The sequence below is a fragment of the Pinus tabuliformis genome, chromosome 6 (assembly GCF_031772625.1).
Source record: "Pinus tabuliformis cultivar Carrire ecotype Pingquan chromosome 6, CPIR1, whole genome shotgun sequence".
In the NCBI taxonomy this organism is placed as follows: domain Eukaryota; kingdom Viridiplantae; phylum Streptophyta; class Pinopsida; order Pinales; family Pinaceae; genus Pinus; species Pinus tabuliformis.
In genome coordinates this window covers 65,944,321-66,010,659 of record NC_142292.1, presented here as the reverse complement: position 1 = coordinate 66,010,659, position 66,339 = coordinate 65,944,321, and the positions used below count along the sequence as shown (strand labels likewise).

The following is a 66,339-nucleotide window of genomic DNA, read 5'->3' as shown; positions in this document are numbered from 1 at the left end:
TGGCTTGCTTCATAATAATCTTCTTTGCCTGATGCCTTGAAAGCAGCTTCTCTTCTGTCTGATGGACCTCCCTTTCTCATTTCATAAGCAGATAGAATTCCATGTAGCTGAGACATAGTAAGAATTCGTAGATTTTCCTTTTCTTCTATTGCAGATACTTTAGATTCAAACTTGGGGGACAATGATCTTAGAACCTTTTCAACCACTATAGCCTCTTTTATTTCTTCACCCAAATTTTTCATACAATTAAAAATCTCATCTACCCGAAGAAAATAGTTAGCCACACTTTCATCATTATACATCTTGAGAGTCTCATACTGAATCCTGAGAGTTTGAAGTTTAGCACGCTTTACCTGTTCATCTCCTTCATAGCTCATGACAATTTTGTCCCATATCTCTTTTGCGGATTTGTAGTGCATTACCTTCATGAATTCCGTTTGGGATATGCATCCTAATAGGGTACTGACTGCTTTTGCATTTGTTTCATACTTCTTTTTCTCAGCTGCATCTGTAGGAGTAGCTGAAGGAAAAGCGTAGCCTGTTTCTACGATGTCCCAAACTTCTGTACCAAGAGATTGAAGATAGGCAGTAACTCTTACCTTCCAATAATTGAAGTTTGTCCCATCAAAAACCGGTGGCCTGATTGATGCTTCTCTCTCGTAATTGCTCATGATGAACGATCTAACTTCAAGCGATCAAGCTTCTCTGAAGGACCTGCTCTGATACCAATTGTTGGAAATAATACTGAGAGGGGGGGGGGGGTGAATCAGTATTATCAGATCAATAAAACTTTTTCAATGCTCAGAAACATATACGCTACTTTAGTTAAGTGAACCAGCGTGTACACGCTACTGTGTCTAAAGAAACCAGCGTATAACCTTAAATCTTATAATTCAGTTAGTTTATCTTCAGTTAAATGCATCAGGACATTATTCATCATATTAAGAGTAAACAGATGCAGTATAGCAGAACAGATCATCACACAAAAGCCACACACATGAACACCATGATATAAGGTGGAAACCTAATGTGGGTGAAAACCACCTGCTGCAAGTCGTCTCTATCTTTCTTTAATAAGAACTTCAATTTACAATATTTTGTACTAGTTCAGCCTTATACCAGTACGCATGCTACAACCTGCAGAAGGCTTCAACCTTCTCTCGTTCTCCAAACTTCCTTGGAAGGGAGCTCCAACCCCCTTTGATCTTGTACTAGCTAAGATACTAGTACATAGGTGCTGGCCTACAATCTTCTTTCCTTCAGGTACCACTTTTCATCAATTTTCAGACTGGATACTCCTGAAGCACAACATTACAATCTGAAGACCATGATTCTTTCACAAATCATAAAACAACCAATACTAGCATCATCAATCTTTGAATCACTGAACCACTGAAACCCTGTCAAACCCAGTCACCAGAACACAGAGCAGACTGCAGAACTCTGCAATAATAGTCAGATCCAACTGCAACCCAAAAATCAAGCTCCAAAAGATATACGCTACTATAATGAAGGCAACCCGCGTATACACGCGGTTTTACCGAAGACAACCTGCGTACAGATCTAAAAATAATTTTTCATAACTTGCAACTGTACCAGATTTCAGTTATACCCAGAACATAACATTGCGTCAGTATGCAGATCTAGAAATACGGATAATCAACCATATAAAGATAGTTCATTTCAAACCATTTGATCCCGATCTCTCCTTAGATCTAGTTCTCCATCAACCGGTGAGATCTCTCCTTAGCTCAGATCAAGCAATACCTCATCAACCAATAACCAGCATACTAGATCTAATACTTCATCAGATATTCAAGACCTTTTCAGATTCACTTGCCTAATGATTTCCTTCTCCTTATATAGCCTTAGGCCTTGTTCAATACCAAGATCCGAAACCATAGAAATCCAATACCATCATCTTCAAAACTAGGGATCAACACGTCCGTCGAGACACCAAGGTCCAAAACCATAGGCACAACTTCCAAGGAATAACCGTCGTGGACCAAAGATAAGTTTTCCACATACACGCGCTTTTACTGAAGCCAACCAGCATGTACACGCGACTTGGTATATAGCGAACCTGCGTATACGCGACTTGATATATAGTGAACCTGCTTGTGTACGCGACTTGGTATATAGTGAACCAGCGTGTATATATTTTTCTTCATACTTGTAGACTGATCATCAATTCCTTGCTGCTATCCTTCTGCACTATGATTTGTTATCAGTGTGATTTGCCATCAAGGACAACACTTGTCTCATAATGCCAACAATATGTTTGCCTATATGGTGGCTATCTACTATATCATGTAATCTAAACCATGTCACGAGAACCCATAGATAATTATCAAGTTCTATTGCCTTACCTTCAAGTGAATTTTACATTCACTCAGATAGCAAAACAATGTCATTCTGAAGAACATTTAGGTTTAGAAAATGTTTAAGAGGGTCACTACAAAGGCACGGGTTTCAATAATTTGGGTTATATAATATTGGGTCAAGAAATTGGAGTGGGGTTTAGTTTATTTAATTCGTTTATTTCTAGTTCAATACCAAACCAACTTCACAAAGATATCATAAAGATTGCCTGGAAAAAGCATATCATGACATTATATTGAGTGCCAAAAAGGTCAATCTCTTTGCATGGTGTATTCCTATTTGGGTAACATGTTTAATGTATGTGGTTGTCTTTGCATGGTGTTCTACTTTCATCATGAAACTAGCAGCAAAATGGTTAGTCATACTATTGGACATATTAATTAAGATCCATCATGTGTCAATTCAAAGTTTCATATTCTTGAGTATTATTGTGTGTGTGCCCATGTATAATTGGATCTTTGTTACACTAGCCAAAACATTTACAAGTCTCAGGCACGACATGCGGATGCTCCAAAGGACAGCATTTGGGACATTCATTTATGTTCTTGGCATGACAGTTGTGTCACTAGCAAAACTCGGAGACTTAAACCACCAAAGGATAATGGTTTGGTATACATTCCTAATGAAAACCATACATTCTTAATGGTGTATCAAAAATATTTGCAATGAGGTCAAGTACAAGCAACAATGAAGTTTATGGAATTTGGGGAAAAACCAAAAGCCTTCTACATTAAATACGCTACCAAAGGCAATGGAAAGGGGAAACCTTATATACAAGATTTATATCTTATTCAAATCATGCATCTTTCATGATTGGAAGGATTCAATAATCACGTTGCATACAACCAAGGCTCTCTTCCCTTCATCTAAAGATCTTTAAATTGTTAATTGACGCATTAAAACAATTGCATGCTTAGCAATGGTGGATCCGTCAAAGGTAAAATGGTATTACAACCATATTATTGGCCAAAATTATTATAAGACATCGGAGAGCGTTTCAAGCCCTTCATTTAATGAACTTCATATCTAGAGGTACTACTTTGCTCCAAAAGAGAGGTGGGCAAAAGATATTGATGAGCTAAAAATAGATTTGTATTGGAGAGTTATGTTTGCCATCAAAACAACTGGCAAGGATTTTTCTCTATTGATTGGAGAAGCAATGTGAGTGTACACAGCACGTTGGTTGCAGGGTATGTCCAAGGAAAAATCCAAGGAAGAAAAGGGAAAAGGAAATGCAAGAAATGATTCTAATGATAAAATTGTAGAGATTACTACAAAATATTGGCTTTTTTGGAGACAATTATGTATTGGAGAGTTATGTTGGCCATCAAAACAACTAGCAAGGTTTTTTCTCTATTGATTGGAGAAGCATTGTGAGTGTACACATCACGTTGGTTGCGGGGTATGTCAAAGAAAAAATCCAAGGAAGAAAAGGGAAAAGGAAATGCAAGGAATGATTGTAATGATAAATTTGTAGAGATTACTACAAAATATTGGCTTTTTTGGAGACAATTATGTCTTTGTTTCTAACAGAGAAGAGTTCAACCTCATGCTAGTTTTTAATCAAGTTTCTCCATGAAGAAACCATTTTAGAAAATACTCGAGCACTTAATGTTGAAATAGTAGAGTTCTCCAACCAACCCATTCCAGCAAAGACATAAAAAGGAAAAGAGCAGAACATTGTCAGCAGAAATCCTAGAATTTGTAGAAAGTAAAATATCATCTTCTGCAACACACAACCTGAATCTTAAAAAGTTAGAAATCTGATTGATGCATATTTGGTAAAGAGTTTTAGAGATGTGAATCTATCAATTTCAAGATTCACCTCACTTACAGAAGCTATTAACAAGTATCAACAAAATCATTGACATGGGTAATAATGCCTTGACTGAGCACTCAGTTGAACATGGGCGATCAAGGTAAACTCAAAGGAACAAAAGATCTATATTAATTCAAAGATATATTTCTTGGAAGAAAGGATTGAAGTCAAAACGAAAGAACAACTAGTCAGATAGGTGGCAAGAATTCCTCATATTATACGAAGCTTAGCATCAGGAATTCCTTTAAGTTCACCAAAATTTTTCAAAATAAAAACACTGCACGAGGTAGTGATAAAATATTGCACAATTACCAAACTACAATAAGCACAAATATACGTGATCTTTAAAAAAACAGGGATTGGAATTCAACACGCAGTGAAAAGGCACAAGTGGCAACATTGACTTAAGAAATATCAAAAAGATTGTGACCCAATTTATAATACAAAATGGTGAAGAAAAAAATACACCAATGTGTGCATTTAAGTTTTATGAAAAAATTAGAACAATCAAAAGTCAAATTTGCACATGATACTAATTGGACTTCTGCAAAAAACGTATAAAATTTATACTTGGGTACATTATGGATTAAATTCAAGGTTTCTTGTAATCGATACATTTTTGAACAGTTGTACCGCAACTGAAGCTTCATATATATATATATGATCAGTTACGTACCTTAAAAAGTTAATCTTTACACGTCCCTTGTATGGTTTGGAGATGATTTTGTATGCCACTGTCAAAACTATTGTTCAATCATGAACACTTATAGGGTTGGATCAAGTTTTTAATATTTTTCATGTTTCCTCTATCCACAAAGATTTTGTATGTTTCTTTCAATGGATGTAACCTTATTTTACTATTTCAGAAGCTCAATGTCATGTTAAGATATAATAACATGATCTCGGGAAAAGCAACTTTTTTCCTGAATTGATTACGACAAAAATGGGAGAGTCATGGCACTTACATGAGATACAATATAAATATAACTTTGAAGAAAAAGGGCTCTAAATTTATATTTTTTTCTAGTGTTTTAGTGTTAGCATAATCGTTGTAGGGATTATGATGAGTATGTGTCACTTACATGAGCTCCTATAAATAGATGAAGATAGAGATGCTTTTAAGTTTCAACGGACCTATTTATTGGATAGTATCTACCCCTACAACATTAAAATTTAGATAAGAAACTCAAATTTTTAATAAGAATCTTCTTTGGAAAACATGTCAAATTTAGTATTATCACCTTGCTATAACAACAATAGTAGTCTTTTCTTGAAATTGTAACAAAATTTATTTGACAATGTCTTTCAAATAAGGACAAAATCTTAAAAGTCATGCGCAATCTATAAAAATAAAGGCCTTATATCCAAGTCATTAAAAGTAAATATAATAAAAAAGAGATTGAAAAGGATTACATACTTCTTCTTGTGTTTGACATTTTGTCATCTTGTATCTCACAGTAGGATCTGTGTCATTTATAGCAATTTCTCTAACTAATATCTATAAAAATGAACAATTGAGTCAAACCTCGTAGTAAGAACACTTGTTAACTCTAAAAACTGCTAGAAACACAAATAGTGGGGGGTGAAAGCAACAACAACATCCCTAATTCATCCTTTGGATAGTAGTTCAACTTGACATCAAATAGCAGGTTGACAAGTGGTAAATTAAGGAAAAAACAATTACTTAGAAACAGTTAGAAGAGGTTGATCCTCTTGTTGTTGATAGGCATCATGCTTGACGATTGTTTACCATAATAATCATGACAATGTTGAAAACATTAGCCTCAACAAAAACTAAGAAAAGAAAGTTTCAAAACAACAACAGAACTCAGTTGTCTACCATGCAAAGGATGACCAAAATGGCATATTTTTTTGCTTCCCTCCGAAAGAATTAGGGAAAATTCATCCCCTTGATGGTCTTCCCTTTATATACAAGTTTGAAAGGAGGTCAAAAGGTTGTATATTGGTTTTCTCTAGACAATGTTTCACTCCTCCGAACCTCAGACCACTGCCTTCACTGCAAGCAAGGCTTCTTCAGTAGCCTGTCATTTGTGGCTCGCTATGATGCAACCAAACTCTTGAGATTTATTTGATTTATACAATCATGCTTTCTGATCTCTTTGAATCTTAGTTGTTGATGACAAAATTGTTGTAGTGATAGGCAATTTTACTATGCATCCACAAAGTACTTTTCTCACTTAACTGACATATTTCATGCATTCCCATTTAAATTAATTGTTACCTACATCTTTGAAAGTTGACCCTAACCAGTCAAAAATATTTATTGAACTCACCTTCACTCTTGACTATTTATAGACAGTCTCAAAGTGGGTCTTGAGTGTGTTGATCATCTTGGAGTACACATATTTATTAATTAGGTAGAAGCATATATCCATTAGGGACACCCCTTGTGACTAGAATAATATCAGTCGGATTGGAGAAACATTCCAAATACAACAAGGGTTGGTTTGCTTATAAGTGTTGAGCAGAATTGCTTGTGTAGGTTTGCATGACAACAACTCAATAATTGGAAAATTGCAAAGAAACGCAGATCATTCCTCCAACCTCCCCCACAACACCTAAAACCTTGAATCTTTACATGACTCAAAGATTTAACTAAGCAATGATTGAATGCAAAATTTTAAATAAAATATCCACAACTCACTAACACATGCCAATGAGAGCACAACGAGCATAACTTACACACAATAAACCACACAGGTTGATGATCTAAGCATAAATTCCTCAAACAAAATGCAAGCCGCCTTTAAAGTTGAAAAGAGGAAATTAACATAAAGCCAAGAATACATCAACAAAGAGTCCCTAAATGGCCTATAGAGTCCAAAAATAATCATGCTAGGACAAATAACTAATACTACATATCATCAAAATTATTCCCTATATTAGAATCCTCATCGTCAATGTCACCCTCTAAATCATGAAAATAAGATAGATAAAATTAACATGACCAATTGAGATTATATTTGAGTGGCAGGTACATTTATACTAGGGTCATGATAGATGCTTTCAATGGTCACTTCCACTAACATCGAGGTACGTAGAGGGCTTGGTCCTTTTAATTAAATTTTATCTTTTATATATCCCCTAGGTTAAAATTTCCCTAGGGCTTGATATAGTACAAGAAAAAAATTGCATTATTCTAGGATCACAGGACTATTTTCAAATCTTACAAATAAGAATAATGTTAATTCCAAAATAATGTAAGTAACCAGCATTCAATTTCATCAATAACTCAGCCACATGAAGCCATTCCAACAATAAAAAATGGTTCATAAGCCCAATCCTTCACATTACAAATTTAGGTCTAAAACATATGTTAACGAACCTACTACCCTAATTTTGACCTTCAATCAGCTTCATTGCTACAAACTCAATAAAAGAAAGTATGGTACAACAAGACATTTTTTTGCAGGTAAAAAAAAGTATTCAGATAGTGACAATGGTCATTCCTCTTTAATAGAGCATTGCTATCAATGCACCATTCAAATTTCAAAGTAATCTCTAAATAGTAAAATTAATCTGCCAAAAAAAATTCTATGGGATGTAACAAAAAAAAGATTGGCATCTACTACCCACACTAAAAATCTCAAAACCGAAGAAAGAGGATGGGGTAAAATAAGTGTTCTAGCAACCAAGGCTCCAACAACCAACCTCTTCTGGAGGATCCCATCTGGATCAGATACTTTGTGGAATATGATAATGCAAGGAAAATATCTTTTTAAAAAAGTACTTATGAGATTCTGCAAGATAATAACTTCCAAAGGGATCTTTGATTGGGAACAACATTGTCAAAGGATTTTGGTGCATAACAGATAAATTGTCTTAGGAGATTGGAGAAGGAGAGGAGGTGTCATTTTGGATAAAGATTATAATGGGAAAAACCCATTTAAAGAAATTGAAGGATCATCAAGAATCAAGTAAGCAATAATCAATACAGGATTAATGAAATCCATTGGAAATATGCCACAGAGTGTTTGTCCCTTTTCACAAATGGAAGAATACTAGAGATTAGACTATTGCGGCTAGTGAGGAGGAAAAGATAATTTTGGATAAAGACTTATATCAGAGAAGAATTTTGATAACAGAATATAGTGATTCACTTAGATGAAACAAGGATGGGGCAAAGAGTCATAACATCCTAGAGTATTACAAACCAATCCCGAATCAATAGATCTCCAATAAATAAAAACTTCAGAAAAAAAAAAAAAAATTCCTAGCATTTGGAATAACTTCTAAGATAACCCAACTTATCTTTGGTTATAAATAGAAAAAATCCTAATAGAATAAGCTCTGAAAATGAGGGGGGATATTGGGCCAACAAGGTGAAACAAGCGTATGAGAGATGTTGAAATCAGCCAACACCTACTGTTGAAATGTGAAATGATAAATAAAGTATGGCACTTTATTGAGACTGGTGAAAAAAAAAAAAGTTTTCAAGGGCTAACCAGGTGGAGTATCTCTCAAAGAAAATGAGGGAAACCTCCCTCAAAATCTCCCATTTTGAAAACAGTTTTTCCTTGAAAAATCATCCCAAGATTTGTAATCTCATTTAGTTGAAAAGATATAAATGGTGGGATGTTTGAAGATTAAATTCTATGCCCATGAGATATTTGGTTTTAGGTCAAGAAAGTGATAGTAGAGACATCCAAATCTAATAAGAAAATCTCCCTGGCCATAATCCTAGCTTATTTAAAAAATTCGCTCGGAAAATTAATATCTATTTAGAAGAAAATATTTAAGACAATATTTTAATAATTAGAGCAACCGAAGAAATCATTACCCTCGGTATTCGTAAAAGTTAATATGGAAGGGGATTTTAAAGGAAATCTAGGAATATATAGCATGGGTGGATTTATCAAATATAAATCATTAAATTGTTAGGAGATTTTTGCAAGTGTCAAACTATAAGGATGAGAGCCAAGCGCTAATCAAAAGAATAAAATGTGTTAAATAAAATGAAATCTTCCAAAGTTATCACAAAAGGAAACTCGAAGCTCCTAAATAATTTCATGAATGAACACGTTGCAAGCAATTATTGGGAAAATCACATGTTGTGTGGAATGGTGCTGGAAGTAAAATAAATCATTTCAGAGTATTGAAGTTGTTCATGTTAGAGGAGAACCCAATCAGATGGTGGATTGGCTGGAAAACATTACAATTAAGCAGAAGATGTGGGACACAATTTACTTGACATAGGAATCATGATGATGTCTCAAAAAAATTGGAAATAATGTCTCAAGAAAGTACTTTTGGACAAGTTCAGATAGGGATCAGCCATAAATAATGAATGTTTTGGGAGAAGAATAACATAACTATGGATTGTCGACATATGTATCATTGATACATCATAACTCTAATACAAGGACAGCAAAAAAATGATTACATCCTAACAGTATAGGAAGCAGAAAGAGGAATAGAGGATATTTGATGGCACAAAGATAGTTAGGTGTCTATGTAATTAAAGCTCAAATGAGGAAATTTTCCATCCCAGTGAAGTTAACCTTGTCATAGATATGGTGTTTCCTCCTTTCGAAAAATGAATGTCTTTGGCCAAGACCTATAAGACCCTCTCATTTAAGGGAGGGACTCAACAAAAGACAACCTCTAGCTATTCACCTATGGCAGACTCCCTCTTTCCTATCCTTAGATTATATGAGATGCTTTCGCACTCCTTATGTATGTCACTAATAGATTGTCCTTTTGAGTCCCAATGAAATTGGCCATTTATAGACATTATTCAAATTATATTATCGTAGTAGTTAGTTTTAGTCCTTCCCGCTTTGCTTATAATTATGTTCCAAGTATAATCTATGTTTTTGCTTGATAGTCTTAAACTGAACATGATATTTACAGATTTTTTGATGTGTGGGTAGCTTAGAATAGGGAGAATTGATTAAGGGTTCCACTATCTCCATAAACCCGAAGTAAATCACCACGCCTTTATTTCTGTAGTAAATGTAAATTGGGATCCCATTGATACAACAAGTCATAAATAAAGAAAAATAATTGGGAGAACTGAGCCAGTAACTTCCATGCAAAAAAGAAAGAAAAATATAGTAAAACCAAAATCACACTTGATTTCAAGCAAACTCGATTTATGCCCAACCCAACATATATGGGAAGAAAAGTTAATTAATCAGGGATTGTCATAAGAGTCAGATGGGCATAAGCTATGCATGACAATTGTGGTGGGTTTCTCCGAACAGGAAACTCAAGAAGAGACTATTTGAGGTCTCTCTCATGGGCCTCACAGATTAACTCTGCAACATCGCCGATATTCGTTATACCATTGATAAATTCATCTTGGCCTTTATTCTACAAGAGGAAATGGGGATGATAAACCCATTAAACTTATTTGAGAAAAGAGAGAAGTTCGACATTTAGTAGAGAAATGAGTAGAGAATGTGTAATACATGCTTCATAATCTCACTAAAGATGCATTTGCGAGCACTCTGCATTTGCGTATGAGGCATAGATGAAGAAGATGGTATTGGGTCTTTAATGGAGGTGATTGTGGATGTACATCATCTATGCAACAATTGGGAAAGTGATTCCCAATTGTTTTAAATCAAATTATCTGCCTAACACGCATATTTTATCACAAAAATATAAATTTAAATTTTATAAATTAACTCTAAAACACATGAAAATTTTAAATAAACTTAAAGTAAAACAAAATTGAAATGTGAATACGAAAGATAAATTTGCAAATTATTTTTTTATCATGGAAACAATTTAAATTTAAAGATGACAAAATATCCATAGAAACCATAAGACCCGAAATGAAGTTGTTGTTTCTCAAAGAAGGATTAGGGTAAGGACTAGGACTGGTGTCTGTTTGATAGTGTGAAATTTCTGTGTTTCCTCTTCACTGTTTTGTTTAACTGACACAACATATATCATGACCTGAATACATTGACCAGGGCATCATGCCTCTCTTCCAAACAAAACGAAACACATATATGGCTGACATGGAAAAAACACACTCACATTATAACACCTATTGCATTCATTGTGTAATCTATTCGAGTAAGCAAGCAATCTGCGTCTCTAAATTTAATTTTTGTCTCTGGTGGACACGATATACGGTTTGAAATTTGATTTCAAAAAAATTCTTTCAATTAATTTAATTTTTTACTTTGATGACTTTTCAATTTTATATTTGAACTGCAAAGTTGGATTTTGGATTTTGAATTTGAATTTGATTTTAATGGCTTTTCCATTTTGTATTTATGTGAACTTAGATTTTGTATTCCAAATGATAAAAAAGGGATGTGAAGTATTTCAAATGATAAGAAGGATATATGGTTCCATTTTGTATTCCAAATGATAAAAAAAGATATGTTGTTCTATTTTGTATTTGAAATTATCAAAAGGTATATGCATTTTGTATTGGAAATGATAAAAAATAGCGATATGAAGTTCTATTTTGTATTTGAAATGATAAAAAGATATATGAAGTCCTTTCAAAAGAAATAAATATATCACTATGCTATTTTTAACCATATAGACATCACGATATTATTTTTAACACCAAATAATATATATACATATACTTATATTATATTATTTTAAAATATATACATAAACATCACCCTATTATTTAGTGAAGACTCTAGAGATGATTTACTATATCTATGTCCATGTATGTTGATATTATGCATGGCTGCAAGGAAAGCAAGATTTTGAATGTTATTCTTTTTTAGGTGTAAAATGAAGCCTTATTACTATATCCATTTTCTACATCATTTTTTTGTTCTTTTGCTTTCCCAAGATAGTAACAGTAAATATTTGATGTCACAAGTCTACAATGCATAAGGACTTTGTTTTCACTTCAAATTAAAAGAAAAAAGATAATGATATGAGATTGAACAACTTATTCTGGTTTTGGGAAATCACTTTTAATTTTCCATAAAGAAGATGATAAAGCCTTGGTTAAGATAACAACCAAGTTATACACGCAAGCATATGTTTTCCATGTAGCACAATGTATCTCTACAAGATTTTGAAAATAATTCTTTAAGGGGGATAGTCATATTTTTAGATTAAGTACATTCATTATTTTTAAATTCCTTTTGCGATCTAATAGGAATCCACTTATTGAACATTTCCAAATCAATCCTTTTGTTAATTACAAAGTCTTTTTTCTCCCGGACTCCTCTACATCAGTGGATGGAGTCTTCACTAATAGCTTCCTTGCATCTTTAAATCTATATTTCCAACCATGCTTATATTTTCATTGTAAATTTAGTTCCAGCCGGATTGACTAGAAGTGGGAGGTGTAGAGAAATTAGTGTTGTTTGTTGTTCTATTAAAATAAAAGTTTCGTAATGAAAAGTATTGGACAGACTGGGACAACCAGGTTTAGAGAGGGGAAGGGAATCTTTTGTACATATTTAATTAGCACCTACTTGTTCACTTTTAATATTTAGGGCCTACTTGTTCCTCTTAAATCAGGGGAATAATAACTCAAATGTTTCCTAATTGTATTTTCTTACTAGGTCCGAATTAAATCTTATTGCAATCAAATATAAATTGGAGGATGAATACTTCCCCAATTTCTGAAATATAACACAGAATAATTTCTATAGGCCATCCATATGAACAAGAATCTCTTCGAAGGCCACAACTTATTCTAGACCATTCTTCCTAGTAGGTAGGTATGAGCACAATGTATGAAATTATAAGACATGGGATTGTTTTCTTATTGAATACATTTAACTATAGTGTTTTTATTAGCATATAAGACAAGAAAATCTCAAGAAATCCTAAACATTTACATCTTCTCTTAAGTTAAATTAGATTTTAAAATTAAATATTAAGCAAATTGTATTATTATTAAACAAATAAACTTTAAAACTATATTTAACATTGAAAATTTAGATTTGGAATATTTTAGAAATTAGGTTTTACATTGTGTATATTTTTAGTAAACATTTTTTTATATCAATACATTAATGTTAATTATTAATGAAAAGCAGATGATACTAATACATTAATTTATTACAAATTACTAACTAATATTAACAACACTAATGTTAATTATTAAAATCAGTGGAGTAATAATAATAATCACATCATTACTACATGGTTTTTATTATTTTTAATGTTAGTAATAATAATATTATTTATTAAATAACATTAATATTACAAATAAAAATGAAGTATTGATATTAACATAAATAACATTAATATTATTAACATTGAAATTATTAATACAAACATTAGAATTATCAATATAGATAGTACTAATTAGAATTATCAATATAAATAGTGCTAATTGTAATATTTTTTTTGTTAAGCTTGCCAGGTCCTCTTTTTTCCATTCATTTATAAGAAAATTTACACCACATAGATTGGCTAGTTGGCCTCAACTTGTCCATTGGGAAACCAAGTCTGTTGGCCACCTATCCGCATTGTATGCCATCCAGAAACAAAAAAGTTTCAATCTTTCTATCCAAGCTATACAAGTCTTTGTTTCATGACCATACTCTAGATTTCTACCTATACATATTCTTGCATAAGGAAAAGTAAAATCTATTCAAATATAAAACAAAATTAAACAAAGGAGATTATCTAGTCATTATGTTCCTTCGAGGCCGATTCCACAGGATTCCCATATCTATTAGGACCATTACATTGCTCTTCTTGATGTAACCTTTAATTCTAATTCTAAGGTCCAGAGTTAAGCTATTCCTATGGCCAATAGTGTTATTTCCAATGCATTCTCATTATATCAATGTGGGGAAAGGTGTTAAGGATCTTCAACTTTTTTGATTGATTCCTCATTATTTCAATCGTTCTTCACTTCACATTTATATAATTTTTTGGTATTATTTCCTTCAAAATCATTTCTGTCTAGGGTCCCATTAGTCACCACAATGTGTGCATTTGCCTTTTTTTTATTCATTGGGCTTCCAAATAAGGCCTCTGTCTCCTCTTAAATGAGGTGGAAGGTACTTCGAATTTTCTATATTTGTAGGTTGGTGAATCCTTTTCCTTGTGTTGTCACTTAGAAATATTCTCTTGGTTGTAGGAGAAAAGTTTCCAAGGTAACCTTTTCACTCCAACTTATAGATTGAAGGCTAGCCCCTTCAATCCAGAGAGGGCTCTCTCTGACATTTACATTATGGCTAGATCTTTAGATAGGTTATGTTGATGTAGGGTTTGGTTGGGCCTGAAATAAATAGTTCATTGGGTGATGGAGTCAAATAGCTAGGGTTTATATAGGTTTTCCCAAGATAACTGGTTGTCTGATTAGGATTGATAAAGGCAAGGTGGATAGCAGATCCTAGACCTTTGTTATTTGTTGTAGATGGATTAAAAAAAAACAACCCACTACAATAGGGCATGCACAACAAATCCTATGGTAGCTTTAGAGGATCAAGATGGGAACCTTTGAAAACTTCGTTACAGCATCAAAACAAAGATGAATTCTGGATTAATTTATCTTTTCCAAGCATTCAAAAGCAATACATTTATGAGATTATTTAAGGAGAACTTGAAAAACACAGAGTTCATACATACTAAAACCAACTATCTCATGGATATTTATATCACTAGTCAAAGTCTACTGATCTTGGCAAATGAAATAATTAAAGTATTCAAAAACACAAAGAGTGATTATTTATTTTCAAAAAAATCAACCCTTTCTTCATATTCTTGATGACATATATAGAAAATACAATAAATTTCAACTCCTTGAAGTATGGTAGCAATGATTACAAAATATTCACATAATCTTTGAGAGTCTAATTGATAAAAATCACATAAACCTTATCCTCTGAGCTATTCGGATCACTAATCTGGTACATAATCCCTAGTCAAAACATAGTACAAAGTTGTTATACGCTCCTGCTGCTAGTATCCTGGAAGAATAACGAGTTATATGTTGCAAGATAGGATATGGAACGGTCTGCTGCTTTACAAGCTTGATCTCTAAAGATAAACTTGTATTCCCTCCTTGTAGCCAACTGATGCATGACCCTGGAAATGATGCCAAAATTGTGTAATTGTCTGCATTCTTTACAGCTTTCTTTCCTCATGTTGACTCGTACTCCTTAGGCCACAAAAATATTTGATATGATACCACGGTATACTCCAAATAATTATTGCTTGATGATTAACCATGGTAAACCAAAATGTTAAATAGCTATTAGCGTTTGGTGAAGCAAAATTACGGTTTACTATAACAAAATTAGGGTTTATATTGTACTCTGCCCCTATAGTCAACAGATCACTCCCCTATGTCCTCTGCAACTTGAGCAAGGATGACCAACTTATCTTGACTCCTTGTCACCCTCCTGGTTAGCTTTTGTGAGCTTTTATCAGTTTTTAGGGTTTTGCCTTTGGTCTTCTTAGCATACTTTGTTTTCTCTGTCTTTTCCTACTTTTTGAAGTCTTCTCTGCTTTTTCTTCTTCATCAAGGATGTTGATTGTTTATTTGTACTTCAGGTTCATTCTAGCCTTAAAATTCAACCTCAGTTTGTTATTAGGCCGAGTGTGAGGTATTTTTCCCTAAACCCTAACCTCTGTCTCGGTTTCCTCATTCTCTGTTCCAAATTTCTATTTACCCTTTTTACTCTTTGAGATTTTTTGTTCTGTTTCTTCCTCCTCTACCATAATTCTTTGTTGGTGTCTTTGTCTTCTAGTCCTCCCTTCATAAACTTCAACCTCTGGCATCTTCACAGGAACCTCCTCAATGTCTTTCAACTTGGGGTTGGCTAGATTCTATTTTGGTCTCATGAGCTACAGCTTGAGGAGAAACTCTATTTTGGCCTCTTTTTGATCTTCTAGGTACAGGTGGGTTTGGGTTCCTTTGTGTCATTTGCCTTAAATGTTCCACTTTCTTATTCAACTCATAGGTATATAAAATATTACTGAGACTGTGATGAAAATATCATGAGCTTGTAATTCATGTATCTTCCTTTCCTTAGTGCACATTTTCAACAAATTTTGATGTAGGAAGTATGGAAAATTCATTTTCCTAAAACCTGTTAAGTGACAAAGAAACCTCATGTGATATAGGTAAGCTTTGGAATACCTACCTTCACAAGTGAAGAAAAGTTGGACAATTCTAAGTGCAATAGCCCATTGAGGTTTCAGTTGCTTTGGAGGACCCCTGCATCCCAATATTGATTTTGGCAGTCTTCTTTCAGGAAGAAATTTAAATCCACATTCAACAACCTTTGCTTCTTGAACCACCTTTCACCTTCTGCTGGCAAACTCGTTGCTTCGACAATCAACTCTTATGTGACAGGGAATAGTAATGTCATGATTCTAGTTGTGTTTTCATCAAAAGAAAAGACAAAATCATGGCACCAACTGAGGTTGCACCCATTAAAACATTGAAAGATCGGTTCCCAACCTGCACTTCTGAAAAGATCAAGCATTTCAAGGTACACTTTGAAGTACATGCCATCAGGTTCGAACCTCTTCACATGGCCAGACCGACCCATTTTTCCAAGCTCCAAGACCTGCAACACCTTCACTGACCTTGAAAAACCATAACAACATACTGCAAGACAACTAGCACCCTTTCTGCACTGGAAAACAGCAAAACTAGGTTTGCTAGAAAAACCATTTTTAAGCAAAACAGGGCAAACTAGGGTTTGATTTAAAATGACTCTAATGGGCTCAAAAATGTTGGCAAATGTCACATCATGCATGAGGAGGACTACTATTACACAAACCGCTACTTGAGTGCTCAAAAAGGATGACTTAACAGGTCAAAAATCAAGTTTTAATTTTTCAAAAATCGCTACGAAAACATTTCATAGTGCCACCCGATTTTTTTCTATAGGTCAAATCACTAAGAGAAATTTTGCACATACTTAGGGTTAGGTAAAATAGTTTTAATGACACATTTCCCTAGGCTTAGAAAACCTTGTAATGAATACCACACCCCCCTTTACATGATTTATGACTTGCAAAAAGATGCACTGACATCATTAACTTGAAATGAAAGTGTAAACCTGATGCCAACACCTTGAATAGACTTTCTCGAATTTTGGCAATAACACTCTCTCCAATTTATTCTCTACAACCTTTGCTTTAGGCGTTCCATCTTCCATAATTATAATATCATGTAACTTTAACACATTTTGGATGTGTGATTTTAGTGAGGTGATGAAAGAGTAACTAAATGTCCCATCAACAATCCAAGTACTCTTGTAGCTAGTGGTTCCCACTCCCATGTAAATTCATCCACATATCGTCTTTGTTGCAACCTAGTAAGTTTTGAGAAAAAAAATTATTTAATACCTTGGAATCATTTAAAACAACAGTCTTTATATTTATTCCAATTTATTGAATACCTTGATTTTTCCACATGTACTATATATACATGTCTCCTTCCAACTGCATGGATACAAAAGTATTTTCATTTCCATTATAAATATCATATATATGAGGTCTCTCTCGTGGGCCTCACAAATTAACTCTGCAACATCGCAGATACTCGTTATATCATTGATAAATTGCTCTTGGGCTTTATTCTACAAGAGGAAATGGGGATGACAAACCCATTAAACCTATTTGAGAAAAGAGAGAAGTTCGACATTTAGTAGAGAATGCGTAATACATGCCTCATTATCTCCCTAAAGATGCATTTGCGAGCATTCTGCTTTTGCGAATGAGGCGTAGATGAAGAAGATGGTATTGGGTCTTTAATGGAGGTGATTGCGGATGTACATCATCTATGCAACAATTGTGAAAGTGATTCCCAATTGTTTTAAATCAAATTATCTGCCTAACACACATATTTTATCACAAAAATATTAATTTAAATTTTATAAATTAACTCTAAAACACATGAAAATTTTAAGTAAACTTAAAGTAAAACAAAATTGAAATGTGAATACGAAACATAAATTTGCAAATTATTTTTTTATCCCGGAAACAATTTAAATTTAAAGATGACAAAATATCCATAGAAACCACAAGCCCCGAAATGAAGTTGTTGTTTTTCAAAGTAAGGATTAGGGTAATTTGCGTAAAGCGTGGTTGTTTTTATCTTATTGAACAAAGTTTGAACAGCTCCTCATACCGATATATGTTATGTTTGGAGATGGGAAGATGGAGATTGTTTGGTACACTAGATGCGCGTGATAAATACATAATAGTATATTAAACATCACATCGATTGATAAATATTGTTTTTTTCCCATGGTGGAGGACTTGCTGCAATGTTTATATATATAATTTATTTAAAAGAAATATTTCGAACGAAATACTATTCTGTTTAACCAATAATATTTATTTTTTTCTCCGTGGTGGAGGACTTGCTGCAATGTTTATATACACGCAAGTATATGTTTTCCATGTAGCCCAATGTATCTCTACAAGTTTTTGAAAATAATTCTTTAAGGTGCATATTAATGTTTTTAGATTAAGTACATTCAAGCATATGTTTTCCATGTAGCCCAATGTATCTCTACAAGACTTTGAAAATAATTCTTTAAGGTGCATATTAATGTTTTTAGATTAAGTACATTCATTATTTTCAAATTTCTTTTCCAATCTAATAGGAATCCACTTACTGAACGTTTCCAAATCAATCCTTTCGTTAATTACAAAGCCTTTTTTCTCCCGGACTCCTCTACATCAGTGGATGGAGTTTTCACTAATAGCTTCCTTGCATCTTTAAATCTATATTTTCAACCATGCTTATATTTTCATTGTAAATTTAGTTCCAGCCGGATTGACTAGATGTGGGAGGTGTAGAGAAAATTAGTGTTGTTTGTTGTTCTATTACAGTAAAAGTTTCATAATGAAAAGTGTTGGATCAGACTGGGACAACCAAGTTTAGAGAGGGCAAGGGAAGCTTTTGTACATATTTAATTAGCACCTACTTGTTCACTTTTAATATTTAGGGCCTTCTTGTTCCTATTAAATCATGGGAATAATAACTCAAATGTTTCCTAATTGTATTTTCTTACTAAGGTCCGAATTAAATCTTATTGCAATCAAATATAAACTAGAGGATGAATACTTCCCCAATTTTTGAAATATAACACAAAATAATTTCTACAAGCCATCCATATGAATAAGAATCTCTTCCAAGGGCACAACTTATGCAGTTCTAGACCACTCTACCTAGTAGGTAGGTATGGGCACAATGTATGAAATTATAAGACATGGGATTGTTTTCTTATTGAATATATTTAACTATAGTGTTTTTATTAGCATATAAGACCAGAAACTCTCAAGAAATCCTAAATATATACATCTTCTCTTAAGTTAAAAGAATTTAAAACTTGAGTTTAAAATTAAAGATTAAGCAAAATTGTATTACTATTAAACAAATAAACTCTAATACTATATTTTACATTGAAAATTTAGACTTTGAATATTTTAGAAATTAGGTTTTACATTGTGTATATTTTTAGTAAACATTTTTTTTATATCAATACGTTAATGTTGATTATTAATGAAAAACACATGTTACAAATATATTAATTTATTACAAATTACTAACTAATATTAACGAAACAAATGTTAGCTATTAAAATCATTTGAGTAATAATAATAATCACATCATTACTACATCGTTTTTATTATTTTTAATGTTAGTATTAATAATATTATTTATTAAATAACATTAACATTACAATAACATTTAAGTATTGATATTAACATAAATAACGTTAATATTATTAACATTGAAATTATTAGTACGAACATTAGCATTATCAATATAAATAGTACTAACTTTACTATTGATAAATATCATTAATAAGGATCCTCGAAAAGGCGAACGGATTAAGAATAATAGCCTTTCTAAGACAACAGAAATAAACAAGCTAGTGGTAAAAAAAAATGACTGGGCGCTACACCTTTGATGGAATTCGTGAGAGTTACACGCAAGGTAGTTGATAAGTTGCAACTAGACGATGCTTTGGTTATGGAAATAGATCCAACAAAGAGAAATAGGGTTACCTCCGCTTTTGAATAAGTTGCAGCTCATGAACTAAATGTTGCTAGGGCCTGGGACTTCAATGATGGTTGTCACAAGGCCGAGACTTCAACGATGGCCAGCACAAGGAATTGCAGACTTCACCTGGTGTATATCGTGAACAAGTCTTTCAGGGCTTAGACATTGTTGTCTATGAGGCCAACAAGTATGGCATCACACTTCGGCACAAAGAGTTTGGACATGGTCTGCAGAAGATTGCATATGTATTAGTTGATGCAGGAGATTCTTGGGAAGTGAAATATGTTTGCCTATATGGTGGCTATCTACTATATCATGTAATTTAAACCATGTCACTAGAACCCATAGATAATTATGAAGTTCTATTGCCTTACCTTCAAGTGAATTTTACATTCGCTCAGATAGCAAAACAATGTCATTCTGAAGAACATTTAGGTTTAGAAAATGTTTAAGAGGTTCACTACAAAGACATGGGTTTCTACAATTTGGGTTGTATAATATTGGGTCGAGAAATTGGAGTGGGGGTTAGTTTATTGAATTCGTTTATTTCTAGTTCAATACCAAACCAACTTCACAAAGATATCATAAAGATTTCCCCGGAAAAAGCATCTCATGACATTATATTGAGTGCCAGAAAGGTCAATCTCTTTGCATGCTGTATTCCTATTTGGGTAACATGTTTAATGTATGCGGTTGTCTTTGCATGGTGTTCTACTTTCATCATGAAACTAGCATCACAATGGTTAGTCATACTATTGGACATATTAATAAAGATCCATCATGCGTCCTTTCAAAGTTTAATATTCTTGAGTATTCTTGTGTTATGCCCATGTATAATTGGATCTTTGTTACACTAGCCAAAACATTTACAAGTCTCAGGCACGACATGAGGATGCTCTAAAGGATAGCATTTGGGACATTCATTTATGTTCTTGGCATGATAGTTGTGTCACTAGCAGAACTCGGAAGACTTAAACCACCAAAGGATAATGGTTTAGTATACATAACTAATTAAATGATTCCAATGACCATCTTTTGGTTGCTTCAACCATACATTCTTAATGGTCTATCAAAAATATTTGCAATCAGGTCAAGTACAAGCAACAATGAAGTTTATGGAATTTGGGGAAAAACCAAAAGCCTTCTACATTAAAGAAGCTACCAGAGGCAATGGAAAGGGGAAACCTTATATACAAGATTTATATCTTATTCAAATCATGCATCTTTCATGATTGGAAGGATTCAATCATCACGTTGCATACAACCAAGGCTCTCTTCCCTTCATCTAAAGATATTTAAATTGTTAATTGATGCATTAAAATAATTGCATGCTTAGCAATGGTGGATCCGTCAAAGATAAAATGGTATTACAACCACATTATTGGAAAAAATTATTATAAGACATCTGATAGCGTTTTGAGCCCTTCATTTAATGAACTTCATATCCAGAGATACTACTTTGCTCCAAAAGAGTGGTGGGCAAAAGATATTGATGAGCTAAAAATAGATTTGTATTGGAGAGTTATGTTGGCCATCAAAACAGCTTGCAAGGTTTTTTCTCTATTGATTGGAGAAGCATTGTGAGTGTACAAGTCACGTTGGTTGTGGGGTATGTCCAAGGAAAAATCCAAGGCAGAAAAGGGAAATGCAAATGCAAGGAATGATTAGAATGATAAATTTGCAGAGATTACTACAGAATATTGGCATTTTTGGAGACAATTATGTCTTTGTTTCTAACAGAGAAGAGTTCAAACTCATGCGAGTTTTTAATCAAATTTCTCCATGAAGCAACCATTTTAGAAAATACTCGAGCACTTAATGTTGAAATAGTAGAGCTCTCCAACCAGCCCATTCCAGCAAAGACATAAAAATGAAAAGAGGATAACGTTGTCAGCAGAAATCCTAGAATTTGAAGAAAGTAGAATATCATCTTCTACAACACACAACCTAAATCTTAAAAGTTATAAATTTTATTGATGCATATTTGGTAAAGATTGTTAGATATGTGAATCTATCAATTTCAAGGTTCACCTCACTCACAGAAGCTATTAACAAGTATCAACAAAAGCATTGACATGGGTAACAATGCCTTGATTGAGCACTCAGTTGAACATGGGCGATCAAGGTAAACTCAAAGGAACAAAAGATCTATATTAATTCAAAAATATGTGTGTTGGAAGAAAGGATTGAAGCCAAAAAGAAAGAAAAACTAATCAAATAGGTGGCAGGGATTCCTCATATTATACGAAGCTCAGGATCAAGAATTCCTTGAAGCTGCACCCAAATTTTTCCAAATAAAAACAATGCACCATGGAATGGAGAGAATGGGGCAGCTCCACTCCCTCCTACAGTCATGTTGTATCAAACTGCTTCAAGAAGCCCATGGAAGCGGAATCCGGGGATACAGAAAGAGGAAAACAGGAAACAGCAGAGCACAGAGGCAGGCAAAAACGCAGGAGGAATGCAGAAGAGAGAAGCGTAAAGGAGTAGACAGTCAGAAAACTAACCCCAGTAGTCGGACAGGAGCATGTAATCATAAGGCATCCATCACACCCCGAGTGGTTTTAAGTGATCCAACGCTACAGGCGCACCGGGAGCACATGGCGACTTATGCAGTGATATGTAAATTCATGGGGTTTTGACCAATGGAGAAAGCCCTACACGTATCGATAAAGAACCATTGGAAACCTAAGGGAGAAATAGATTTACATCTTGGATCCAAGGGTTTCTTCACAATTGTTTTTACAAACCTAGTAGATAAAGACAGGGTGTTTGAAGGAGGACCTTACTTCTATGCGGCTGCAGGCCTCTATATGAGGCCATGGGTTATGAACTTTGTTCCAGAGCGAGAAACATTTACTTCGGTGCCGGTATGGGTAAGACTATATTCCCTACCTCTAGATTACTGGTTGCCAGAATCTTTAAAAGCCATAGGTAATAAACTAGGGTATTTTTTTAAAATATCAGAGGCCACTATGCGTAGAAAATATACCTCCTTTGCTAGAATATGCGTGGAAATGGACCTTTCTGGAGCTTTGCCAAATGAAATAATTCTAGAAGTATATGATGAAGAATGGGTATAGGCAGTGGATTATGAGCACGTACCCTTCAGATGTCGCAAATGCCATGAACACGGGCACCTCTTCAGAGACTGCCCTTTAAGCAAAATGGAGACCAGTATCAAAGCAGCCTTAGGTAAAGAGACTGAAAGCTTTACCAAGGTGGGGGGCAGAGGAAAAGGAGGAAGGAAAAACCAAAAAAAAATATATGAGGAAAAACAGCCTAGTCATAATAGGTTCAAGATATTAGAAGAAGAAGAGGGGGATGAAAGAATGAATAAAGTAATGAAGGACAATCCTGTAGAGAAGGAAAAGGATGACAGCATGGAGGATAGACCTGATAAAAGCTAGAAAAGGGAGGATCAACCAAGAACTATGGAACTTGATAGGGACCAAGAGATGACCCCAAGCGAAGTGGGAACGGAGGATAATGAACTGCAGGACATACTGGAAGGGGAGCATCTCGATCTAGAAAAGTTCATAGAGGAAGGAACAATCAAAGGAGTGGATTTGCTACCTCTAGATGAATTTAACAGAGTATAACAGCTCTTCCTCTAGATAACGTAGGAAAAGGGTGTAGGAGTCAAAAGAAACTATGATAGTCAGGATAATGGAGGGGTTAAAACTATGGAGGCAACCGGAGGACAAGCTCCCAAGAACCCAAGAAGGAAAAGAGGAAGGAAAAAACAGAATGAGTTGCTGATTGAGTGTGGAAAACTCATGATCAACTCAGGTAAGATGAAATACCTCACTAGTTACTCATTTACAAATCTTTCTTAATGAAGCTTACAACATGGAATATTAGGGGTCTAGGAAGCAAAAGGAAACAAAGAAATCTCAGCAATAGAATGAAAGAAGAAAAACCAGATATGATATTTATCCAGGAAAAAAAATGTTCAATAGACAAAATAAGAGAAATACATAGCAAATGGTTGATTAAATATGAATATCTAGAAGTTAAAGCAGACAAAACAGCAAGAGGAATTCTCACACTTTGGAACCCTCAGAAACTAGGAATCCTAGATGCTGAAGCATCTAGGAACTACCTATCAGTGGTTATTCAACCTTTGGGGGACAAGGAAGTTTATTTGATCACAAATGTTTATGGTCCACAGAAGCCTGAAGACAAACTCGGGCTTCTTACCTCACTGGAGGAACTAAGAGACAGACATTCGGGCATCCCCTGGATTTTGGGAGGGGAATTTAACATGATCAGGTCCCTGTCCGAAAAAAAAAAAAAAAAAAGGTGGAACCAAATCACTAGGCAGATATTCCATAGCATTTTATAATTTTATAAACAATATGAGACTAGTAGACACAAAGACAAGTAATGGTATCTTTAGCTGGAGTAATAAAAGGGGAGGAGAGTCTCAGGTGGCCTCAAAACTAGATAGATTTATTATCTCGGAGGACCTTATCCTTATAGGCCTTGACTTGTCAACTATGATACTTCCTTTTGGTGGCTCGGATCACTGGCCTGTTCAACTTTAAACGTCCTTCATAGGAACTCCAAGAAACAGACCTTTCAGGCTTGAAACATTTGGCTTACCCATCCTGACTTTATCAGCAATATTGAAAAATGGTGGACAGAGGATATGCAAGTTCAGGGCACTAAAATGTTCCTCCTGCATAAAAGATTGAAACACATCAAACTCAAGCTTAAATATTGGAATAAGAATGAGTTTGGCAACATTTTTGAAGCCAAAAAGGTTGTTGAATGGAAGATACATGAAATTAACTAGATCCTCATTACATATGGCTTCAACGAGGAAAGAAAGGAACAAGCTGACTACCATCAACAGGAATGGGAAGAATTATGCAAGCAAGAGGAGATATTCTAAAAACATAAATCGAGGGTACAATGGTTAAAAGAAGGAGAAAGGAATACAAGGTTTTTTCACAAATCTACCATGGATCACAAGTCTCATAACAAGATTTCAAAAATCAAATATTCTCGAGGAAATCAACTCAATACCCACAAAGAAATAGAAGCTGCTCTGGTTCAACATTTCCAAGGCATAGATGAGGAACCTCACTTAGACAGATCACAATTCATCAATGACTTTACAAAGCACATTCCTAAGCTTGTGACAAGAGAAGACAATCATAATCTAAACAGGCCAGTGAATGAAGAGGAGGTCAGCAAAGTCATCAAAGAGATGCAAAATGGGAAGGCGCCAGGTCCGGATGGTTTTAATGTTGACTTCTTTAAAGCATGTTGGGGAATAATCAAGCATGATATCCTCGATGTGGTGGAGGACTCAAGGAAAAACAAAATTTTTTTGAAGGCACTCAATACCTCTTTCATATCCTTGATTCCAAAGCAGGATAATGCTATGATACCAAATAGATTTAGACCAATAGCATTATGCAATGTGGTGGACAAAATTATCTCCAAAATAATTGCCAACAGGCTTAAGACCCTTCCTCCAACTCTCGTGTCTGAGGAACAAACTAGATATGTGGAACGCAGGCAAATTCTCAACAACATAATTCAAGCTCACGAGGTGGTTCACTCACTTAAGAGAAATAGGGAGGCAAGAATGATTATGCAACTTGACCTAGAAAAGGCTTATGATAAGCTAAATTGGGCCTACATCAGGAGAGTTCTTATAGCATATGGCTTTGACCATAACTGGGTAAGATGGGTAATGGCCCTTGTAACTACCTCCAATTTTTCAATCATGTTAAATGGTTCACCATCCAAAACCTTTAAACCTATGAGAGGACTCAGACAAGGAGATCCACTCTCACCCTTCCTCTTTATTCTCATGATGGAAGGGCTAGGAAATGCTATCAAATCTGCCAAAGCAGAAGGAAAAATCCAGGGTCTCAAACTCACCATGAATGGAGATGCTTTGACCCATCAACAGTTTGTGGATGATATCATGCTGCAGGGTACACCCACGGTCAGGGAAGCTCTAGCCTACAAACAAATCCTGAAAGATTTTGCAATGGTTTCGAGTACCAAGGTAAGCCTTACCAAATCAAAGATTTTCTTTTTTAATACTGACATTGCTATTTAGAGAAATATATCTAGAATTCTAGGCTTTCAAAGAGATATGCTTCCCTCCAAATATTTGGGAGTGTCGCTAACAGACAAACCTCTGAGCAAGAGTTGGGAGCCTGTGACTAATAATCTCCAGGACAAAATCCGGAAATGGACAAACAGGTCTTTGAATTTAGTAGGATGACTAGTGCTCACAAAATTTGTCCTACAAACTGGCCCCATCTTTATGTTTTCAGCCCTTCCAGCTCCTAAAGGAGTCATGCAACAATGTAGAAATATCCAAAGAGATTTTCTTCGAGGAAAGGGGGAAGAGAAAAAAAATGGGCCTTGGTAGCCTGGGAAAATATCTGTAAACCTAAGACACATGGAGGTTTGGGACTTGATGACCCTGAAATGCTAATCAAATTTTTGGGGGAAAAACTATGGTGGAGATGGCTAAAAGATTCGGCTTCCCCTTAGGCCAAAATTTGGAAACAGAAATATGCAAACAATTGGCAAGAAAGGAATCATATTAGAATGTCTGAGCTCATCAAAAGCTCCCACATTTGGAACAAAGCTTGGGAGAATAGAGCCATTTTTCAGAACACAGTTTCTGGGAAATCAAAGATGGGAACCTTGCTTGGTTTTGGGAAGATAATTAGCAACATGAACCTAAACTGTTAAGAGAAGAATTGGCAAATCTTAAGAATGATATTGACAACAAAGGGTTACTCAGAGTAAATGACTTCTGGGATCAGGAAAGAAGCGAAGGAAAATGGAGAATATGGAAGAACCTGGTATACAGTGATGACTCCCCGTTGAAGGCACAGGCAGAAGCTTTAACAGCGATCCTGGAACAAAGAAAGATTCTGACATCCGCAGATTCAGACCAGCTAAGATGGGGCAAAAACAATGAAGGCAGCTTTAACCTCAAAGAGGCCAAGCGCATAGCCCTTGGGCTTGACTTTCCAAACCCTAATTGGGTATGGAAGGACCTATGGCAGAACCAAAGCTGGATGAAAATCAAACTGTTCATGTGGTTAGTGCAGCATAAAAAAATTCTTACTTGGAAAACCTTAGCAAAAGAGGGGTATCTGGTCCATCTAGGTGCCAACTATGTGAATTACAAGAAGAAACTATGGATCACCTACTCAACCTCTGCCCATTCACATCCACCTTGTGGAATTGGATAGCTTCAATATTCAGACAAACAGACAGGGATGTGGGCAGCATTACCAACACTTTGAAGAAGTGGAGGAAAAATTTCTCTGATAATGAAATAGTTAACAAAGCTTGGGCTTTAGCTCCAGGCTTTCTAATCTAGGATGTCTGGAAAGAACGCAACAACAGAATATTCAAGAACAGGAAAGGTTCTTCCCAGAGCATCATGGCTCAGATTTTAAGACAACTCAATGAGACGGTAGGAACCCTCATTAAAAACCCCCCTGAGGACCAACCTAAAGATACGGATGTGCAGATACTACTACATTTGGGTCTTCAGGGGCTTGTCCCACAGGGCAAAAACAAGAATGCAAGTCATATAATAACTGATAAGGATTTCTGGCAACCTCCCCCTCAGGGTTTTATGAAATGCAATATAGATGGGGCCTCAAAAGGAAACCTGGGCATGGCTGGGTATGGAGGAGTGATAAGAGATGAAAAGGGTTTCATAAAAACCATCTTTCATAGTCATTTGGGGAAAGCCACTAATAATATGGCAGAGCTCATGGCCCTTGAGCAATGCTTAGAAATCTTGAGAGATTTAAACCTTCATAATACCATAATTGAAGTTGATTCTGAATTGATTACTAATTCGGTCAAGAAAATTTGTTATGGCTCCACTCCGGACAAAGTATCGAGACATTGGCAGCTTCTACAAGTTTATCAATGGATTCAATCTCACCTGCAGAACAAGAGAATCCTGAGTTTCACTCATGTGTGCCAAACAACGAACAAATTAGTGATATCTTAGCTAATGAAGGCGTACTCAGTGCTAAAAGCAACAAAAAATATGAATGGATAGAGACCCCCCAAGATAGATTAAGGGAAGAGTGTCTCAGATAGGCGAACACAAACAGGGAGTTCTATCAGAGTAGGGGAAACTAGCAGGTTGTAGACTAATGGAAACAGAAGAATTTTGGTCTATATGGTGCAGCAGTGCAAGGATATATACGTACGGGATGTCCGGTCTTTGGGCAGGAATATGTACCTAGAACTCTACAAACCCAAGGTTCTCGGGCGGGATTCAATATATAGAACAAGTCTTTTCAAGAATATGAAATACACTACAGATCGCCTTTTCATTGGCTATTAAGGGAGCTTTGTTAAAGTGCGGGCAGATAGACAAAATAGAGGCAATCTTATTAATTTCGCGTGGCAAATAGCAACGTGGTTACCATGCCAAACGGACACAAAATTAACTTTAATGGTGGCTTTATTAGGCTAGAACCCATAGATAATTATGAAGTTCTATTGCCTTACATTAAAGTGAATTTTACATTTGCTCAGATAGCAAAACAATGTCATTATGAAGAACATTAAGGTTTAGAAAATGTTTAAGAGGGTCACTACAAAGACACGGGTTTCTATAACATGGGTTATATAATATTGGGTCGAGAAATTGGAGTGGGGTTAATTTATTTAATTCATTTATTTCTAGTTCAATACTAAACCAACTTCACAAAGATATCATAAAGATTGCCCGGAAAAAGCGTCTCGTGACATCATATTGAGTGCCAAAAAGGTGAATCTCTTTGCATGGCGTATTCCTATTTGGGTAACATGTTTAATGTATGCGGGTGTCTTTGCATGGTGCTCTACTTTCTTCATGAAACTAGCAGCACAATGGTTAGTCATACTATTGGACATATTAATTAAGATCCATCATGCGTCCTTTCAAAGTTTCATATTCTTGAGTATTCTTGTGTGTGTGCCCACGTATAATTGGATATTTATTACGCTAGCCAAAACATTTACAAGTCTCAGGAACAACATGAGGATGCTCCAAAGGATAGCATTTGGGACATTCATTTATGTTCTTGGCATGATAGTTGTGTCACTAGTAGAACTCGAAAGACTTGAACCACCAAAGGATAATGGTTTAGTATACATTCCTAATGAAATGATTCCAATGACCATATTTTGGTTGCTTCAACCATATATTCTTAATGTTGTATCAAAAATATTTGCAATCAGGTCAAGTACAAGCAATAATGAATTTTATGGAATTTGGGGAAAAACCAGAAGCATTCTACATTAAATAAGCTACCAGAGGCAATGGAAAGGGGAAACCTTATATACAAGATTTATATCTTATTAAAATCATGCATCTTTCACGATTGGAAGGATTCAATCATCACGTTGCATACAACCAAGGCTCTCTTCCCCTGATCTAAAGATCTTTAAATTATTAATTGATGCATTAAAACAATTGCATGCTTAGCAATGGTGGATCCATCAAACGTAAAATAGTATTACAATCACATTATTGGCCAAAATTATTATAAGACATCAGAGAGCATTTCAAGCCCTTCAATTAATGAAATTCATATCCAGAGATACTACTTTGCTCCAAAAGAGTGGTGCGAAAAAGATATTGATGAGCTAAAAATAGATTTGTATTGGAGAGTTATGTTGGCCATCAAAAAAACTGGCAACGTTTTTGGTATATTGGTTGGAGAAGCATTGTGAGTGTACACATCACGTTGGTTGCAAGGTATGTCCAAGGAAAAATCCAAGGAAGAAAATGGAAAAGGAAATGCAAGGAATGATTCTAATGATAAATTTGTAGAGATTACTACAAAATATTGGCTTTTTTGGAGACAATTATTTCTTTGTTTCTAACAGAAAAGAGTTCAACCTCATGCTAGTTTTTAATCAAGTTTCTCCAGGAAGCAACCATTTTAGAAAATACTCGAGCACTTAATGTTGAAATAGTAGAGTTCCCCAACCAGCCCATTCCAACAAAGACATAAAAATGAAAAGAGCATAACATTGTCAACAGAAATACTAGAATTTGTAGAAAGTAGAATTCAACACGCATGGTGTTGAATTCCAATTCCTTGAAGTTGCACCAAAATTTTTCAAAATAAAAACATTGCACGAGGTAGTGATAAAAGATTGCACAATTACAAAACTACAATAAGCACAAATATATGTGATCTTTAAAAAAAGAGGCATTGGAATTCAACACGCAGTGAAAAGGCACAAGTGGCAACATTGACTTAAGAAATATAGAAAAGATTGTGACCCAATTTATAATACAAAATGGTGAAGAAAAAATACACCAATGTGTGCATTTAAGTTTTATGAAAAATTTTAGAACAATCACAAGTCAAATTTGCACATGATACTAATTGGAATTCTGCAGAAAACGTATAAAATTTATACCTGGGTACATTATGGATTAAATTCATAGCTTCTTGTAATCGATACATTTTTGAACAATTGTACCACAACTAAAGCTTCATATATATATATATATATATATATATATATATATATATATATATATATATATATATATATATATATATATATATATATATATATATATATATATATATATATATATATATGATGATGATGATTTACGTACCTTCAAAAGTTAATCTTTACACATCTCTTGTATGGTTTGGAGATGATTTTGTATGCCACTGTCAAAACTGTTGTTCAATCATGAACACTTATAGGGTTGGATCAAGTTTTTCATATTTGTCAAGTTTCCTTTATCCACAAAGATTTTATATGTTTCTTTCAATGGATGTAACCTTATTTTACTATTTCAGAAGCTCAATGTCATGTTAAGATATAATAACATGACCTGGGGAAAAGCAACATTTTTCCTGAATTGATTAAGACAACAATGGGAGAGTCATGGCACTTACATGAGATACAATATACATATAACTTTGAATAAAAAGGGCTCTAAATTTATATTGTTTTCTAGTGTTTTAGCATTAGCATATTCGTTGTAGGGATTATGAAGATTATGTTTCACTTACATGAGCTCCTTTAGATATATGAAGATGGATATGCTTTTAAGTTTCAATAGACCTATTTATTGGATAGTATCTACCCTTGCAGCATTAAAATTTAGATAAGAAACTCGAATTTTTAATAATAATCTTCTTCGGAAAACATGTCAAATTTAGTATTATGACCTTGCTATAACAACAACACTAGTCTTTTCTTGAAATTGTAACAAAAAATATTTGACAATGTCTTTCAAATAATGAAAAAATAATATATGTCATGCACAATCTATAAAAATAAAGGCCTTATTCCCAAGTCATTAAAAGTAAATATAATAAAAAAGAGATTGAAAAGGATTACATACTTCTTCTTGTGTTTGACATTTTGTCATCTTGTATCTCACAGTAGGATCTGTGTCATTTATAACAATTTCTCTAACTAATATCTATAAGAACGAATAATTGAGTCAAACCCCTTAGTAAGAACACTTGTTAACTCTAAAAACAGTTAGAAACACAAATAGTGGGGGGATGAAAGAAACAACAACATCCCTAATTCATCCTTTGGATAGTAGTTCAACTTGACATCAAATAGCAAGTTGACAACTGGTAAATTAAGGAAAAAATAATTACTTAGAAACAGTTAGAAGAGGTTGATCCTCTTGTTTTTGATAGGCATCATGCTTGACGATTTTTTTCCATAATAATCATGACAATGCTGAAAGCATTAGCCTCAAAAAAAATAAGAAAAGAAGGTTTCAAAACAGCAACAGAACTCGGTTGTCTACCATGCAAAGGATGACCAAAATGGCATGTTTTTTTGCTTCCCTCCGAAAGAATTAGGGAAAATTCATCCCCTTAATGGTCTTCCCTTTATATACAGGTTTGAAAGGAGGTCAAAAGGTTGTATATTGGTTTTCTCTAGAAAATGTAGTAGCAGCAAAAAACTCTTCATTCTTTCACTCCTTCGAACCTCAGACCACTGCCTTCACTGCAAGTAAGGCTTCATCCATAGCCTGTCATTTGTGGCTCACTATGATGCAGCCAGACTCTTGAGATTTATTTGATTTATACAATCATGCATTCTGATCTCTTTGAATCTTAGTTGTTGATGACAAAATTGTTGTCGTGATAGGTAGTTTTATTATGCATCCACAAAGTATTTTTCTCACTTAAGTGACATTTTTCATGCATTCCCATTTAAATTAATTGTTACTTACATCTTTGAAAGTTGATCCTGACCAATCAAAATTATTTATTGAACTCACCTTCACTCTTGATTTTTTACAGACAGTCTCAAAGTGAGTCTTGAGTGTGTTGATCATCTTGGAGTACACATATTTATTAATTAGGTAGAAGCATATATCCATTAGGGACACCCCCTATGACTAGAATAATATTAGTGGGGTTGGAGAAACATTCCAAATATGACAAGGGTTGGTTTGCTTATAATTGTTGAGCAGAATTTCTTGTGCAGGTTTGCATGACAACAACTCAATAATTGGAAAATTGCATAGAAACATAGATCATTCCTCCAACCTCCCCCACAACACCTAAAACCTTGAATCTTTACATGACTCAAAGATTTAACTAAGCAATGATTGAATGCAAAATTTTAGATAAAATATCCACAATTGACTAGCACATGCCAGTGAGAGCACAACGAGCATAACTTACACGCAATAAACCACACAAGTTGATGATCTAAGCATAAATGCCTCAAACAAAATGCAGACCTCCTTTAAAGTTGAAAAGAGGAAATTAACATAAAGCCAAGAATACATCAACAAAGAGGCCCTAAATGGCCTTAGAGTCCAAAAATAATCATGCTACGACAAATAACTAGTACTACATATCATCGAAATCATTGCCTATATTAGGATCCTCATTGTCAAATTATGTCACCTTCTAAAGCATTAAAATAAGATAGATAAAGCTTAACATGGCCAATCGAGATTATATTTGAGTGACAGGTACATTTATACTAGGTTCATGATAGATGATTTCAATGATCACTGCCACTAACATCGAGGAACATAGAGGGCTTGGTCCTCTTAATTAAATGTTATCATTGTTATATCCCCCAGGTTAAAATTTCCCTAGGGCTTGATATGGTACAAGAAAAATTGCATTATTCTAGGATCACGAGACTATTTTCAAATCTTACAAATAAGAATAATGTTAATTCCAATAAAGAAAGTAACCAGCGTTCAATTTCATCAATAACTCAGGCACATGATACCATTCCAAAAATAAAAAATGGTTTATAAACACAATCCTTCACATTACAAATTTAGGTCCAAAACATATGTTAACAACCCTACTACCCTAATTTTGACCTTCAACCAGCTTCATTACCAGAAAATCAATAAAATAAAGTATGGTACAACAAGACATTTTTGCACAGGTAAAAGAAAATTATTCAAAGAGTGACAATGGTCATTCCTCTTTATTAGAGCATTGTTATCAATGCACCATTCAAATTTCAGATTAATCTCTAAATAGTAAAATTAATCTGCCAAAAAAATTGCAATGGGATGTAACAAAAAGAAGATTGGCATCTACTACCCAGGCTAAAAATCTCAAAACCGAAGAAAGTGGATGGGGTAAAATAAGTGTTCTAGCAACCAAGGCTCCAACAACCAACCTCTTTTGGAGGATCCCATTTGGATCAGATACTTTGTGCAATATGATAATGCAAGGAAAATATCTTTTAAAAAAATTACTTATGAGATTCTGCAAGATAGGAACTTCCAAAGGGATCTTCAATTGGGAACAACATTGTCAAAGGATTTTGGTGCATAACAGATAAATTGTCTTAGCAGAATGGAGAAGGAGAGGAGGTGTCATTTTGGATAAAGATTATAATGGGCAAAACCCATTTAAAGAAACCGAAGGATCATCAAGAATGAAGGAAGCAATAATAATACAGGATGAATAAAATCCATTGGAAATATGCCATAGATTATTGGTCCCTTTTCACGAATGGAAGAAGACTAGAGATTAGAATATTACGACTAGTGAGGAGGAAAAGATAATTTTGGATAAAAACTTATATAAGAGAAGAATTTTGATAATGGAATATAGTGATTCACTTAGACGAAACAAGGATGGGGCGAAGAGTCATAACATCCGAGAGTATTACAAACCAATCCCGAATCAACAGATCTCCAAAAAAAAAACTTCAGGAAAAAAAAATAAATAAATAAATAAATAATAAAATAAAATTTCATTCCCAGCATTTGGAATAACTTCTAGGATATCCCAACTTACCTTTGGTTATAAATAGAAAAAATCCTAATAGAATAAGCTCTAAAAATGTGGGGGAATATTGGGCCAGCATGGTGAAACAAGCGCATGAGAGATGTTGAAATTATCCAACACCTATTGTTGAAATGTGAAATGATAAATAAAGTATGGTACTTTATTGAGACTGGTGAAAAAAAAAAAAAGTTTTCAAGGGCTAACTAGGTGGAGTATCTATGCAACAATTGGGAAAGTGATTCCCAATTGTTTTAAATCAAATTATCTCCCTAACACACATATTTTATCACAAAAATCTTAATTTAAATTTTATAAATTAACTCTAAAACACATGAAAATTTTAAATAAACTTAAATTAAAACAAAATTGAAATGTGAATATGAAAGATGAATTTTGCAAATTATTTTTTAATCACGGAAACAATTTAAATTTAAAGATGACAAAATATCCATACAAACCACAAGACCCGAAATGAAGTTGTTTTTCAAAGTAAGGATTAGGGTAATTTGCGTAAAGAGTGGTTGTTTTTATCTTATTGAACAAAGTTTGAATGTCTCCTCATATCGATATATGTTATGTTTGGACATGGGAAGATGGAGATTGTTTAGTACACTAGATGTGCATGATAAATACATAATAATAATGTTAAACATCACATCGATTGATAAACATTATTTTTTTCCCATGGTGGAGGACTTGCTGCAATGTTTATATAGAAGAAAGAAAGAAAGAAATTATTTTTACATCCACGAGGCTAAAGATAGCCTATGGGACAAATTGCTTCTTCATCTGCTTGATGTATTCAGCCCTTTTTCTGTGAATCTTCAAAATAAATGCTTCCAGCTTCTTGACAAACCCCTCGCTAAATATATTATCCCAAGAGCTAGTTGCTAACATATCTGCATATTTCCCTATTGTCTTTGAAGGCCTCACATTCTAAAATGAAATTTTTTTCTGTTTCCACTTTTCCGGAAGAACAGACAATGCATACCCTTTCCTCCCACGCTTCCTTTGGCCTTTTCCAACACCCTGTTTCACAACGGAGTTGATGAGAATTAGTCCTTAACTGAGAAATAAGAATTTTGTCTCTCCAAGAGATATTGGTCTCTATGTATACTTTTCGTCGATGATTATGAGTGGGATTAAACACTTTAATATAGTAATTTTTCTTTCTTCCTAGCTCCTTATCCCAAGTACGTTTGTGGAACTTTTCCATAACAAAGGCGTTTATCTCTTTGTTGTTTATAGGACACGCATTCAAGCAAATACCCCATTACTAAACCATTTGTTATTTTGTTGCATCCAAGTTTTTTTGCTCTTGCACAATCTATCATTAAAGACAACCTTAGGCCATCTACCCTCTTCCATTTGCTCAATTTTTTAAATACCTTATCACTCGCACCATAGCAGTTGCTTCAATAGGAAAATTCATTGTTTCACTTAACAAGATACCATAAGGAACTTCACTTTTAAACTTAAATTTGTTTGTAATCAAACGCTTCTGAATTTTCTCAATTTGTCTCCACTGCATGTTGGAGGTACTTCTAGCCCACAATTCACAACCATAGAGAATCATCGGAATCAATAGAAGCCCAAAAAGAGTTTGAGTGGTCTTCCAGTCCCATAACTCTGCCTCTCTACACCTATTTTGAAAAGCATAAAATGCTTTCCAACCCCCCAAAGTTCTTTTCTTTCTACAACCATTGCAGCTTAGATTTTTGTTGAAGTCAATTACAAGGTACTTGTAATCTGCAACTTCTTCCAGAATGTTGCCTTCAAAGTAGAACTTATGCTGGTTATGTTTTCTTTTCTTAGAGAAGACCACTACTTTTGTTTTGTTGATATTGACTTGCATCCCCACACTTCTACAAAAATGCTCAAGGGATAGTAAGTGCTCTTGCAAACCAAGTGTCGATTTAGCAATCAGAATAAGGTCATCTGCATACAAAAGAAGCCTTATAACAAACTTCCACAAATAGATACCATCACCCCCTTGCGAATTTAACCACTCCTCAAGCTTGTCGATATATAAACCAAAAAGGGTAGGAGATAGTGGGCAACCTTGCTTGACCCTGATATCGCTTCTAAAACTTTCAAAATGCCTGCTGAAGTTTTAATTTTGACTTTCACCTCTTCATACAGCCTATGCACAGCTGCTCTCAAATGCTTAGGAACCCCAAGTTCCTCCATTCTCTACCAAAGTTTATCCCTAGGAACCGAGTCAAACGCTTTTCTGAAATCAACAAAGCAACAAAAGGCTTCTTCCTTTTTCTCCCAAACTTTTTCAACAATGTGCCTTAAAGTTATGCAATGATCAACTGCGGAATGTTTAGGTCTAAAACCTACTTTCCCTTTAGCACGTTTATCTCTTTCTTCTGCCCACTTGCTAATTTTGTTTTCTAGCATGCTTCCAAATAGCTTTTCAAATAAAGGGTTTATCATGATGGTCCTATAATTGGAGGGATTATTGATATCATCGCTCTTGAAAAGAGGTATTGCCAGACTAGTTGTCCAATCTATGGGGATCCCTTGTTGTATGATGTTGTTGAAGATTTTTGTAATGTGAGGTGCAAAAATCTTTGAGCCCCACTTTAGATATTCTGCTTGGAGTTCAGCTAACTCTTTTGCTTTTCTGTTATGAAACCATCTCACAAAAAGATAGAAAAGATAGATCAACGCCTTAGAATTCAGCCTCTTCGAGGGGGCAACCTCCTTTACATTACGTAAATGAACAATTCTTCAATGATACATATGACAAGACCTCCTTTTGTATATATAGGAGTCTAAGGGGTCATAATATAATCAGAGCCGACATAACAATAATAATGTAAGGGCATAATAATAACAATAATGGGCTTCTATGGGGCACAATAGTAACAATATGGGGACTACATGGGTATAACAATATAATAAGGGGGCTGTACTAATAACAATAAGGGGTTACACTAGTAGTATAGGGGCCTAACATGCCCCTCTCCTTCAAAAAGTGTTGTCCTCAACGCTTGAGTAGTTCTTGATGCTTCTGTAGAATATTCTTGTCCTCCCGTGTGGAATTTTCAGCGGGTAAGTTCTTCCACTTGATGAGATACTCTGAAATGTATCGATTTCGTAGCTGTCGGGTTCTTTTTTTTGTGACTGCTCCAGGTTCCAGTATGATTTTTCCTTCCTCTTCAAGTTCTGGCAATATTGTTTGAATTGGGATCTTCTGCAACTTTTGAATGAGTGACCACACTTCTTCGTCCTTCTTCCATTCATCCCTTGCTTCGTTTATCCAATCTAGTTGCATAATAGCAATAACACAAAACAATGTTTCAACATCCTCATCCTTTCTTGAGAGTGAATCTGCAACAAAATTTTGCTTCCCTTTTTTATAGATGATGTCAAACTCATAACCCAATATATTTGTGACCCATTTTTTCTGTTCTTCTATAGATAATATTTGTTCTAAAAATTATTTAAGACTATCATGATCCATTTTTACCTTGAAGTGTCTTCCCATTCAATAAGGTTGTCATTTCTTAAGTGCATATAGTATTTCCAACATTTCCTTCTCATAAATAGCTTGCTTGAGATGTAGCAGTAAAAATAACCAATCACCTACATCAAAACATTTTTCACTACAATGTTGATCTACCTGTTGTTTCATTCGATTTTGCACCAAAATGGCATTATCCTTTAAAAGTTGGAGAACTTCTTGTTGATGCTCGATGTGATCTTTCACTGCTTGAACCTTTTTATTCTTGATATGTCCTTCTATCTTGAGAGTTTGAGGAGTGGTAATTTCTTCCAATGCTTTACAAGATATGGTCAGATTCATTTATTGATGCTCGATGCGATCTTTCACTTCTTGAACATTTTTCTTCTTGATATGTCCTTCTATCTTGATAATTTGAGGAGTGGTAATTCTGGCCAATGCATTACAAGATATGGTTGGATTCATTTCTTCTTTCTCAATGTGATATTTCACTTCTTTAACCTTTTTCTTCTTGATATGTCCTTCTACCTTGAGATTTTGAGAAGTAATTCTTGTCAATGCTTTACAAGATATGGTCGGATTCATTTCTTCTTTCTCTGGGGTTGGTTCCTGGTGTATATACTCTTCTTTTGATGTTTCTTGATCTTTTTCTTCCTCCTCTTCATAATCTATGTAAAATAATTTCTTCTCAGCACACTTATGACCTTTAGTGCATTTGCTATCACAATTGTAACAAAGCCTTTTTTCTTTTTTATCTTCCAATTGTTGTGGTGTAACCCTTGTAGGTTGTGGAAGGCTAGGAGAAACAACACTTCCATTATTATAGTTGTGAGGGGTAGACTTCCTTGTTGCCATAATTTTACTTTCCACTATGTAACAAATCTCTTTTACTCTTTCCAATTGTTGTGATGTTGATCTAAAGAAGGTGTTGCTCTTTGTATCCTCATAATATGCTATCATTTCCTCCATGAAAATTGACCACGTAACAAGTTGTTTATGAGAGGAAAGCCCTTTATACCATAAAAATTGATCTGGTTCTAAATATTAAGATTCAATACATACGTTTTGTAACAGTGGTACACCATGTAGATCAAAATATTGCTCCATCTGAATTATCCAATTTACTGGATACTTGCCATCAAACTTCCTCATATCGCCTTTTCTTGATTTTAGGAGCTCGATCTTGAAACGATTATAACTTTGTAACTTTGGTTCTTCCAGTTCTGAAATTGCGACTTGCAGTAGCCCTCTGTGTCCTCTTTCCAATGTCACTCGTCTGATCCAAATTGGATTCTCCAAGGAAGAGTTATGCCATCTCCCACGATGACCTGATTATAGACTAGTTCAGTAGAGCAAACTTGTCCAACGTGCCACGTGTCACTATTTCGACCTTTGGATCTGAAAAAATGTATACAAGAAACTACAGTCTATCCTCGTTCTGTAACTTCTTACAAAATTTCAATCTGATGCTTAAAACAAAAGTTATGACTATTTTCCCTAGGTCACCTATTTGGAATGTAATTCAAGAGTCTGCAAAAAGGCCAACTTCCTCAGATCATATCTCCGCAAATATAGCACCAAAAGCTCTAAAATTCGGACCCGAGCTTTAGACTGATTTCAACCCAAATGGGTTTTTTATTAGCATCTGAAACATCATAGAAAAAAATTTATAGCGCAAATGCCATGATAACCTGTTTGGAGCAGTGAAACCCTAGAATCCAAAGCTCTGATACCAAATGTTATGAAACGAGCTCACAAAAAGATAGAAAAGATCAACGCCTTAGAATTCAATCTCTTCGAGGGGGCAACCTCCTTTACATTACATAAATGAACAATTCTTCGATGATACAAATGACAAGACCTCCTTTCTATATATAGAAGTCTAAGGAGTCATAATATAATCAGAGCCGACATAACAATAACAATGTAAGGGCACAATAATAACAATAGTGGGCTTCTATGGGGCACAATAGTAACAATATGGGGACTGCATGGGTACAACAATATAATAAGGGGGTTGTACTAATAACAATAAGGGGTTACACTAGTAGAATAGGGGCCTAACATTTTCCAATACCCAGCTTCTTGATACCCATCTCTACCTCTTGTACCGTGAAGAGTTCAATATCAGTGTTGACCAAGGGAGCAGGGTCAACCTTGGGAACCTGCTTATAGAGTTGTCTTGCATAGTCAAACCATTTAGAATCTGTAATATTATTTCCAATTTGTATCTTTTTTGGTTGGAGTTCCTTCCAAAATAATATAGGATTATTTTTCCCGATGAAGATTAGTTCTTAACTCCTTGAAACCATGAAATCAGCCTTTTTCCTGCTTAATAACTGCTTGTAAGATTTGAGCTTTATCTTATCCTTGTTTGACTCTTTCCACATTCTCCTTGCCTTTTTGCATTCCTCGTCAATCAAGTATTAACTAGAGAACATCAATTTGTTTCAGACTTCTTAATTTTTGTTGTTAATTTATTTAAAAGAAATATTTCGAACGAAATGGAAAAGGTGCGCTCACACTGCTGTTGTTGTGTGTTGTGCATTACTATTCTATTCTGTTTAACAAATAAATGAAAAACAGAGACGAGTAGACAAAGTGACCAAGTCTTCTTGAAGAAACATGAAATTTTTGACAGCATCTAAAACATAATCCCTTCAACCAATCTTGGTTGAGACGCAACCAGAATCAGAATCAATGAGGACACCGTCATATGTGGCAGACGGGATTGGGTAGCTAATGACTGCACGTCATTTTCAATTTTAATTTCTAAACAGTCCAAGTAGAAGACACAGTCCATCAAGCAAGCAAATTTAGCTCAAGAACTTGGTGTTGGTGTTGGCGTTTGTGTTGTTATAAAAAGGAAAAATGCTCTTCATATTTCACCAAACTCCATCTATCATATCATCTAAGGATCTGATCAGATAAGAGAAAGCATCTACTCGAATCGAATAGAATCGAAGAATAGTTGCCTGAGTTAGCTGCAGTCCAGTCATGAAATCCTTTCTAGCACTAGCGCTTGAAGTACTAGTGGCACATAATATTGTTATTGTGCATGCAGGTGATGCAGATCCTTTACGAGACGTTTGCGTGGCTCACAAGACGAGTAGAGGTATGTAAGACTTTTAGTTTGAGACCGTGATCATGTGTTTGCTAATCAGGGTTTCCTTTTGTTTCATGCAATGTGAATAATAATATAATCTGATCATGTGATTAGGGTTTCGATTCATTTCATGCGATGTGAATAATACTCTAATCTGATCATATATATATATATATATATATATATATATATATATATATATATATATATATATGTTTATTTGACTGTAATTGCAGTTAATGTGAACGGGTTCCCGTGTACGGATGCAAGCATGGTTATTGCAGATGACTTCATGTTCAAGGGCCTAGATATTGCAGGGGATACAAGTAACATGATGGGATCCAACGTCACTCCAGCCAATGTAATGCAGATACCAAGCTTAAACACCTTGGGAATCTCCTTGGCTCGGATTGATTTCGCTGCTCCTCTCGGCGTTAATCCCCCTCACACTCATTCACGGGCCACAGAAATCTTGGTGGTCATGGAGGGTACTCTCTCAGTCGGCTTTATCACCACTGCCAATAAATTGTTCAGCAAAACGCTTGAGAAGGGAGACGTGTTCGTGTTCCCCAAAGGTCTGGTGCACTTCCAACAGAACGTGGGCTATGGCAACGCTGTGGCCATCTCTGCACTGAGCAGCCAGCTTCCGGGAACCCAGCAGGTCGCCCAATCCTTGTTTGGAGCCTCTCCCCCGGTTGATGCCTCCCTTCTGGCCAAATATTTCCAGATCGACGCCTCCCTGGTGCAACTTCTCCAAAGGAAATTCTTGGCTTGATGCCCACTCATCTAATTCATTCATTCATTCATGCCACAAGTGAGTCACTCACCAGTCATTGGGTTGTTATGCGGTTAACCGAATAAATAAATAAAACCACTCTTTCCCTCACGTGTATAGTGATCTATATGCAATAAAGTAAAATTTTACACCACGTGTATAGTGATGTATACGCAATAAAGGAAAAATTTTCACCATTCCAATATGGGTGTTTGAGATTTTTATCATGTTATAGTCATTTTCATCTACACCTTTCTCTTTCTGTTTAATGGACACAACACTACCTAATATCTTCTTCATGGAGCCCTGCACGGTGCATCTCATCTGATGCAAACAAAATAAAAGTATCTATATTTGACATTGAAACACTCTTATCATTGAAACAAAACAAAATAAAAGTATTTATAGAATCACTCCTATCATTAACCAATCAACCCGTACTGGTGTCTGTTTGGTAGTGTGAGATTTCCATGCTTCCTCTTCATTGTTTTGTTTAACTGACACAACATATATCATGACCTCAATACATCGACCAGGGCATCATGCCTCTCTTCCAAACAAAACGAAACACATATATGGCTGACGTGAAAAAAACACACTCACATTATAACACCTACTGCATTCATTGTGAAATCTATTCGAGTAAGCAAGCAATCCGCGTCTCTAAATTTAATTTATTTTTGTCTCTGGTGGATGATGTGAACTTAGATTTTGTATTCCAAATCATAAAAAAAGATGTGAAGTATTTCAAATGATAAAAAGGATATAAAAAAAGGATGTGAAGTATTTCAAATGATAAAAAGGATATGGAGTTCCATTTTGTATTCCAAATGATAAAAAGAGATATGCTGTTCTATTTTGTATTTGAAATTATCAAAAGGATATGCATTTTGTATTTGAAATGATAAAAAGATATATGAAGTCATTTCAAAAGAAATAAACATATCACTATGTTGTTTTTAATCACATAGACATCACCATATTATTTTTAACACCCAATAATAAAGATACATATACTTATATTATATTATTTTAAAATATATACATAAACATCACCCTATTATTTAGTGAAGACTCTATAGATTATTTACTATATCTATGTCCATATATGTTGATATTATGCATCGCTTCAAGGAAAGCAAGATTTTGCGTGTTATTCTTTTTCACGGGTGAAATGAAGCCTTGTTACTATATCCATTTTCTACATCACTTTTTTGTTTCTTTGCTTTCCCAAGATAGTAACATTAAATATTTCATGCCACAAGTCTACACTGGATAAGACTTTTGTTTTCACCTCTAATTAAAAGAGAAAAGATAATGATATGAGATTGAACAACTTATTTTGGCTTTGGGAAGTCACTTTTAACTTTCCAAAAAGAAGATAGCTAACAACCGAGTTATACACGCAAGCATATGTTTTCCATGTAGCCCAATGTATCTCTACAAGTTTTGGAAAATAATTCTTTAAGGTGCATATTAATGTTTTTAGATTAAGTACATCCAAGCATATGTTTTCCATGTAGCCCAATGTATCTCTACAAGACTTTGAAAATAATTCTTTAAGGTGCATATTAATGTTTTTAGATTAAGTACATTCATTATTTTCAAATTTCTTTTCCAATCTAATAGGAATCCACTTACAGAACGTTTCCAAATCAATCCTTTCATTAATTACAAAGCCTTTTTTCTCCCGAACTCCTCTACATCAGTGGATGGAGTTTTCACTAATAGCTTCCTTGCATCTTTAAATCTATATTTTCAACCATGCTTATATTTTCATTGTAAATTTAGTTCCAGCCGGATTGACTAGATGTGGGAGGTGTAGAGAAAATTAGTGTTGTTTGTTGTTCTATTACAGTAAAAGTTTCATAATGAAAAGTGTTGGATCAGACTGGGACAACCAAGTTTAGAGAGGGCAAGGGAAGCTTTTGTACATATTTAATTAGCACCTACTTGTTCACTTTTAATATTTAGGGCCTACTTGTTCCTATTAAATCATGGGAATAATAACTCAAATGTTTCCTGATTGTATTTTCTTACTAAGGTCCGAATTAAATCTTATTGCAATCAAATATAAACTAGAGGATGAATACTTCCCCAATTTTTGAAATATAACACAAAATAATTTCTACAAGCCATCCATATGAATAAGAATCTCTTCCAAGGGCACAACTTATGCAGTTCTAGACCACTCTACCTAGTAGGTAGGTATGGGCACAATGTATGAAATTATAAGACATGGGATTGTTTTCTTATTGAATATATTTAACTATAGTGTTTTTATTAGCATATAAGACCAGAAACTCTCAAGAAATCCTAAATATATACATCTTCTCTTAAGTTAAAAGAATTAAAAACTTGAGTTTAAAATTAAAGATTAAGCAAATTGTATTACTATTAAACAAATAAACTCTAATACTATATTTTACATTGAAAATTTAGACTTTGAATATTTTAGAAATTAGGTTTTACATTGTGTATATTTTTAGTAAACATTTTTTTATATCAATACGTTAATGTTGATTATTAATGAAAAACAGATGTTACAAATATATTAATTTATTACAAATTACTAACTAATATTAAAGAAACTAATGTTAGCTATTAAAATCATTTGAGTAATAATAATAATCACATCATTACTACATCGTTTTTATTATTTTTAATGTTAGTAATAATAATATTATTTATTAAATAACATTAACATTACAATGACATTGAAGTATTGATATTAACATAAATAACGTTAATATTATTAACATTGAAATTATTAGTACGAACATTAGCATTATCAATATAAATAGTACTAACTTTAATATTGATAAATATCATTAATAAGGATCCTCGAAAAGGTGAACGAATTAAGAATAATAGCCTTTCTAAGACAACAAAAATAAACAAGCTAGTGGTAAAAAAAAATGATTGGGAGCTACACCTTTGATGGAATTCGTGAGAGTTACACGCAAGGTAGTTGACAAGTTGCAATTAGACCATGCTTTGGTTATGGAAATAGATCCAAGAGAGAGAAATAGGGTTACCTCCGCTTTTGAATAAGTTGCAGCTCATGAACTAAATGTTGCTAGGGCCTAGGACTTCAATGATGGCCGTCACAAGGCCGAGACTTCAACGATGGCCAGCACAAGGCATTGCAGACTTCACCTGGTGTATATCGTGAACAAGTCTTTCAGGGCATAGACATTGTTGTCTATGAGGCCAACAAGTATGGCATCACACTTCGGCACAAAGAGTTTTCACATGGTCTGCAGAGGATTGCATATGTATTAGTTGATGCAGGAGATTCTTGTGAAGTGAAATATGTTTGCCTATATGGTGGCTATCTACTATATCATGTAATTTAAACCATGTCACTAGAACCCATAGATAATTATGAAGTTCTATTGCCTTACCTTCAAGTGAATTTTACATTCGCTCAGATAGCAAAACAATGTCATTCTGAATAACATTTAGGTTTAGAAAATGTTTAAGAGGTTCACTACAAAGACATGGGTTTCTACAATTTGGGTTGTATAATATTGGGTCGAGAAATTGGAGTGGGGGTTAGTTTATTGAATTCGTTTATTTCTAGTTCAATACCAAACCAACTTCACAAAGATATCATAAAGATTTCCCCAGAAAAAGCATTTCATGACATTATATTGAGTGCCAGAAAGGTCAATCTCTTTGCATGGTGTATTCCTATTTGGGTAACATGTTTAATGTATGCGGTTGTCTTTGCATGGTGTTCTACTTTCATCATGAAACTAGCATCACAATGGTTAGTCATACCATTGGACATATTAATAAAGATCCATCATGCGTCCTTTCAAAGTTTCATATTCTTGAGTAATCTTGTGTTATGCCCATGTATAATTGGATCTTTGTTACACTAGCCAAAACATTTACAAGTCTCAGGCACGACATGAGGATGCTCTAAAGGATAGCATTTGGGACATTCATTTATGTTCTTGGCATGATAGTTGTGTCGCTAGCAGAACTCGGAAGACTTAAACCACCAAAGGATAATGGTTTAGTATACATAACTAATTAAATGATTCCAATGACCATCTTTTGGTCGCTTCAACCATACATTCTTAATGGTCTATCAAAAATATTTGCAATCAGGTCAAGTACAAGCAACAATGAAGTTTATGGAATTTGGGGAAAAACCAAAAGCCTTCTGCATTAAAGAAGCTACCAGAGGCAATGGAAAGGGGAAACCTTATATACAAGATTTATATCTTATTCAAATCATGTATCTTTCATGATTGGAAGGATTCAATCATCACGTTGCATATGACCAAGGCTCTCTTCCCTTGATCTAAAGATATTTAAATTGTTAATTGATGCATTAAAATAATTGCATGCTTAACAATGGTGGATCCGTCAAAGGTAAAATGGTATTACAACCACATTATTGGCAAAAATTATTATAAGACATCTGATAGCGTTTCGAGCCCTTCATTTAATGAACTTCATATCCAGAGATACTACTTTGCTCCAAAAGAGTGGTGGGCAAAAGATATTGATGAGATAAAAATAGATTTGTATTGGAGAGTTATTTTGGCCATCAAAACAACTTGCAAGGTTTTTTCTCTATTGATTGGAGAAGCATTGTGAGTGTACACGTCACGTTGGTTGTGGGGTATGTCCAAGGAAAAATCCAAGGCAGAAAAGGGAAATGCAAATGCAAGGAATGATTATAATGATAAATTTGCAGAGATTACTACAGAATATTGGCATTTTTGGAGACAATTATGTCTTTGTTTCTAACAGAGAAGAGTTCAACCTCATGCGAGTTTTTAATCAAGTTTCTCCATGAAGCAACCATTTTAGAAAATACTCGAGCACTTAATGTTGAAATAGTAGAGTTCTCCAACCAGCCCATTCCAGCAAAGACATAAAAATGAAAAGAGGATAACGTTGTCAACAGAAATCCTAGAATTTGAAGAAAGTAGAATATCATCTTCTACAACACACAACCTAAATCTTAAAAGTTATAAATTTGATTGATGCATATTTGGTAAATATTGTTAGATATGTGAATCTATCAATTTCAAGATTCACCTCACTTACATAAGCTATTAACAAGTATCAACAAAAGCATTGACATGGGTAACAATGCCTTGACTGAGCACTCAGTTGAACATGGGCGATCAAGGTAAACTCAAAGGAACAAAAGATCTATATTAATTCAAAGATATGTGTGTTGGAAGAAAGGATTGAATTCAAAAGGAAAGAAAAAATAATCAAATAGGTGGCAGGGATTCCTCATATTATACGAAGCTCAGGATCAAGAATTCCTTGAAGCTTCACCGAAATTTTTCCAAATAAAAACAATGCACGAGGTAGTGATAAAGGATTGCACAATTACCAAACTACAATAAGCACAAATATATGTGATCTTTAAAAAAAGATGCACTAGAATTCAACACGCGGTGAAAAGGCACAAGTGGAAACATTGACTTAAGAAATATAGAAAAGATTGTGACCCAATTTATAATACAAAATGGTGAAGAAAAAATACACCAATGTGTGCATTTAAGTTTTATGAAAAAATTTAGAACAATCACAAGTCAAATTTGCACATGATACTAATTGGACCTCTGCAAAAAACGTATAAAATTTATACCTGGGTACATTATGGATTAAATTCATAGCTTCTTGTAATCGATTTATTTTTGAACAATTGTACCCCAACTGAAGCTTCATATCTATATATATATATATATATATATATATATATATATATATATATATATATATATATATATATATATAGATGTATGTAATCAGTTACGTACCTTCAAAAGTTAATCTTTACACGTCCCTTGTATGGTTTGGAGATGATTTTTTATGCCACTGTCAAAACTATTGTTCAATCATGAACGCTTATAGGGTTGAATCAAGTTTTTCATATTTTCAGGTTTCCTCTATCCACAAAGATTTTATATGTTTCTTTCAAATGATGTAACCTTATTTTACTATTTCGGAAGCTTAATGTCATGTTAAGATATAATAACATGATCTCGGGAAAAGCAACATTTTTCCTGAATTGATCACGACAACAATGGGAGAGTCATGGCACTTACATGAGATACAATATACAAATTACTTCGAGGAAAAAGTGCTCTAAATTTATATTGTTTTCTAGTGTTTTAGAGTTAGCATAATCGTTGTAGGGATTATGATGAGTATGTTTCACTTACATGATCTCCTATAGATAGATGAAGATGGAGATGCTTTTAAGTTTCAACAAACCTATTTATTGGACAGTATCTACCCCTGTAGCATTAAAATTTAGATAAGAAACTCAAATTTTTAATAAGAATCTTCTTTGGAAAACATGTCAAATTTAGTATTATCACCTTGCTATAACAACAACACTAGTCTTTTCTTGAAACTGTAACAAAAAATATTTGACAATGTCTTTCAAGTAATGAAAAAATCTTAAATGTCATGCGCAAACTTTAAAAATAAAGGCCTTATACCCAAGTCATTAAAAGTAAATATAATAAAAAATAGATTGAAAAGGATTACATACTTCTTCTTGTGTTTGACATTTTGTCATCTTGTATCTCACAGTAGGGTATGCGTCATTTATAACAATTTCTCTAACTAATATCTATAAGAACAAATAATTGAGTCAAACCCCTCAGTAAGAACACTTGTTAACTCTAAAAACCACTAGAAACACAAGTAGTGGGGGGGGTGAAAGTAACAACAACATCCCTAATTCATCCTTTAGATAGTAGTTCAACTTGACATCAAATAGCAGGTTGACAAGTGGTAAACTAAGGAAAAAAAACAATTACTTAGTAACAGTTAGAAGAGGTTGATCCTCTTGTTGTTGATAGGCATCATGCTTGACGATTGTTTTCCATAATCATCATGACAATGCTGAAAACGTTAGCCTCAACAAAAAATAAGAAAAGAAGGTTTCAAAACAACAACAGAACTCGGTTGTCTACCATGCAAAGGATGACCAAAATGGCATGTTTTTTTGCTTCCCTCAGAAAGAACTAGGGAAAATTCATCCCCTTGATGGTCTTCCCTTTATATACAGGTTTGAAAGGAGGTCAAAAGGTTGTATATTGGTTTTCTCCAGACAATGTAGTAGCAGCAAAAAACTCACACCTTCGAACCTCAGACCATTGCCTTCACTACAAGTAAGGCTTCATCGGTAGCCTGTCATTTGTGGCTCACCATGATGCAACCAGACTCTTGAGATTTATTTTATTTATACAATCATTCTTTCTTATCTCTTTGAATCTTAGTTGTTGATGAAAAAAAAATTGTTGTGATAGGTAGTTTTACAATGCATCCACAAAGTATTTTTCTCACTTAATTGACATCTTTCATGCATTCCTATTTAAATTAATTGTTACTTACATCTTTGAAAGTTGACCCTGACCAGTGAAAATTATTTATTGAGCTCACCTTCACTTTTGACTGTTTACAGACAGTCTCAAATTGAGTCTTGAGTGTGTTGATCATCTTGGAGTACACATATTTATTAATTAGGTAGAAGCATATATCCATTAGGGACACCCTGTGTGACTAGAATAATATCAGTCGAATTGGAGAAACATTCCAAATATGACAAGGGTTGGTTTGCCTATAATTGTTGAGCGGAATTCCTTGTATGGGTTTGCATGACAACAACTCAATAATTGGAAAATTGCAAAGAAACACAAATCATTCCTCCAACCTCCCCCACAACACCTAAAACCTTGAATCTTTACATGACTCAAAGATTTAACTAAGCAATGATTGAATGCAAAATTTTAAATAAAATATCCACAACTGACTAGCACATGCCAGTGAGAGCACAACGAGCATAACTTACACGCAATAAACCACACATGTTGATGATCTAAGCATAAATGCCTCAAACAAAATGCAAACCCCCTTTAAAGTTGAAAAGAGGAAATTAACATAAAGCCAACAATATATCAACAAAGAGGCCCTAAATGGCCTATAGAGTCCAAAAATAATCATGCTACGACAAATAACTAATACTACATATCATCAAAATCATTTCCTATATTAGGATCTTCATTGTCAATGTCACTCTCTAAAGCATTAAAATAAGATAGATAAATCTTAACATGCCCAATCGAGATTATTCTTGAGTGACGGGTACATTTATACTAGGGTCATGATAGATGATTTCAATGATCACTGCCACTAACATCGAGGTACGTAGAGGGCTTGGTCCTCTTAATTAAATGTTATCATTGTTATATCCCCTACGTTAAAATTTCCCTAGGGCTTGATATAGTACGAGAAAATAATTGCATTATTCTAGGATCACAGAACTACTTTCAAATCTTAAAAACAAGAATAATGTTAATTCCAATAATGAAAGTAACCAGCGTTCAATTTCATCAATAACTCAGGCACATGATACCATTCCAACAATAAAAAATGGTTTATAAACCCAATCCTTCACATTACAAATTTAGGTCCAAAACATATGTTAACGACCCTACTGCCCTAATTTTGTCCTTCAATAAGCTTCATTAACATAAAACCAATAAAAGAAAGTATGGTACAACAAGACATTTTCTCGCAGGTAAAAAAAAAAATTATTCAAAGAGTGACAATGGTCATTCCTCTCTAATAGAGCATTGCTATCAATGCACCATTCAAATTTCAGAGTAATCTCTAAATGGTAAAATTAATGTGCCAAAAAAAATTATGTGGGATGTAACAAAAAAAGGATTGGCATCTACTACCCACGCAAAATATCTCAAAACTGAAGAAAGAGGATGGGGTAAAATAAGTGTTCTAGCAACCAAGGCTCCAACAACCAACCTCTTCCCGAGGATCCCATATGGATCAAATACTTTGTGGAATATTATGATGCAAGGAAAATATCTTTTTTAAAAAGTACTTATGAGATTTTGCAAAATAAGAACTTCCGAAGGGATCTTCAATCGGGAACAACATTGTCAAAGGATTTTGGTGCATAACAGATAAATTGTCTTAGGAGATTGGAGAAGGAGAGGAGGTGTCATTTTGGATAAAGATTATAATGGGAAAACCCCATTTAAAGAAACTGACGGATCATCAAGAATCAAGGAAGCAATAACCAATACAGGATGAATGAAATCCATTGGAAATATGCCATAGATTATTGGTCCCTTTTCACGAATGGAAGAAGACTAGAGATTAGACTATTGCGGCTAGTGAGGAGGAAAAGATAATTTTGGATAAAAACTTATATCAGAGAAGAATTTTTATAAAGGAATATAGTGATTCACTTAGATGAAACAAGGATGGGGCGAAGAGTCATAACATCCGAGAGTATTACAAACCAATCCTGAATCAACAGATCTCCAATAAATAAAAACTTCAGAAAAAAAAATTCATTCCCAGCGTTTGGAATACCTTCTAGGATAACCCAACTTATCTTTGGTTATAAATAGAAAAAATCCTAATAGAAAAGCTCTGAAAATGAGGGGGGATATTGGGCCAACAAGCTGAAACAATCCATGAGAGATGTTAAAATCAGCCAACACCTACTGTTGAAATGCAAAATGATCAATAAAGTATGGTACTTTATTGAGACTGGCGAAAAAAAAGGGTTTTCAAGGACTAACCAGGTGAAGTATCTCTCAAAGAAAATGAGGGAAACCTCCCTCAAAATCTCCCATTTTGAAAACAGTTTTTCCTTGAAAAATCATCCGAGGATTTGTAATCTCATTTAGTTGAAAAGATATAAATGGTGGGATGTTTGAAGATTAAAATCTATGCCCATGAGATATTTGGTTTTAGGTCAAGAAAGTGATACTAGAGACATCCAAATCTAATAAGAAAATCTCCCTGGCCATAATCCTAGCTTATTTGAAAATTTTCCTCAGAAAATAAATCTCTATTTAGAAGAAAATAGGAAAAACAATATTTTAATAATTAGAGCAGCCGTAGAAATCATTACCCTCGGTATTCGTAAAAGTTAATATCGAAGGGGATTTTAAAGGAAACCTAGGAATATATAGCATGGGTGGATTTATCAAAGATAAATCATTAAATTGTTGGGAGATTTTTGCAAGTGTCAAACTATAAGGATGAGAGGCAAGCGCTAATCAAAAGAATAAAATGTGTTAAATAAAATGAAATATTCCAAAGTTATCACAAAAGGAAACTCGAAGCTCCTAAATAATTTCATGAATGAACACGTTGCAAGCAATTATTGGGAAAATCACATGTTGTGTGGAATGGTGCTGGAAGTAAAAGAAATCATTTCAGAGTATTGAAGTTGTTCATGTTAGAGGAGAACCCAACCCGATGTTGGATTGGCTGGAAAACATTGCAATTAAGAAGAAGATGTGGGACACAATTGACATGACATAGGAATCATGATGATGTGTCAAAAAAAGTTGGAAAGAATGTCTCGAGAAAGTACTTTTGGAGAAGTTCAGATAGGGATCAGCCATAAATGATGAATGTTTTGGGAGAAGAATAACATAACTATGGATTGTCGACATATGTATCATTCATACCTCATAACTCTAATACGAGGAGAGAAAAAAACGATTACATCCTAACAGTATATTTGATGGCACAAAGATAGTTAGGTGTTTGTGTAATTAAAGCTCAAATGAGGAAATTTCCCCTCCCAGTGAAGTTAACCTTGTCATAGATATGGTGTTTCCTCCTTTCGGATAATGAATGTCTTTGGCCAAGATCTATAAGACCCTAGTATTTAAGGGAGGGACTCAACAAAAGACAACCTCTAGCTATTCACCTATGGCAGACTCCCTCTTTCCTATCCTTAGATTATAGGAGATGCTTTCGCACTCCTTATGTATGTCACTAATGGATTGTCCTTTTGGGTCCCAATGAAATTGGCCATTTATAGACATTATTAAAATTATATTATCTTAGCAGTTAGTTTCAGTCCTTTGAGCTTTGTTTATAATTATGTTCCAAGTATAATCTATGTTTTTGCTTGATAGCCTTGAATTGAACATGATATTTACAGTTTTTTTGATGTGTGGGTAGCTTAGAATAGGGAGAATTGATGAAGGATTACACTATCTCCATAAACCCGAAGTAAATCACCACGCCCTTATTTTTGTAGTAAATGTAAATTGGGATCCCATTGATACAGCGAGTCATAAATAAAGAAAAATAATTGGGAGAACTGAGCCAGTAACTTCCGTGCAGAAAAGAAAGAAAAATATAGTAAAACCAAAATCACACCTGGTTTCAAGCAAACTTAATTTCTGCCCAACCCAACATATGGGAAGGAAAAGTTAATTAATCAGGGATTGTCATAAGAGTATGGGCATAAGCTATGCATGAAAATTGTGGTGGGGTTCTCCCGAAAGGAAACTCAAGAAGAGACTATTTGAGGTCTCTCTCGTGGGCCTCACAAATTAACTCTACAACATCACAGATACTCGTTATATCATTGATAAATTGCTCTTGGGCTTTATTCTACAAGAGGAAATGGGGATGACAAACCCATTAAATCTATTTGAGAAAAGAGAGAAGTTCGACATTTAGTAGAGAATGCGTAATACATGCCTCATTATCTCCCTAAAGATGCATTTGCAAACATTCTGCTTTTGCGGATGAGGCGTAGATGAAGAAGATGGTATTGGGTCTTTAATGGAGGTGATTGCGGATGTACATCATCTATGCAACAATTGGGAAAGTGATTCCCAATTGTTTTAAATCAAATTGTCTGCCTAACACACATATTTTATCACAAAATATTAATTTAAATTTTATAAATTAACTCTAAAACACATGAAAATTTTAAGTAAACTTAAAGTAAAACAAAATTGAAATGTGAATACGAAAGATAAATTTGCAAATTATTTTTTTATCACGGAAACAATTTAAATTTAAAGATAACAAAATATCCATAGAAACCACAAGCCCTGAAATGAAGTTGTTGTTTTTCAAAGTAAGGATTAGGGTAATTTGCGTAAAGCGTGGTTGTTTTTATCTTATTGAACAAAGTTTGAACGGCTCCTCATACCGATATATGTTATGTTTGGAGATGGGAAGATGGAGATTGTTTGGTACACTAGATGCGCGTGATAAATACATAATAGTATATTAAACATCACATCGATTGATAAATATTGTTTTTTTCCCATGGTGGAGGACTTGCTGCAATGTTTATATATATAATTTATTTAAAAGAAATATTTCGAACGAAATACTATTCTGTTTAACCAATAATATTTATTTTTTTCCCCATGGTGGACGACTTGCTGCAATGTTTATATATATAATTTATTTAAAAGAAATATTTCTAACGAAATACTATTCTATTCTGTTTAACAAATAAATGAAAAACAGAGACGAGTAGACAGAGTGACCAAGTCTGCTCGAAGAAACACGAAATTGTTGACAGCATCTAAAACATATATCCCTTCAACCAATCTTGGTTGAAACGCAACCAGAATCAGTATCAATGAGGACGCGGTCATATGTGGCAGACCGGATTGGGTAGCTAATGACTGCGTCATTTTCAATTTTAATTTCTGAACAGACAACCGCGTCCAAGTAGAAGATGGAGTCTTGTTGGGGATTTTTAATGGGAAAATCCCAAAAACACAAAAGAAATAAACTCCACAGAGGCAATGCTCTGTTTCACCTCCTCAGAATCCTTTTGCACAGGGAAGCTTAATTTATTTTTTTTACTGAGGAACAGAATATTTTACCACCATAAAATGATTGATATTCTTTTAAAATAAAAATGCCTGAAACAACATATTTCTTCCTCTTTTACTTAGAGGGATTTACCAAAAATAATTCATTCTACAAAACTCTGTTTTCACCTGAGAATTCACTGAGCTGGGTTTACTGCTGTAAAACCCTTTTTACATCACTGTTGTAAAACAAATTTTTTACATACACAGTAAAAATTTCATTACATTCACTTATATAAAAAAACTCACACCATGCGCTCTTTCACTTCTTGTTTTCCACTGCTGTGGATATTACAAAACAATTTCATACTATTTCTTGGTTTTGCGATGGAAAACCAATACAATACATCCCTGTTCTATTTGAGTTCTCGCACTGATGTGCGTTCAATACATTTTTATAAAACAACCTGTGCACGCGGGCTCGTTATAATAAAAACTACCGTGGGTTTTTTTTACATTACATATGGTCAACGCTCTATAACAAAAATATAACACGTTTTTATGAACATTAATATATGCCGTATGAAAAACTAAATGCATTACCTACACCTATGACAAAGCATTAATAAAGGTATGGTCAACCAGAACTTAGTTTTACTCCACGCAACATAGTTAATATTTGCCGTATGCAGGTTTGAGCAATCAACGGACAAAAACGCTGGAGACAATCGAACGGCGGACAGAGATATCGGGAGATCATTTTCTGCAGAGCTTTATGTCCTGAGAATGTCAGACATGGTGACGTAAGGGGACAGCCACGCGTCAACTCCAAATTTTCTCGGGCTCAAATATACGGAAAGTCCCTTTACCGGAAAGTGGCCCGAGAACTCTCAGGCGGGTTTGGTGAACGATTTCTGGCGATATAACTCTGCGTTGAAATTACACATTCAACACTCCCCTTTAATTTCAACTGTTGGGCATTTGGTCATACCGAGACACTTCCTCAAAAATTCAAAGCTTTTCTGATCCAATGGCTTTGTCAAGATGTCTGCAACCTATTCTTGAGTCCTGCAATGTTCTAGGACAATTTCTCCATTGTTCACCAATTCTCTGATGTAGTGAAACCTTGTATCAATGTGTTTCATTCTCTTATGAAACACTGAATTCTTTGACAATGCAATAGCTGAGCTATTGTCACAAAAAATCACTGTCGCTTTTGCCTGCTGTTGGCCTAAGCTTCTCAACATTCTTCTCATCCACACTGCTTGACATGCTGCTGCTGTAGCTGCCACATATTCAGCCTCTGCTGTAGACAATGCTACAATGGACTGCTTCTTAGAAGCCCATGAAATGGCTCCTGAAACCATATGGAAAACATAACCGGAAGTGCTTTTCCGATCATTTACACTTCCAGCCCAATCACTGTCAGTGTATCCAACCAAATCTGAATGTTCTGAGACATTATATAAAATGCCAAACATTTTGGTACCTTTGACATACCTTAAAATTCTTTTTGCTGTCTGCCAATGTGCCTCCTTTGGCCTCTCCATGAACCTGGAAATTAAACTAACAGCATACATAATGTCAGGCCTAGTAGCTGTTAAATACATAAGGCTGCCAACAATACTCTTGTACAAACTAGGATCAAAATCCTTGCTGTTGTCCTCTCTGCTGAGTTTTAATCCCATTACTGTGGGAGTGATCGCTGCCTTGCATTCATGCATGTTAAATCTGTTCAATACTTGATTTATATATCTTTCTTGTGAGATAAAAATTCCTTTTTCATTTTGATCTACTTCTATGCCTAAGAAGTATCTCAAGAAGCCCATATCAGTCATTTCAAATTCATCCTTCATGACTGATTTAAAATTTTCAATGAGCTGATCATCATTACCTGTGAAAATAACATCATCAACATATAAGACAACAATTAAAATTTTACCATCTTTTTCTTTGATGTAGACAGTGGGTTCTCCTTCACACTTGTCGAATTCATTATCCAATAGATAAGAATCTATCCTGCTGTACCATGCTCTTGGCGCTTGCTTCAGCCCATAAAGAGCCTTCTTCAATTTGCACACTTTGTGCTCTTCACCTTTCTTCTCATAGCCGAGAGGCTGTTCAACATAAACCTCTTCCTTTAACACTCCATTTAGGAATGCTGACTTCACATCCATTTGGTAGACTTTCCATTTGTTTTGAGCTGCTATGGACAGCACTGCTCTCACGGTTTCCATTCTTGCAACCGGTGCGAAAGTCTCCTCATAATCTCTCCCATACTGCTGCTTGTACCCTTTGACAACCAGCCTTGCCTTGTGCCTTTCTATCTTGCCTTCAACATTACTCTTGGTCTTGTAAACCCATTTCACTCCAATAACTTCTTTGCCTTTTGGTAGCTCAACCAAATCCCATGTTTTGTTTCTCTCTATGGCATTCATCTCCTCATCCATAGCTTCTATCCATTTCCTATCTTTAATTGCATCCTCGAAATGAATAGGATCATCAACATGACAATACAAGGCAAATAAGGAATTCATTCCTTCATTATAAATATCACTTAGATTTCTAAATTTCTTACCTCCTTCACTTGGTGTGCAAGTGCTTGAAGATGCACTTGAATTTCCTCCTTGTGGTGTGCTTGGAGAAGCACTCTCATTTATCCTCAATGGTGTCCCTTGTTGTCCTTGTGTTGGCGCTGCTGTTTGGGGATGCATTTCAGCCACTTCCTCTTCATCTTCATCATGAGACAAACAGTTCTTCACATTCACTGTTTTCTCTATGCTTCCATCCCAAGCTTCCTCTTCAATGAATTGAACATCTCTGCTGACAAAAAACTTCTTGGTGGATGGGATATACAACCTGTAGGCTTTGGATTCCTCACTGTATCCAATGAAAAGACATTTCTCCCCTTTGCTGTCCAACTTCCTCCTTAGCTGATCTGGTATGTGTGCATAGGCCACACATCCAAAAACTCTCATGTGGGTGACTCCTTGCTTTCTCCCACTCCATGCTTCTTCTGGCACTTTGTTCAACACTGCTTTTGTAGGACACCTGTTCAAAATATACACTGCACAATTTACAGCTTCAGCCCAATAATCATTTGGCAAATGCTTTGCCTTCAACATGCTCCTCGCCATATCCATGATGGTCCTGTTCTTCCTTTCAGCAACTCCATTTTGCTGTGGGGTGTACCTTGCTGTAAACTGTTTATGAATTCCATTTTCTCTGCAAAATCTTAGGAATTCCTTGGAGATATACTCACCTCCTCTATCAGTTCTCAAAACTTTTATATGCAGCCCGCTTTGGTTTTCCACAAATGCCTTGAAGTTTTGGAATTTCTCAAACACTTCACTTTTGTTTTTAAGGAAATATATCCAAGTCTTTCTTGTAAAGTCATCAATGAATGTTAGGAAATATTGGCTGCCTGCTAGTGATGGAGCTTGCATCGGTCCACATAAATCTGAGTGGATGATCTCTAAGGGTGCCTTTGCCCTTATGCTCTTCCCTGATGGAAAACTTTCTCTGTGTTGTTTTCCCAAAATGCAACCTTCACAAAGGCTGTCTGGTTTCTCTATCAATGGTAATCCTCTTACCATTCCTTTCTTGCTCAACAAGTTTAGACCTCCAAAATTGAGATGTCCAAATCTCAAGTGCCACAACCAATTTTCATCCTTTGGCACACTTTGGAAAGCCTCTTGGGTAACTGCTGCAATTTCTCCTTTGTTTTTCAAATCTGCCCTTATCCTGAGAGGGAACATCCTGTTCCTTGTCATCTTCAGTTCAGCAATGCATCTTTTGCTGGGTGCTATATCCATGATGGTGCAAACATCATTTTTAAATAAAACATTGTACCCCTTATGGACAAGTTGTCCAATACTCAAGAGGTTACATCTCATTCCGGGGACATAGTATACATCTGCTATGGTTTTCTTTTCTCCTTGCTTTGTAAATATTTTTACCTCTCCTTTTCCCATAACAGAGATTTTACTATCAGTTCCTAGTGTGACTTCTGATTTCACATTTTTATCTAGGGCAGAAAAGAAGGCTATGTTTCCGGTCATATGGTTGCTGCAACCTGAGTCTAAAAACCAAATGTCCTCACTGTTTGTTTCAGCCATGTTACAGGCTAACAACACATTATTTTGACTGCTGTTTTCTCTTGTAACATTTGCATTTTGTCTACTGTTCATATCATGCTGTTTCTTTCTACAATCACTTGCATAATGTCCATACTTTTTGCAATAATAGCATTGAACATTAGATTTATCATACCTTTGTCCTTGAGCATGATACTGTTCTCTTTGTTGGCTGCCGCCTTGGCCTTGGTTCTGATTTGTATTGTTGCCTCTTCCTTGTGCATTTGATGGGTTGTTCCTTCCACCTCTGTTCTGGCTTCTGCCTCTTCCTCTTCGGTTTCCTCTTCCTTGACCTCTTCCTCTTCCAAAGGACATCTGGGTCTTGAAGGCTTGCTCAAGAGATGAGTTTTCATTCCTACTCAACCTCTGCTCATGTGTTATCAGTGATGCATGTAGCTCATCAACTGAATAGTTTGAGAGATCCTTTGTCTCTTCAATGGTGGTGACTATGGCATCAAACCTTGAGGGTAAGACCCTCAATATTTTCTCCACAATCCTTCTATCTTCAATGGTTTCTCCATGAGTTCTCATTTGCGTGATTACACCAATCACATGAGTGAAGAATGAGTCAATGTTATCTGACTCCTTCATGCACGGGTTCTCAAAATCTTTTCTCAGCAATTGTAGTTTTGCTGTCTTCACTCTCTCCATGCCTTGATAGGCTGTCTTGAGGGTTTGCCATGCTTCATTTGTTGTCTTAGCTGCTGCTAACCTTGGAAACACACTCTGGTCTACTGCTAGATACAATAACATACGGGCTTTTGAATCCTTCTTCCTATTGCTCTTCAGCTGATCTCTCTCTCCCTGAGTTAATGCATTGAACTCATTTTCATCTGCTGGTTCTTCAAACCCAGATTCAACTATTTCCCATAAATCTTGAGAGGCAAACAGGGCTGTCATGGTTATTTCCCAATAGTCATAGTTTTTCCCATTAAACTGTGGGAGCTGGGTGTTAAACATACCCATACCAGTGCTTGTGCTGGCCATTCCTTGTATTCTGATCTCTGCCTCTAAATCCTTGACCGTGTGTTTAAAACAACTGACCGTTTCTTCAACAACACAAAAAAACTTTCTGAAATATCTGAGTATTTTCCTCACTGAGCCTTCACTCTGCTTGAGAAGTTTTACTGCTGCAACAAGCTCCTCCCTTCAGCTTCTTTGTCACCTTCAAAGAGCCTAAGCCTGCTCTGATACCACTGTTGGGGATTTTTAATGGGAAAATCCCAAAAACACAAAAGAAATAAACTCCACAGAGGCAATGCTCTGTTTCACCTCCTCAGAATCCTTTTGCACAGGGAAGCTTAAATTTTTTTTTTACTGAGGAACAAAATATTTCACCACCATAAAATGATTGATATTCGTTTAAAATAAAAATGCCTGAAACAACATATTTCTTCCTCTTTTACTTAGAGGGATTTACCAAAAACAATTCATTCTACAAAACTCTGTTTTCACCTGAGAATTCACTGAGCTGGGTTTATTGCTGTAAAACCCTTTTTACATCACTGTTGTAAAACAAATTTTTTACATACACAGTAAAAATTTCATTACATTCACTTATATAAAAAAACTCACACCATGCGCTCTTTCACTTCTTGTTTTCCACTGATGTGGATATTACAAAACAATTTCATACTATTTCTTGGTTTTGCGATGGCAAACCAATACAATACATCCCTGTTCTATTTGAGTTCTCGCACTGCTGTGCGTTCAATACATTTTTATAAACAACCTGTGCACGCGGGCTCGTTATAATAAAAACTACCGTGGGTTTTTTTTACATTACATATGGTCAACGCTCTATAAAAAAAATATAACACGTTTTTATGAACATTAATATATGCCGTATGAAAAACTAAATGCATTACCTACACCTATGACAAAGCATTAATAAAGGTATGGTCAACCAGAACTTAGTTTTACTCCACGCAACATAGTTAATATTTGTCGTATGCAGGTTTGAGCAATCAACGGACAAAAACGCTGGAGACAATCAAACGGCGGACAAAGATATCGGGAGATCATTTTCTGCAGAGCTTTATGTCCCGAGAATGTCAGACATGGTGACGTAAGGGGACAGCCACGCGTCAACTCCAAATTTTCTCGGGCTCAAATATACGGAAAGTCCCTTTACCGGAAAGTGGCCCGAGAACTCTCAGGCGAGTTTGGTGAACGATTTCTGGCGATATAACTCTGCGTTGAAATTACACATTCAACAAGTCCATCAAGCAAGAAAATTTAGCTCAAGAACTTGGCGTTGGCGTTGGCGTTTGTGTTGTTATAAAAAGGAAGAATGCTCTTCATATTTCACCAAACTCCATCTATCATATCATCTAAGGATCTGATCAGATAAGAGAGAGCATCTACTCGAATCGAATAGAACCGAAGAATAGTTGCCTGAGTTAGCTGCAGTCCAGTCATGAAATCCTTTCTAGCGCTAGCGCTTGTAGTACTAGTGGCGCATAATATTGTTATTGTGCGTGCAGGTGATGCAGATCCTTTACAAGACGTTTGCGTGGCTGACAGGACGAGCAGAGGTATGTAAGACTTTGAGTTTGAGGCCTTGATCATGTGTTTGCTAATCAGGGTTTCGTTTCGTTTCATGCGATGTGAATAACAATATAATCTGATCATGCGATTAGGGTTTCGATTCGTTTCATGCGATGTGAATCTGATCATATATATAGATGTTTATTTGACTGTAATTGTAGTTAATGTGAATGGGTTCCCATGTACGGATGCAAGCATGGTTACTGCAGATGACTTCATGTTTAGGGGCCTAGATATTGCAGGGGATACAGGTAACATGATGGGATCCAACGTCACTCCAGCCAATGTAATGCAGATACCAGGCTTAAACACCTTGGGAATCTCCTTGGCTCGGATTGATTTCGCTGCTCCTCTCGGCCTTAATCCCCCTCACACTCATCCGCGGGCCACAGAAATCTTGGTGGTCATGGAGGGTACTCTCTCAGTCGGCTTTATCACCACTGCCAATAAATTGTTCAGCAAAACGCTTGAGAAGGGAGACGTGTTCGTGTTCCCCAAAGGTCTGGTGCACTTCCAACAGAACGTGGGCTATGGCAACGCTGTGGCCATCTCTGCACTGAGCAGCCAGCTTCCGGGAACCCAGCAGGTCGCCCAATCCTTGTTTGGAGCCTCTCCCCCGGTTGATGCCTCCCTTCTGGCCAAAGCTTTCCAGATCGACGCCTCCCTGGTGCAACTTCTCCAAAGGAAATTCTTGGCTTGATGCCCACTCATCTAATTCATTCATTCATTCATGCCACGAGTGAGTCACTCACCAGTCATTGGGCTGTTGTGCGGTTAACCGAATAAATAAATAAAACCACTCTTTCCCTCACGTGTATAGTGATCTATATGCAATAAAGTAAAATTTTACACCACGTGTATAGTGATGTATACGCAATAAAGGAAAAATTTTCACCATTCCAATATGGGTGTTTGAGATTTTTATCATGTTATAGTCATTTTCATCTACACCTTTCTCTTTCTGTTTAATGGACACAACACTGCCTAATATCTTCTTCATGGAGCCCTACACGGTGCATCTCATCTGATGCAAACAAAATAAAAGTATCTATATTTGACATTGAAACACTCTTATCATTGAAACAAAACAAAATAAAAGTATTTATAGAAACAGTCCTATCATTAATCAATCAACCCATACTGGTGTCTGTTTGGTAGTGTGAGATTTCCATGCTTCGTCTTCACTGTTTTGTTTAACTGACACAACATATATCATGACCTCAATACATCGACCAGGGCATCATGCCTCTCTTCCAAACAAAACGAAACACATATATGGCTGACGTGAAAAAAACACACTCACATTATAACACCTACTGCATTCATTGTGTAATCTATTCGAGTAAGCAAGCAATCCACGTCTCTAAATTTAATTTATTTTTGTCTCTGGTGGACGATGTGAACTTAGATTTTGTATTCCAAATCATAAAAAAAGATGTGAAGTATTTCAAATGATAAAAAGGATATAAAAAAAGGATGTGAACTATTTCAAATGATAAAAAGGATATGGAGTTCCACTTTCTATTCTAAATGATAAAAAAGATAAAAAGAGATATGTTGTTCTATTTTGTATTTGAAATTATCAAAAGGATATGCATTTTGTATTTGAAATAATAAAAAGATATATGAAGTCATTTCGAAAGAAATAAACATATCACTATGTTGTTTTTAATCACATAGACATCACCATATTATTTTTAACACCCAATAATAAAGATACATATACTTATATTATATTATTTTAAATATATACATAAACATCACCCTATTATTAAGTGAAGACTCTATAGATTATTTACTATATCTATGTCCATGTATATTGATATTATGCATCGCTGCAAGGAAAGCAAGATTTTGCGTGTTATTCCTTTTCACCGGTGAAATGAAGCCTTATTACTATATCCATTTTCTACATCACTTTTTTGTTTCTTTGCTTTCCCAAGATAGTAACATTAAATATTTGATGCCACAAGTCTACAATGGATAAGACTTTTGTTTTCACCTCTAATTAAAAGAGAAAAGATAATGATATGAGATTGAACAACTTATTTTGGTTTTGGGAAGTCACTTTTAACTTTCCAAAAAGAAGATAGCTAACAACCAAGTTATACACGCAAGCATATGTTTTCCATGTAGCCCAATGTATCTCTACAAGTTTTTGAAAATAATTCTTTAAGGTGCATATTAATGTTTTTGGATTAAGTACATTCAAGCATATGTTTTCCATGTAGCCCAATGTATCTCTACAAGACTTTGAAAATAATTCTTTAAGGTGCATATTAATGTTTTTAGATTAAGTAAATTCATTATTTTCAAATTTCTTTTCCAATCTAATAGGAATCCACTTACTGAACGTTTCCAAATCAATCCTTTCGTTAATTACAAAGCCTTTTTTCTCCCGGACTCCTCTACATCAGTGGATGGAGTTTTCACTAATAGCTTCCTTGCATCTTTAAATCTATATTTTCAACCATGCTTATATTTTCATTGTAAATTTAGTTCCAGCCGGATTGACTAGATGTGGGAGGTGTAGAGAAAATTAGTGTTGTTTGTTGTTCTATTACAGTAAAAGTTTCATAATGAAAAGTGTTGGATCAGACTGGGACAACCAAGTTTAGAGAGGGCAAGGGAAGCTTTTGTACATATTTAATTAGCACCTACTTGTTCACTTTTAATATTTAGGGCCTACTTGTTCCTATTAAATCATGGGAATAATAACTCAAATGTTTCCTAATTGTATTTTCTTACTAAGGTCCGAATTAAATCTTATTGCAATCAAATATAAACTAGAGGATGAATACTTCCCCAATTTTTGAAATATAACACAAAATAATTTCTACAAGCCATCCATATGAATAAGAATCTCTTCCAAGGGCACAACTTATGCAGTTCTAGACCACTCTACCTAGTAGGTAGGTATGGGCACAATGTATGAAATTATAAGACATGGGATTGTTTTCTTATTGAATATATTTAACTATAGTGTTTTTATTAGCATATAAGACCAGAAACTCTCAAGAAATCCTAAATATATACATCTTCTCTTAAGTTAAAAGAATTTAAAACTTGAGTTTAAAACTAAAGATTAAGAAAATTGTATTACTATTAAACAAATAAACTCTAATACTATATTTTACATTGAAAATTTAGACTTTGAATATTTTAGAAATTAGGTTTTACATTGTGTATATTTTTAGTAAACATTATTTTTATATCAATACGTTAATGTTGATTATTAATGAAAAACAGATGTTACAAATATATTAATTTATTACAAATTACTAACTAATATTAACAAACTAATGTTAGCTATTAAAATCATTTGAGTAATAATAATAATCACATCATTACTACATCGTTTTTATTATTTTTAATGTTAGTAATAATAATATTATTTATTAAATAACATTAACATTACAATAACATTTAAGTATTGATATTAACATAAATAACGTTAATATTTTTAACATTGAAATTATTAGTACGAACATTAGCATTATCAATATAAATAGTACTAACTTTAATATTGATAAATATCATTAATAAGGATCCTCGAAAAGGTGAACGGATTAAGAATAATAGCCTTTCTAAGACAACAAAAATAAACAAGCTAGTGGTAAAAAAAAATGATTGGGCGCTACACCTTTGATGGAATTCGTGAGAGTTACACGCAAGGTAGTTGACAAGTTGCAACTAGACCATGCTTTGGTTATGGAAATAGATCCAAGAGAGAGAAATAGGGTTACCTCTGCTTTTGAATAAGTTGCAGCTCATGAACTAAATGTTGCTAGGGCCTGGGACTTCAATGATGGTTGTCACAAGGCCGAGACTTCAACGATGGCCAGCACAAGGCATTGCAGACTTCACCTGGTGTATATCGTGAACAAGTCTTTCAGCGCTTAGACATTGTTGTCTATGAGGCCAACAAGTATGGCATCACACTTCGGCACAAAGAGTTTTGACATGGTCTGCAGAGGATTGCATATGTATTAGTTGATGCAGGAGATTCTTGGGAAGTGAAATATGTTTGCCTATATGGTGGCTATCTACTATATCATGTAATTTAAACCATGTCACTAGAACCCATAGATAATTATGAAGTTCTATTGCCTTACCTTCAAGTGAATTTTACATTCGCTCAGATAGCAAAACAATGTCATTCTGAATAACATTTAGGTTTAGAAAATGTTTAAGAGGTTCACTACAAAGACATGGGTTTCTACAATTTGGGTTGTATAATATTGGGTCGAGAAATTGGAGTGGGGGTTAGTTTATTGAATTCGTTTATTTCTAGTTCAATACCAAGCGAACTTCACAAAGATATCATAAAGATTTCCCGGAAAAAGCATCTCATGACATTATATTGAGTGCCAGAAAGGTCAATCTCTTTGCATGGTGTATTCCTATTTGGGTAACATGTTTAATGTATGCGGTTGTCTTTGCATGGTGTTCTACTTTCATCATGAAACTAGCATCACAATGGTTAGTCATACTATTGGACATATTAATAAAGATCCATCATGCGTCCTTTCAAAGTTTCATATTCTTGAGTATTCTTGTGTTATGCCCATGTATAATTGGATCTTTGTTACACTAGCCAAAACATTTACAAGTCTCAGGCACGACATGAGGATGCTCTAAAGGATAGCATTTGGGACATTCATTTATGTTCTTGGCATGATAGTTGTGTCGCTAGCAGAACTCGGAAGACTTAAACCACCAAAGGATAATGGTTTAGTATACATAACTAATTAAATGATTCCAATGACCATCTTTTGGTTGCTTCAACCATACATTCTTAATGGTCTATCAAAAATATTTGCAATCAGGTCAAGTACAAGCAACAATGAAGTTTATGGAATTTGGGGAAAAACCAAAAACCTTCTACATTAAAGAAGCTACCAGAGGCAATGGAAAGGGGAAACCTTATATACAAGATTTATATCTTATTCAAATCATGCATCTTTCATGATTGGAAGGATTCAATCATCACGTTGCATACAACCAAGGCTCTCTTCCCTTGATCTAAAGATCTTTAAATTGTTAATTGATGCATTAAAATAATTGCATGCTTAGCAATGGTGGATCCGTCAAAGGTAAAATGGTATTACAACCACATTATTGGCAAAAATTATTATAAGACATCTGATAGCGTTTCGAGCCCTTCATTTAATGAACTTCATATCCAGAGATACTACTTTGCTCCAAAAGAGTGGTGGGCAAAAGATATTGATGAGCTAAA

The 66,339-nt window shown here is 34.8% G+C and overlaps 2 protein-coding genes across 2 annotated transcripts; both read left to right on the top strand.

Annotated features, from left to right (window-relative positions):
- The first annotated feature begins 22,480 nt into the window (after positions 1 to 22,480).
- On the top strand, positions 22,481 to 41,797 carry LOC149257254 (germin-like protein 1-1). The gene is made up of 5 exons (XM_089367075.1): positions 22,481 to 22,791; positions 35,690 to 35,761; positions 38,842 to 38,882; positions 40,987 to 41,031; positions 41,259 to 41,797. Exons 1-5 carry the CDS (start codon positions 22,481 to 22,483, stop codon positions 41,795 to 41,797), a joined length of 1,008 nt encoding a protein of 335 aa, XP_089223201.1.
- A 19,019-nt stretch (positions 41,798 to 60,816) lies between these two features.
- On the top strand, positions 60,817 to 61,909 carry LOC149257253 (germin-like protein 1-1). The gene is made up of 2 exons (XM_089369467.1): positions 60,817 to 61,084; positions 61,259 to 61,909. Exons 1-2 carry the CDS (start codon positions 60,967 to 60,969, stop codon positions 61,795 to 61,797), a joined length of 657 nt encoding a protein of 218 aa, XP_089225593.1. The 5' UTR covers positions 60,817 to 60,966; the 3' UTR covers positions 61,798 to 61,909.
- Positions 61,910 to 66,339: the final 4,430 nt, after the last annotated feature.

What these genes read in the sequence shown, in the direction of transcription:
- LOC149257254 (XM_089367075.1), top strand. Translation starts at nt 22,481, where the DNA reads ATGGGGCAGCTCCACTCCCTCCTACAGTCATGTTGTATCAAACTGCTT. An exon ending in ATCCAAGTTTTTTTGCTCTT is followed by an intron (nt 35,762 to 38,841) that starts GCACAATCTATC and finishes GATCTAAAGAAG; the next exon opens with GTGTTGCTCTTTGTATCCTC. An exon ending in GGCTCACAAGACGAGTAGAG is followed by an intron (nt 41,032 to 41,258) that starts GTATGTAAGACT and finishes CTGTAATTGCAG; the next exon opens with TTAATGTGAACGGGTTCCCG.
- LOC149257253 (XM_089369467.1), top strand. Translation starts at nt 60,967, where the DNA reads ATGAAATCCTTTCTAGCGCTAGCGCTTGTAGTACTAGTGGCGCATAAT. An exon ending in GGCTGACAGGACGAGCAGAG is followed by an intron (nt 61,085 to 61,258) that starts GTATGTAAGACT and finishes CTGTAATTGTAG; the next exon opens with TTAATGTGAATGGGTTCCCA.